The sequence below is a fragment of the Spermophilus citellus genome (genome assembly GCF_964194105.1).
Source record: "Spermophilus citellus genome assembly, chromosome: 12".
NCBI classification, from domain to species: Eukaryota; Metazoa; Chordata; class Mammalia; order Rodentia; family Sciuridae; genus Spermophilus; species Spermophilus citellus.
This window is the reverse complement of record NC_138198.1, coordinates 118,402,401-118,474,489: the sequence shown is the minus strand read 5'-3', so window position 1 is coordinate 118,474,489 and position 72,089 is coordinate 118,402,401. Positions and strand designations below refer to the sequence as shown.

General features: G+C 38.0%; 1 protein-coding gene across 3 annotated transcripts; it reads right to left on the bottom strand.

Annotated features, from left to right (window-relative positions):
* Positions 1 to 14,201: 14,201 nt before the first annotated feature.
* SERPINB7 (serpin family B member 7) lies at positions 14,202 to 47,577 on the bottom strand (the record flags this gene model as incomplete). Of its 3 annotated transcripts, XM_081262642.1 has the most annotated exons (8): positions 14,202 to 14,600; positions 17,100 to 17,246; positions 19,856 to 19,998; positions 22,204 to 22,321; positions 34,035 to 34,154; positions 34,704 to 34,748; positions 41,537 to 41,722; positions 47,539 to 47,577. In XM_081262642.1, the coding sequence occupies 7 exons, from the start codon at positions 41,702 to 41,704 to the stop codon at positions 14,202 to 14,204; spliced, it is 1,140 nt and encodes a 379-aa protein (XP_081118768.1). The 3 variants fall into 3 exon arrangements, with proteins under 3 accessions (XP_081118768.1, XP_081118766.1, XP_081118767.1); XM_081262640.1 differs by lacking the exon at positions 47,539 to 47,577 and having other exon boundaries at positions 34,035 to 34,151; positions 41,537 to 41,704; XM_081262641.1 differs by lacking the exons at positions 34,704 to 34,748; positions 47,539 to 47,577 and having other exon boundaries at positions 34,035 to 34,151; positions 41,537 to 41,704.
* Between the last annotated feature and the right edge of the window lie 24,512 nt (positions 47,578 to 72,089).

The following is a 72,089-nucleotide window of genomic DNA, read 5'->3' as shown; positions in this document are numbered from 1 at the left end:
CTGTGGTCTGGACACTGTTGGAAGCTCTTCTTTTCTCTACAGAGCTTTTGAGGTTCTCTTGTGAAATGTCTGAGAAGAATCTCCTTCTACACTTACTGCTCCTGTCAAGGAGAACCCTTCTTCTGAAAGACCAATTGTGACAAGCTCAATTTTTTGAAAGTTTTTGTCACCTTTTTTTTTCCAAATTTCAACTTGATTAATACTTTTAAAGCAGCATAGTAGGATTGGAGTGTTTAGATCCAATTCTAGGCTCAAAGGACAGATGAAATAAACGCCATCCCATGAAACTTTAGACCTCAAAAGCTAACTGTGGACTCCCCTAAAAGAAGAAGAAAGGAAAGCTGCAATAGTAACTACCTTTGCATTTAAAGAATTTGCAGTTCTTGTTCATTCACGTCCAGTGGAACACCTACAATGTGAAACAACTGTTTCAAAGACTTCACAAAGCCTACTCCAAAGGCTGGATGGTGACAGAGAAAACCATTTTTTATTATAAGTGTTGCACTCTTTTTATTTTATGAACTTTTAATTAATCACTTATTAATCTTAATTAACTACTTAATCACTCTTCTCTGTCTCTTAATTTCGCTACCCATTTTTTAAAAAGTTATTTCAAAGAGAAAAAGTTAAGATCTTTCCACTGCTTTTAGGCAGGGTCTGAGTGCCAGACAATGGAAGAGCGGGCAGGGGCATGAGTAATAACTCATCTGTATGTGCACACCTCTACAACCCTCATGGTAGAATCCAAGCTGAAAGTTTAAAAGGAATTTTGAAATTATTTCAGGGTTGCTCCTTCATGCTGTCACTTAAAAATATTTTGTTCATCCTTGTATTACTAGAAACAGGGTAAGGAACCCACAAATATTTATCTGAGTATGGAGAGATACATGAATCTTAATATCATTTGTGGGCAGTTAATATCATTGGTTACTCACAGGGCATACAAAAATAATGGATGGAATTCATTTAATAGTTAATACTTTCACAAACATTGTCTGATTTGGTGCTCATAGTATTTTTCTGATATTCCAGTAGCTTGCATCATTTTTGCTGCTACTGGTTAAAAGGGTTCCTATAGTTCTCCAGTTACAAGGCAATCTATTGACTTAGTTGAGACACAGCTAGAATGTCCTAAGGCCTCCGACAGAGGACAATTGAAATAAAACATTACCCATTATCTGCAAAGATTTAAAGGCTTAATGTTTTAAACATATTTTGTGTGGTTCCTGGGAGTAAAAATGAGACAAGAGGCAGTGGATACAAGGAAGATATTGTTATGGCAAGATTGTAATAAATCACCGAGTCAATCTTGAATCAGGAAACGGAAACTTTATTCAACAGCTGGCGGTCTGGACCCACCAGCTGGTGAGCCAAGGAGTAGGCTGCAAGTCTACACCCTTTGACCCCCTCCCAGGGTTTGAATACACCTTTTATAGTCCAAAACCATATTATAAATTATGGTTTCTATGATTCAAAACCATAAACAAACGTCATGAGATCTAAAGTCATAAGCAGAAAAGGACTGGACCAAAACTTCCCTCGTTGAGTGCAAGTTGAAGAATGGTTACTAACATCTAGACAATCAATCTCTGACAGGGTGCATTGTCCAAGAAAAATGGGAACCAAAGAGAGAGCAATTTTACATTGTATAAGAATTGCCATTTTGTGTTGCCAAACATGCTATGCTAAGCAACTGTTGATGGGTACAGAGGCGGGGCTTTCCCTGGGAGAAGCAGTATTTACGTGACACAAAGTCTCAGGGTAAGATGGAGTCTGTTTGGTCATTGCCCATATAGCTGGGCCATAACAATATTATAACTTGATTAATAAAAAAATGGAAGAATGTAGGTTGGGGTTGTGGCTCAGTGGTTGAGTGCTCACCTAGCATGTGTAAGACACTGGATTTGGTCCTCAACACCACATAAAAATAAATGAATAAAAGAAAGTCATTGTGTCCATCAACAACTAAAGAAAAATACTTTTTTTAAAAAATGGAAGAACTATTTTTTGTGCATGCGTATTTTATGAAGAGAAAAATTATAATGGAGCAATGATTATTAAAAGGTAGATTTCAGCTCAAGTCAAGGAAGAACTTTTTAATATTTAGAATTGTCTGGATGCTTATTAATGGGCTCCTTTGTGACCTTAAGTTCTGCCTTTTTGAAGAACTTCAGACAAGCTGAACAAACTCTTGCCTGCTGAGCTACAGTGGAGATTCAAGCATGGACGGTTTGAATTGCATGAGTTTTTCTGTTTCTGAGATTGTCTAATGGTCTTCTGTATCACAAGAGGTCCTATAGCTTCATAATCCAGGGATGGCACGAATGCTACTCTTGGTGTCACTTCCTTCATTATAACCACAACAATCAAAAGAAAAAACAATGATTCAACCTGGAACTCTCAGCATTCTGTTCAGTCTTTGAAGACATGCATTAACAAGATGAAAATACAAGGATTTATCTCCATTATATGTGGAAAGCAATGAAGGTAATTGTTGAATTTTTTTGGCTCTCCTATAACTAAGGTTGCTTGGCTGTCAGTGAGACAAATAATTATTTCCAGTCCAAACTCTCACTGCCTGCCTTGTGTCTGCAGCCCTATGGGACATGCCATTTCCCTGGGTGCACAACCTGAAGCAGGCACATGGGTAGATGGAGCCACCAGATGCTCTCTCACGTTGAAGAGAGGGGGTGAAGGAGGAGTGCCTCCACCCCAGCCACATCCCAAAACAACTTGTAGAGATTCCCATAGCTTCCATGTTCCCACTACATCTCCATCTCCACAAGTGTGTATTTATGGAACACCTACTCCAGGTAAGTCACTTGGAAGCTACTCTTCCAATGCATGGACAAAGAAACAAATAGAACACAGGAGCTTTTACATTTCATTTTTTCTCATGCTTAAAAATTTTAAATTCTAGCCTTTCAAATTAATTTCCAAATTAATCAGGAGAAACTTTGTTCCATTTGTTAATCATTGCCTCTCACCTAAGCAGGGAGATGGACAATGTTGAAAGATCCCTACTAAAAAAAAAAAAAAAAAAAAAAAAAAAAAAACCTTCTTGCACTCATTTGCAGTTCTCAGTTAAGTTAAAGCATTCATGACTCCCTTGAAAATGCAATTGTGTAGAATACAAATTCTCCCCCTGGATTATAAACTCCTTGAGGGAAGAAGACTTGTTTTTTAAAGCCCTTTATGTGATCCATAGTCATTTATTTATTCAACTACCAATTATTTCAACAGTCAACAATCAAAACAGCTTTTGAAAGGCTCCATGAGTGTTGGGTGCTGGAGGCATCTGCTGTGCACAAGAGTCAATTTAGCACAATGTTGAGCAAGTTATCTATTTGTATCTTAAAATATTACATTTAGTTCACTTAGCACAGCAGTGTGTTTTGAGCAAATAGGACACATAGAAACAATCGGTAGGATGCTAAAAGTTCCTGAATTTGGACAGCATTTTGGGATGCTGACCTATGGAAAGAAGGCTCTGGGAAGTTAAGAATGCACAGGGTTGGGTGGAGTAAGACTTCTAATTCCCATGGTCAGGTTGACCTCACTGAGTGCATCTATCTGCTCAGTGTTCTGCTATGTCCCTTCTTTCCCTGATCCTCAGGACAGAACTATGGGAACCCTTACCTCTTATATCTCTTTATAAAGAAGGTGATTTTCTAGAAACCCTTCCATGAAAGTAGGCATCCTCTCACGCTCACAGAGTTGGGTGCCTATGAAAGCTCTGTAATGAAACTGCAATCATCACTTGATTGTCTTCTAGACATGGATGTAAGTGTACTTGTGATGTACCTTTTCCATCTGAGATGCACTGTCACCTCTGGCCCCAAAGAACACCACAGCTAGTGCACATAGGAGAGCTAAGGGAGAAAAGAAGTGCTTCTCAGACCATAGACAATGATCATCGCTCATTTCTTAGAAGGTATCAAAACAGAACTGTGCATTTGCTGCACTTAGCCCATTCCTGCACCTGGGGAATAGAACACACAGACACCAATACCACCACCAACAGGTCGAAATTCCATCATTTAGACCTTTACTTCAAATTAAGGCAAGCACCACTTGTACCTACCAGTCCAAATGCTCCATGAGGGGCTTGTTGGAAGCAAAAACAATGTAGATATTGGAATCAAAAGCATTTTCAGCTCTCCCACACTCTAACTTTAGGACCAGTATCTTAAGTTCTCCTGGCCTCTGTTTACTCTTCTGTGATGGTGGTTAAATACCAGCTTCTTTAAGAACTAGTGTGCTGGTGAAATGAAGCCATGTTTGTAGAGTTCCCAGGACAGTCCCTGTCTATAGTGGGTGGTCAAGGGTAGCAGTGAACAGTGTTACTATTGCTGTTACTCTTAGCTCACTAGGTCAGGCTAATGACAAAGAGGGCAATGTAATAGTTTTGAGCCCAATATCCATATGACCTCACCAAGTCTTGCAAAAGTACACAAAAGTGCCAGGTGTTGTCCTGCACACTTGTAATCCCAGCAACTCAGGAAGCTGAGACAGAAGATCACAAGTTCAAGGACAGGCTGGGAAACTTAGTGTGACCTTGTCTCAAAATAAAAATAAAATAAAATAAAAAGTGGGGATATAACTCAGTGATAGAGCACCCCTGAGTACTATCCCCAGAACCACAAATTAAACAAGTAAATAAATAAATAAAAATTGTTTAAGGAAAGTGTGTGGTTGCAGGGTTTGGTGAGAATATTAATAGGAAACTCATACTCCTTGCTTCTGGAATATTTATTTTATGTCATGTTATGCCAATATCCAAACTCCCAGCAGGAACCATCCCAGCCAGGGGTGTGGTTCCAGTAAAACAGCTTTAAAAACTCCTACACAAGGGAGAGCCACCTTAAGCAATTTGTGTGGCTGCCTCATTGATATTCATAGGAATTGGAAATTATATCACTTGATTGGAAAGCTACAACTCTTCAAGTCAAAACACAGAAGAAAAAGCCTCAGAGACCCATTTCTTAAATAAATACTGATAGAAATTCACTAAATTGTTTGTATAACCCATTAAGAGATACCATTCCATAGTTGAAAAACACTGATATAGCCTAGTTGTCTAATTTTTTACAAAAGGAGAAATTAAGCAATAGGTAAGTCATTTAACACAGTACATAGACTAGTAAGGATTAGTCTCCTGGAATTGTTTAGTACACAGAGGAAATTTATATGCAGGATAATTTTGTATGCTTTTGTTCAATCCACTAGCAGAAATATTTATCTGTATGTTGATAGCAAATATCCTGGTTGACTTAATTAATTTCATCTGGATTCCCTGAGAATCTTTGTTTTCATTTTACCCCCTGTTCCTTAAACTACCACACCTTTGAAGATTCAAGATGTCGGATTAGAGGAAAGCTGCATTTCCAGGTGCTCCATGAATTGGGATTTCAGCAGCAGGAACACCACTTCTCAGTGATGTGGGTGAAAGAGAGAATTCACTAAAAGTTAGTGTCAGACAGACAGACAGAGACTCTTAGAGACTCAGAAAGTTGCCTGCATTGCATGAAAGACAAAAAAAAAAAGCGAGTTGGAGCCAAGTTGGCTGCTGCAGCAGCAGTGACTCCAGGTCACCAGAAAGGGAAGGGATGATACACAGAGGGAAACACAACGGACACATTTGGCATGGAAAAGCCTGTAAAACAGAAAGCAGCCTGAATTTACGGGACGCAGAGCCTGGACAGTGAACTGGAGTTTGAAAAGTGCTGTTTCTTAACTGGCAAGCAGAGAGCTGAGGCTCGGAGCTGAGGCCATGCTACAGCTTGCTTCTGTGGAAGCCCAAGAAGTCATAGAAAATGTGGCCACACTGTCCCAGTAAGCACCTACCATGTGGCCAAGGGTGTTCCTGGCAGAATGAATGAAACAGGCACAGAGAAGTTTGTAGGGGGGGCGAGGGGATGCAAGGCGGAGATATGGAGGGGCGTTCAACTCACTTTCCCTTTGAGCCTCTGAGCTGGTCTCTCACAAGCCCAGCTGAAGAGGATTGGGCATTGAATAGGTGCGTGTGAAAACACTCAGGGATGGAACCCGGGAAGGGTGTACTCATGAGCAATGGAGTGTGTGGAGGGTTGGCTCCCTTGTTCTATGCGTAAAATTCTTGGGAGTTTCCTGAGATCCAAACTTCCATCAGGGATCATCATCTGCCCAAACTTAGGGATGCGTTGATCTAATTTCCCCAGAGCAAATATCACTCAAGAAAGTCCCCAAGGCCTAATTAGACCTAAGCCTCAGCCCCTGAACTTCCCACTTAGAACCCTGCAGCAACCCCACCCTGGGAATGCATTGATCTGGTCTGTCCAGACAAAACTCCAACCCACAGTACTTCCCACTCCATCCTGCCTCATGCTGGTGAGAACACAAGCTGAGAGCTACATCCATCAGTTTCAGTTTCAGGACACTTCAGCTGGCAGCTCTGTGAGGAACACTAAAAGAAGAGTTTAACAACCTCCATCCCGTACTCTCCCTAAGGGGTTCATACCCAACAAGAAATGGGAAGAACAGTAAGGCCCATTGGACTGACCAACCATCCTCATGGATAGTTTTTTTTTTTTTTTTTCCTGAAATCTCAGCAAATATTTTTTCACCCAATCATGATGATACTTTCAGGTAATGATCAGTACACCAATCCCACTTGGCTCACCAAATTTCATTCTTCTAGGTTAAACCGTTCATTTGCAGTAACATCTTTAATTTTTAGGTTTCACTCTGTTTTCTCCTATCTGGATACATGTATTTGGAACTCTAAATCAAACACGGTTTGTGCTAGCTCTTTGAAACTTGACACAATAAAGTAGTTCCCATTTCTATCTCTATCGTTTGTTTCCTATTGATGTAGCCCTAAGCAGAGACTGGCAAAAATCACTTTCACTGAAAGGGGTTGCCAAGATTCCCAAAAACTACGAGTTTTCTGAAATCTCAGCAAATATTTTTTCACCCAATCTTGATGATACTTTCAGGTAATGATCAGTACACCAATCCCACTTGGCTCACCAAATTTCGTTCTTCTAGTTTAAACTGTTGGTTGGCAGTAACAGTTTTAATTTTTAGGTTTCAATCTGTTTTCTCCTATATGGATACACGTATTTGGAACTCTAAATCAAACACGGTTTGTGCTAGCTCTTTGAAACTTGACACAATAAAGTAGTTCCAAGTTCTATCACTATGGTTTGTTCCCTATTGATGTAGCCCTAAGCGGAGACTGGCAAAAATCACTTTCAATGAAAGCGGTTGTCAAGCTTCCAAAAAACTACGATTTTCCTGAAATCTCAGCAAATATTTTTTCACCCAATCTTGATGACACTTTCAGGTAATGATCAGTACACCAATCCCACTTGGGTCACCAAGTTTCGTTCTTCTAGGTTAAACCGTTCGTTTGCAGTAACCGTTTTAATTTTTAGGTTTCACTCTGTTTTCTCCTATCTGGATACATGTATTTGGAACTCTAAATCAAACACGGTTTGTGCTAGCTCTTTGAAACTTGACACAATAAAGTAGTTCCAAGTTCTATATCTATGGTTTGTTTCTTATTGATGTAGCCCTAAGCAGAGACTGGCGCAAATCACTTTCATTGAAAGGGGTTGCCAAGCTTCCCCCAAACTACGAGTTTCCTGAAATCTCAGCAAATAATTTTTCACCCAATCTTGATGAAACTTTCGGATTATGATCAGAACACCAATCCCACTTGTCTCACCACGTTTCGTTCTTCTAGGTTTAACCATTCGTTTGCAGTAAGAGTTTTAATTTTTAGGTTTCACTCTGTTTAAAAATATGGAACGCTTCACGAATTTGCGTGTCATCCTTGCGCCAGGGCCATGCTAATCTACTCTGTATCGTTCCAATTTTAGTATATGTGCTGCCGAAGCGAGCACCCTCATGGATAGTTTTGACCACAGCCACGGATACAAATTTTTATTTTTTATGATGAATTTTTCTTTTTATTTATTTATTTATTGAGGGATGGTTCCTTGCTGTACTGATTGGTTCATACTTTATGTGTGTGTGTGTATGTGTGTTTATTTCTTTTTCTCATTTTTAGCATTTTAATGTTATTTTTTTTGTTTTGCCTTTTGAGATTTAGGGGTTTTAATTTGTTTACTTTGTTTTTGTTTGTCTCTTTTCTTTTTTTCTCATCTTTCCTCTCCAATAGCCAATTCTCTTGCATTCACACTCTCTCTCTCTCCCTCCCTCTCTCCCTCTCTCCTTCTCTCCCTCTCTCTCCCCCTCTCTACTTATTTTGTTTCTTTAATTTATTTGTCCTCCTCATTTATAGCTATCATTTATAATATCTTCTATGCATTCTCTCTGTTTATATTTTGAATATTTTGAACTTAATTTTACCTTCCTATCACATTTTATTTTCTTTTAATGAATAGTATTTTTGTCATCTTTTAGAACTGTTAGGTTTATATAATCCTGCCATCATAATTCATGCTTTAATAGATATTAGTACTGTAGATGGCAGCATTTATATCTGTTGTTTACTTTAATGCCAGATATAATTCAAAAATTTTTTGTTTTAGCTGTTGGCAATTGCTGATCCCACCAATTATGTTTGGGGGTAATCAGTGTTGTCAATATCAGAGTGAGCACCAGGTATTTACTTTAATCATGTACATTGTTTTCTGAAGTTGTTGATATTATTTCCACATTTTTTGCGAGGTGGTAGGAATCTACTGGAATACTTCAGGTTTTGCTGCTGAGCTAAATCCAGCCAAGAGTCCATGCACTTTGCTCCACACACAAACTAATCATGCTAAAACTTCAATAATACTTTAATACAAAGAATGTAAGAGAAAACCCCCCCCGCAAATAAATGACAAGTCCCCAAGTAGAAATGGGTAAGTGGGGCCCTCAGATCTCACACGTGGGCATCCACTCCTACAACAAAAGCATATAGTTAATACAAAGTCTATGGATTCCTACAAGGGGTCTCAATCTCTATCATGCCCATACCCTGCTAGAATATACAGAGGTTTTATGTAAAGAAAAGCAAACACAGAGAGTGTACCACATATACCCTGCTGTATACAACACAATTGCCAAATCTACAAGAAATACCGCACAATTTTGAGACCTACAGGAAAGTAGGATCCTCAAGCTATGACATAATGCACACTGTATCAAAATACACTAATCATCATCAACGAACTAGCAGGTAAACTGTACTACAAACTTATTTGGAAATATACTTAAAAGTTCACAATACCCTGATATTCCAGAACACTTTGTCAGGAGAAGACTGTGCCCTAAAAAGGCCCCCAGCATAAAACACAACAAAGTAATACAAGAAATATGAAAAAAAAACCAAGGTAACACAACACCTACTAAAGTTCACCAGCAATGGATTCCAAAGATACATAAGTGTATTAAATACCAAATAAAGAATTATTATAAAATGATCAACGAATTCCAAGAAATACAGAAAAACAACCAAATAAATTAAGGAAGTCAGTATAGGATATGCATGAGAAAATCAATAAGGAGATATCAATATTGAAAAAGAACCAAAAAAATTTTGGAAATGAAAAACCAAATAAATCAAATAAAATGTTCAGTTGAAAGTCTGTTTAATAGACTATACCAGGGTAAAGACAGAATCTTAGAGTTGGAAGACAATGTAGCCAACCTTGAACAGACAGTATTAAAGAAAATGAAATAAGTAACAATGACCAAAATATACAAGAACTCTAAGATAAAATTAAGAGAACAAATTTGAGAATAGTTAAAACTGAAGAAAATTATAAAATGTAGGCTAATGGCATGGATAACCTCTTTAGGGAAATAATAACAGAGAAATTTCCAAATCTTGAGAATGAAATGACATCCAAATACAGGAACATTCAGAATCCCAAACAGACAAGGTCAAAAAGATCCTTTCCACAACACATTATAATTCATATAATTGAATATATAATCATAATTAACATACAGAAAAAGAATAGAATTTTTAAAACTTCAAGAGGAAAAATGTCAGGTCACATTTAGAGGCAAGAAAATCAGAATCATGTCTGATTTCTCAGCACAAACTCTGAAATCCATGAGTGCTTGAAATGATGAGTTTCAAACCCTGGAAGAAAATAACTTTCAATCAATATTGCTATATTCAGCAAAGTAATCTTTTGAAATCAAAAACTTTAAAACTTCAAAGATAAGCAGAAACTTAAACAATTCCTATGAAGCTGACACTATAGAAAATATGTAAAAAAATAATACACATAGAAGAAATCAAAAACAAACTCCAGAGCCCACAAATGGACACAGATCTTATTTGAAGAGTATCTAAGCAAATGAGAAACAGGACCAAATAAACATTAGAAATAAAACAAAATATCAGGACTAATAAACATCTCTCTCTCTCTGATAACTGATAACTTTGAATTTATTGACTTCAACTCTCAAATTAAAGACATAGGCTGGAAAAATGGATTAAAAACAGATTCAACTATATGGTGTTTGCAAGAGACTCACCTTATGGGCAGAACAACCACAGGCTGAAAGTGAGAGAAATTGATATACCATGCAAATAGAGCCCAGAAAAAAACACAAGTATCTATTCCATACTCAACAAAGCAGACTTCAAACCAAAATTAATCAGAAAGGACAAAAGTTATTTTTTACTAGTAAAGTGTACAATCAAACAAGAAGATATAATGATAATAAATATTTATACCCCAAATGTCAGTCCACCTAATTATATAAAACCAACACTGCTCAAAGACTCAGACAGACCCCATTAGAATAATACTGAGTGAATTCGACATGCCTCTCACCAATGTTGATAGGTGGAATAACTCTTTAGACTTAATATTATAAATCAAATGGACTTCACAGATGTCTATAGAATATTTCACACAACAAAAGATTAATTAATTTTCTTTCCAGTAGCTAATGAAAACTTTCTTCAGAATAGACCATATTTTTGGTTGCAAAGCAACTCCTAGCAAATATAGAAAAATCAATGTAATTCTTTGCATTTTATTTGATCACGATGAAATTAAATCAGAAACCAACATCAAACTATATAAACACAAAGCATTAAACAATGCAATTTGAAGTAATGAATGGGTGGTCAAAAGCAAGGAAAAAACTAAAAAATACTTAGAATCAAATGATCATAGTGACGTAAGATATTAGAACCTCTGGTACACTAAGAAGAAAGTTTATAGTTATGAGTGCTTATAAAAGAAATCTAGGAGCCGGGCACAGTGGTGCACACCTGTAATCCCAACAGCTCAGGAGGCTGAGGAAGGCCACAAGATCAAAGCCAGCCTCTACAACTTACTGAGGGCCCAAGCAACTTAGTGAGACCCTGTCACAAAATTTAAAACATAAAAATAAAAAGGGCTGGGGATGTTGCTCAGTGGGTAAGCACCCCTGCATTCAAACTCTGGTTTACAAAACAAGAGAAAGAAAAAAAGAAAGAAAGGAAAGAAAGAAAGGGAGGAGGGAAGGAAGGAAACCAGAAATATCCTAAATAAGCGAATGATTCATTTTGAGATACATGAAAAACAAGAGCAAACTAATTTCAAAGCTGAAGTTAATAGAGAATAAAAAATACAAAGGATAAATGAAATGAAGAATTAGTTCTTTGAAAATAAATTGAAAAACCCTTAGCCCAGAAGGAAAAACACTCAAAAAAAAGGGAAGACCTAAATTAATAAATTTTGAGATGAAAAAGGAAAGATCACCACAGATATCACAGAAATCCATGGGATTATTAGGGACTATTTTGAAAACCTATATTCCAATAAACTGGAAAACCTAAAATAAGTGGATACATTTCTAGAAACATCAATGAGTAGAATCTTCAGTCATTAGGACTATAGAATATGCTAGAGAGGAATTATAAAGGAAACTTAAGATAACTGTCCCTTCTCTCAAAGAGTTAATAATTCAGAGACCTTATTATTAAATTTATTACTGTTATCACCATTATTATATAAACTCTCCAAAGTTTGTTATTATAAATAATACCTAGCCAAGTGAAATCACCTAAATTGCAAATGACCCAAACATAAGAACACAAAGTAATTATGGACTCCATCAAACTTGTAAGAGGTATAGTGTCCCAGGAAAGCCTGAGGTCATCAGAGGTGCTTGTCTGTCATAGGCACATGCCAAGAGAGGAGTGAGCCAGCTGAGGTGCTGGGGCATGAGAGAGGACCCTGAGCTCAGCCCAGGCACAGGCAAGAATGAAATTCAAGCTGCGTGTTCTGAGGAAAAGAGCACACATGAATTGGGGCAATTGCCAACTGCTCTAACCTTTATTTTTCTTATAAAGCGGGAACAACAATCACAATTATAATAATTTCCACTTTACAGGAGTATGATGACAATTGGGACTGGGTCTGTGAACCTGTCTTAGGATGGTGAAGATGATGGTGGTGAAGGTGATGGGGGGATGTTTCCCCTCTGCTTTGAAAAATCAGTGAAAATCACTTCTCCCTGTTGCAGAAACAGATCCACCCTGCTCATTGCCCCCCTCAGAGCTCATGCCTTTATACAGCCTTTGCTTGTGAGCAGCAGAGCACAGAGTTTCCAAGGAGCCCCTGGTGGAGCTGGGAGGGGTGCTGCTATCTGGCCAACCAGGGTCTGCATTTGCAATCTGTTTGATTTTGTTTCCTTCTTGGAGCCATAAGGAAATGTGTTTATTGAAAATGTGGAATCCATCCTTTCCATATGCTCTTCTCTTCCCTCTAAGGGTTTATAATCTAGCCTCATACACACACACACACACACACACACACACACACACACACACACATGCAAATACACATGTACACAAACACAGACCAAACATGTCGAAAAGTCAGAACACGGCTCTCATGTCACATTTAGGCCATATTCATGGATTCCACAACATCTGTTGAAAATCAAGTATCTGCCAGGCCTGGCACTGAGCACCACAGTGCTGTGCAGCAGGCTACTCTGATTTATTAGTTTCTAATCAGGTGACAGTATTATGCAGTAAAAACACAATGCAATCAGCTGGCCTTATCTATCAGCTGTTAAATAAGTTCAGCCTGGTCTACTGGGTTCAACTCATTATTAATCTATTTGTGAAGTCACTTTATCTATTTACATAGGGCATATCTTTGATGTCACAGGCACGATTATACTAGAAAACAATTGGATATTCAAGGGCAAGCAGCTTTGCCACCAAATAAGATGATGTCATTCTTCCTGATGACAAACAGGAAGGGGTGATCAGCTCTAAACACATACGGCTTACAGTCATATTTATGAATCATTTTCTCATGAATTTAAATACTAGTACTTATGATTAGCTCATCAGTCTGTAGAATTGTGAAAGTGACTTTATGTGTCATAAATTAGTGAAATTGACCAAAGCAGACTTATTTTACCAAAAAAAAATTTTTTTTTCCTTTCATAGAATTTTTGTTTGGTCTAGGAAAAAAAAAAGAAAGTTCTGATAGTGTCACAACTGGTTAGAGGAAAACAATCACACTATAGAGATGTGGTATTTTCTTTATTTTGATAAATAAAGGGAAAAGGTGTGAACTTTACAACATATGAACCAACAGGTGAAGGTACTTAATATCTGAAAAACTATGTACATACATATTAAGTCTATTAAGGAAAGCCCAAAGGTGACAACTTAAAATCATTAATGAAATATTTTTGTTGGTCCCCAATCCCAATTCCATAGTTTTTTAGCATATAGACTACACACTGAGTGAAAATCAAATGCATTAAAGTCAGCTTTTATGTCTTCCAAGGTCAGCCAGGAAGTTTTCCTTCACACTGATTTCTAGGAAACACCAGGCTTATTTCCCAGATCATTCAGAACCAGGCTAGAAAATCTGCAGTGTCTAAAGTTTCAAAAAGGATTCCTAGTGCTGCTTCTACCTTCTCACTGCCTGTAAGCAAGCTCCATCATCCCCAGATAGGCTATAGAGGAGAATGGCAGGAAGGAGTGTGGTGGAAAGCCAATGAAATTAGAAACCAGGGACCAGATGGCAGTAGAAAGGCTAAGCTCAGGGATCAAGACAACCAACCAGGCATCTGAGAGGGGTTGGGTCACCAAAATTATCTGCTGGCCAATGTTAGGAAGAAATAAAGTTAAAGGAACACCACACGATTCCAACTCAGCAAATCTATTTACATAGGGCATATCATTGATGTCACAGGGACGATTATACTAGAAACCAATAGGATATTCAAGGGCAAGCAACTTTGCCACCAAATAAGATGATGTCATTCTTCCTGATGACAAACAGGAAGGGGTGATCAGCTTTAAACACCGTCGAGTCAGGGAGCTGCTTTTCCACAATGTTATTTCCTGTGACAGCAGTTGCCACCGAGCCCTCCTCGGTGACCTCTATGTAAGACTTGTGCATTAGCTTTGATATATAGAGGCGACCTCCTGAAGCTATTCCAGAGAGATCAGCTCTGGACTCATCAAAGATATCCTTCAGCCCTAAGGAGCTCAAATGCCCTTTCATTTCATAGTTCTTCTCTATCTTGAACTTCGGAAGAAACACCTCCACATACTGAGAGGTCATTTTTCTTGGATTGGTCCACTTCATTAGATTCCGAAAGGAAAGTTTGTTCTCAACCTGTAGGAATATTGTAAATGTCATTTAGAATCTTATGGTTAAGAAAATATGAAGCAATAGCTGCCAAGACAAACGGTTTTCCATTATTACCCCCTCCTGAATTTGTGTATTTAGGTATATGAATGGGAACTGGAGGAGCCTGGAAAGGGAATGTGATTTAAATGATAGTTCAAGTACTTTTTAAAAAATAAACCCCATGTTTAATTTCTCCGCTATGATGAGGCCTGACTTGCAAGCACTTCCTGTCTTCTCTCTTCTCTGCCCACATAGGAACAGATACAGCCAAAGTGAAATATGGCTGGATGAAGGATCCAATTGAAACAAGAGCTCAGCAGTCATTTAAACCAGAGTTTTCTAATCATTTACCTTTCACAAAAGACAGAAAATAATAATGTTTGCACAACTTACAGGAGTAAATCAATGAAAACCAAGGTGGCTTGAATAAAAAGATCCAGAGCCACAGCCCTGGGAGCTTGGTGACCAATATCCACACCCCCAGGGAGGTCTGGATCCAATAACTCTCTTGGCCAACACATGAGAAGATGGAATCTCAAGGGACGTAGGGAGGTGTGCCCGGGGTGCACAGTGTACAACCTCAGTTACACAACCAGGAGCCCAACCTTTCCCTCCAATGCGGTTGCTGCCCCAAACAACAACTCACAAATTGAATTTGCCGGCTCTTGGATACTGAGAATTGATCACAGATTCTTCCAGATTTAGAATGGGGAGATTTTTCATGAACATTGTTTAGAAATCTCATATATGGGCATTCTTTTCAAATTTAGATTCACTGAAATCTTTACATACCTTTTCATATACATTAAGCTTCACTTGTATTTTTATTAAGAACATTGAATTCATATAATCAAGTTTAGTACATTTGAAATTTCTGTGTGTAAATTTTCCAGTTTGTGGTTAATCTATAATGATTTTTTATTCTAAACTGAATTTTTTTTTTCTCAGCTTACTAAGTGCCCACTTCCCTATCATTATCTGATTATGCAGAAATATAAGTATTTGAGCTTTTGTAGTGTGAGAATTTTTATGAATCTAATTCACATGTTATTAGGTAAATTATTATAGGAAAAATCTCAGACAATAAGTACAAGAACAAATTTTCTCTTCTGCCAATTTTTGTTTTATATGGGCTACTTTCTGCACTAATGCCAATATTTTAAGGTAAAACAATTATGTGTGGTAAAATATAATTGTTATGAAAATTATCAAGTGAATTGTTCAATTAATCTGAGTACCACTATTTTATATTATCATGTTTTAGATTTTAATCTTCATTTTTCTCTGTGGTTCCTTATTAAAAAGGATATTAAGATAAAAAAAAACTAAAGAAAATCATTATAATAATTCAGTCGTCTTCTATGTAGAAACTGAATTTCCAAAGCTATAAAGTTTTGTTTTTGAATCATAGGATAAAGATGGACTGAGAATGGACGCATGGGTTTTTTACACTGTTCCTACTTTCCAATTATTCTAAAATGAACTTTCCTTGTTTTCCAGATCAAAACATAGCCAATATTTTAAATTGCATTTGTAACTTTTTACTGTAGTTGACATACGTGTGTGTGTGTACATACACACCACAAACACATACACACACACACATATATATGTGCAAATATATATATGCAAATATATATATATATATATATATATATATATATATATGCACATATGCAGCTGTCAGACAAACTAAATTCCACGAGCCTCTTTTCCCTTTCTAACACAGTTGCTGTTACAATCAAATGAAATAGTAGAAATGAAATGCAGAGCACATGGCCTGGAATGTAGGAGGTACTCAATTAATGGTGTCGATTATTTATTTTTATTGAGAGAGCAGGGAAGGGAGAGGTGACCAACCAAGGCCTCTGGGATGGCAGGTCACAAACAGAAAGAGCCAAGTTCAGGCGGAGGATAAATGGAAGAAGGTCTGGAAGAAAAGCAGGATCTGAGATAGAGTGACGTGACAGCACCTGGTTTGCTCAGCCACCACCGTCTGTTCCTGCACTGTGCTGGTCTGTTTCTCCTGTGACATCCCTAATCACCGCTTGGCACCAGAGACACAGCAGCACAGTCTGATGCTATACATTTTCATTCCCAAAGGCTCGTGATGCCAGTATTTCCTGCCAACTGAAGGTGGTTGGCCAAACAAAATTTCATAACATTAAAGACTCTTCAAAACCAAGAGTTAAAAAGACCTAAGCTCATGTGTTTTGAACTCCATGGCTAGATCTGAGAGTGTCCCAAGTTTATGGCTATTCAACCACTGTTGTGATAAACTGAGATATTTCAGTCTCAACATCTGTAATGGTGTTTGGCACATTCATAGGTACTCCTTAAATATTTGTCAAATAAATAGTTAAGTATCTAACATCCTAACACGAAATCCTAACACGAAATCTGAAAATTGATGGATAGAAGCATAATCAAGAGTTTCCTAAAGGTCTTAATATTCCCCAGGAGTGGAAGTGACCAGTCACTTACTTGAGATAGGTCGTTCTCGGGCAGCAGAATGTACATGCTTATGCCACCGTGATACCGGAGCTGGAGAACCTGCATGGATGGATCCTGAATAGTCGACAAGTTGAACTTCCGCTCTTGATGCATCATGGCAACTGGCTTCCCAGGACACTGCAAGTCACGTCACGAAAAGTAATTCATAATCCCACTTACTTTACTTACTGGTTGAGTGCATATGAAAAATATTTTACTTGTTGGTCAAAGCTGTAGACTTTTTCTGACATGCTGCTTTCATTGGGGCACATCCTAGTTGTAAAAGCACAGGCTTTGAGTTTACCCTCTGGCCCCAACTGTGTGACTTGGGTAAGCTACTTCTTACCTGTATCTCCATTTCCACACCTACATGATGGAGATGGCAAGAATCCTTGCTGCACTGGATTATGAGGACTGTGTCAGCTAATGTATTAGCAGCTGGAACTTGGCCTTGCACTTACTGTTATAACTGAAAAGTCTAACAGGCAATGGATAATTACTAAATAGCAATACAGTGAAAATGAATGCTATGGATGTTCTCTCTTATCAGAATAAAATACGAACTAGTATTATAAAAATTACACAGTTTAAGGATGAAGTCTTGAAAAATTAAAAATTCCTACAAAAGATTTGATAGAATCGCTTAAGTTCACTTGAAGAAGCACAGATGCTGTTTATAGATTTAGGAACACCAGAGAGATGTAATGGACTGTCTTTTTGCTAATGATATTATAATCTGCAAACTTCTCAACATTTCTTACAATACCTCCTTTCAGGACAAATGGTTTTACATGGGAGGTCATTTCTCTGTCCTTGAACCAAAGATCCTTCTCCCTTGGGAAATTTGCCCCTTTTGACTTACAGTCTGATCCTTAGAAAGTAAAGAGGTAAGCAGTGAAGAGGTAGCATTTGCCCAGTGAGTCGGGTCAAAAGAATTGAGCTTGGTATAAGTGGGACAGGGATTTCATACCATAACATTATATTTCTATACTGGGGCAGGGAAAGAATCACACATGCTAAAGGGGTGATTTCACCAGTTTTTAATTTGGTGCAACCAACATTAATGCCATTAATCAAGATTCCATTGCCTAGGAAGTAATTATCCTAAATAACCTAGTCCATGATGGAACACACAGTCTCCCTCTCTCCCTCCCTCCCTCCCTCCCTCTCTCTCTCTCCCTCTATATATATAGAGAGAGAGAGGGAGGGGGGGGAGAGAGAGAGAGAGAGAGAGAGAGAGAGAGAGAGAGAGGGAGATACAGTCTATTGCATACACACTCTATTGCACAGGGTCTATAACAGGCAGGAAGAGTGTTTAAAATAAGGTTATTATATGGGAATACTTAAAAAAAAACAAAACTCTACTAGAAGCAAAAAAAAAAAATCCAGGCGACAGGAATGTTTTGTGCTTTGCCTTCACTGTTGGAAAGGAGGAAACAAATGCAATTTACCATAGAACTGTGCCATCAACTGGGGAAAAAGCTAAGGAAAGAGTGGGAAACTCAGTCACTGAAATTCTAATACTTCCTAGTGTGCTTCATATTACTATTATCCAGGTAGTATCTTTAGAAGACAGAGCTGTATTTTGTTAGGATTTATTATATTTATTATTTTGTCATATGCAATTTTCAAAATATATCTGTGCAAACTCTTTCTTCTCATAGAGACACACACACCATGAATTTGCTCCACTAGGCTCTGACTTAGGACCCCAGGTTGGGGAAACACAGCAGGGCTGGCCTGCAGTCCAGGCAGCCAACGCAGGGTGCAGTCTAGTCCCAGTTCTGCTCTGCACTGGTGTCTCTCCTGGCTCTCCCTGGAGTTACCATACCTGCACACAGCGCCGGCTTAGGTCACTTTTTACTTCCCTCCTCCTGACTCATTCACTTTAATTGCTATCATTATGTCTTTAATTGCTATCAGCTCCCAGCAATTCCGGGTCCATAACTTCCAATGGAAGAAGGTGCAGACAGACTATACCAAAGAGAAATACCAAAATACCACTTGGAGAATAAAACTAAATTTAAAAGTTAAATCTGAGTTTCTCTGCTTCAACATAAAACGCTGAGTGATTGAAAAGAATTTTGAATGTCAACTAAACAAATCACTTTGTTTTGCCCAGGAAGAGGTGGTCCATCACAGTTCACTTGCCTCGGCCAACACAGCTTCAGTAAAGCTAGGCAGGGACCCCAACATGGGTGATTCCAAGGCTTCTGATGTTTCCGCTATACTATTACAAACTAAATACTGAACCAAGAGTCTATGTTTAAGCTTTGTAATAAGATGCTTTATGTTAAAAAAAATAACTATTTAAAGAAATAGGTATATTTGGAAAGGCATAAGTTTACTAAATATAACTTTATCCTTTATAAAAAGAAATATATCCTTTCTTTGACTCAGGAAAATTATTGATGATAAATGAGTGTTGGAGCCCACACTTTAAAAACACATAAAATAACATACACTTTTGTTGTGTTTTCTTTTCCATAGTCTTCCAATTAGAATATCTTAAAATAAATTCAGACGTTAATACTTGTTTCAATATGGAATATGTCTAAAGATATATCAGTTTACAAAGATCCCTTCAGGGTGTTTTGTAACCTGTACTAGCATTTGCTTTATAAAGCATTGCTTGGTAATGCAGAAGAAATGGAAAGCAGACCATTTGCCTGTGTAAATACCACAATTTCCTGCAAAGACACACTAGTGGGGGAAAGCCTCCCGTGCAATGCAGGAGATGCACAGACCTTGGGAGAGTTGAAGCGGCAATTTAAGGTCTCGTTCTTGGTGAAGGCCGACTCCCACTGGCCCTTGAAGTACACGGCATTTATCAGCACCATGACCGCAGAGGAGCTGATGCTGCCATCGCTAAACACCTTCTTTATTTTGCCTTTTAAAAATAAATTGAGGGAAAAAATTAATTCTTAATGTAAATGCAAAAACTGCTTTCAAAGATCATTAATGGGCATGAAGTTGTTCTCCAACCAAGTAATAATTACACTGATAACCATGATTATTAGTAATAACCTATAGGTAATTAATGGGTCTAGCACTTTCTAAATGCTTCAAGTGCAATATTGGTTGAATCTTTCTAAAATTTCTATGAGGCAGGCATTATTATTATTTGCTTTCTGTTAGAAAACTGGGACACTGAGAGATTAAGGAACTAATATAAAGTCACACCACAAGAAAGCAATGGCAATAGGATTTCCTACCTGGGATGACAATTCCCAGAGCCCCTGTTCATAGGCACCAAATGGCCTTTACTGCACTGATAGGGCCACCTGGGCTACTGCGGCACTCCAAGTATAAATAACTTCATTCAGCTGAAAGGGCTGATTCTTTCCTCATTAATTCCTCATTAATAAAATTTTTGCTAGATGCCATCCACTATTCTGGGTACTTGAATTGAAACCATTGAAGTCATAGCCCATGCCACCCTCCAGCCTGTAGTTTAAACACAGGGGATTTAACCACCAGACCAAGCAGTTGGGACATTCCAGTCGCACACAGGTGGGATCCGTGAGCTACAGGGGTGCAGGTTAGGATTCATCACCATGGAAAGGGCTGTCTGCTTGAGCTGAAGGCACTTTAAGGGGACAAGGGGAGCTTCCATAAAGCAAGACTGCTTATTCAAAGATATGGAATCCTGGAGGGGAAGTGGATTTGGAGAAACCCTAATTCATTCCTATGTGTCAGGGAGAAGGAGAAGCTGGAAAGGTTGAAGGAAGGTCTGGTAAGAATTCTGGATTGTCCTGAAGGTGATGGGGGCATTCAGATTTCACTGAAAGACAAGGAAAGGCAGGTCACGATGGATGAGATCTACTTCTCAAACAAATGGCTCTGGTGTTGTGAAGACAGAGAGGCAGTAAGACTCGGGTGGGTTGTTTAGAGTATTGGCAAGGGTATGAAGTTTCTTTCTCAAATAAGTGTTGAGGACATATGCTTGTACAAATGATAATCGCATACACATTTGTATGAGAAAGTCAGAGAAATAAATAACTGAGACAAAGGGGAAAAGATACTATCAATGTGATACCTTTACATATTTAATACTACATAGAATTCCATTCAGTTATTGGAAAAGTAACAATTACATAGTTCCTCTAGATTTATTATTCACTTGTGCTAGCTAAGGACCAAAGTAATTCACTACTGATATAATGATGAATGAACAAACAAAAAGGAAATTGAGACATTGTATTCTCATTCCCAGGATTAACTATATGCTGCTAAACCTTTGCTTTAAGAGTGTTGAATTTATATGTCTCACATTTCTGAAGCAAAGAGACTCAATAAATACAGTTTTAATGCTCAGAGTACAAATCAATTCTTAAGTAAAGAAATAACTACTATCTTTGAAATCGGTTGATTAACAAATGATGTTAAATTTCCTTATTTGTTTTGCAATAAACCAAAACATTAAATAGAATTTAATTTTTAGTTGTGAAAAAGGTTTACCAATAAAGAGTTGTACTTTTTCTGGAAGATAACTCCTTTGCCAAATATGTTATTTTGATAAATAAAGCAAATTTTAAAAGGAAAGATAAACTGTACATCCTTTAGAGAAAGCAATGACATGAAGATATATTTCTGTGAGAGTAGAACATTATCACTTTAATAAAATCCAGACCAAGAAGGAGCAGTCAGGTATGAAAATTAACCCAACCCTAACAAGGGGTGCACTATTAGAATGAAATGCTATATTGTGGTCATGGGAAAGTGCTGTAAACAAAACTTACTTCTTGTTCTCTAACTAGTGAAAGATTGAGATTGATTCCATAGATTACATCAGGCTATTGTTGGTTTATAAAAAGGTCATAATAATATGTTTGTCTCACAAGTTTATTTCCCAATCAAAAGAGATATTACACTAACCAAGATTTCTGAAAAGTAGAAAGCATTCAAAATATTAAGGTTACTCAAAACCATATTGCAGAAAAATATTAAGGAAGTTTTAAAGAACAGTAACCATGACTTTGTATTGACAGGAGCCATTCCTTATATGCCAGAAACTCCTACCTTTAACGTTAACAGTCCTCAATGTTCACATATAACTGACATATCTTGTAGAAAATTAAGACATTGCACTCACCATGTGTCTCATTTTCAATCCATTTATTAATCTTGTTTCTGGTATCTTCTACATCATTTGTAAAGTCCACCCGTTCTACTTTGGCATCGTATAATTTTTTAGCACATGCAATGTAGTTCTATAAATAAGAACACAGAGCTTGTAGTTACAAATAACCACTAAGTACATGAGAAATGTATTTTTGAACCTGTATCATGATTTCTATTGCTTTATTCACAACCCCACCCACACCTCAAACATGAGTAAACGTAACTGGATACATAACAAGATGGCTGGAGAGGGTCTGGTAAACGTGAAGTTGAATTTGTATAGCAGACTTGCTCTTTGGACTTCATTTTATCTCAAAAGATTGGAGAGGCTAATGGAGAATATGCCTGAGGCCCACCCCCTTGGTTTACCCCCTGCTGCCTCATCAAAAACCCCCAACAGCTGCCTAACTCGCCCCATCCAGGCTACTTATTGCACATAAGAGAAAACCAAGCCCTTGGACTCAGCCCTCCAGACTCTGACCTGTGCCTGACTTGCCTCACTGCTAGTCACGTGCCCCTTCATCCTCTTCCCTCTCACCACCCCCAGCTCCTTACAGTCCCTCAAAAGGGCATCTGTGTGCCCTCTGTCCCTTGAGGCCTTCTTCCTGGAATTTCCCACATTTCTCTTGGTTTTCTTGCTCATTTTCCCAGTGTCACTGCCTCTCTGACAAACGTCTTTCCAAGATCCCTTCTATGTCTCATAATAGTCACTTTTCCTTCTTTTTCTTTTCTTTTTTAATTGGGAAAGATATTAATTGGGGGATATTGTGATAACACTTGCATTCAATGTGTAATGATCAAATCAGAGTAATGAGCACTTCCATCTCTCCAGACATTGATCACAGCTATTATAATACATCTTACTTGCATTTGAGCCCGTAATATGAAATAAGGACCCTATATACCTTGCTTATTATCATACTCCTGCCACCCAGCATGTTGTCTTGCACGAAATACATGCTCAGAATTACTTGTTTTAATAAAAGCATGATTACCTAATTTATCAGTACAATTTTCCCCAAAATGTGTGTGTGTGTGTGTGTGTGTATATATATATTTAATGTATACACATGTATGTAATATGTATATAATTTAATCTATATAATATATATAATAATGAGTATATATATTTAACATATATATATATATATATATATATATATATATATATATATACACACACACACACACACACACACATTTTGGGAAAATTTTTTCATAATTGGAAGAGAAAAGATTTAATGCAAATTATAGGTATTGCCAGTGGGTATACTGACAAATTACATAGGATTTTCAATTCTAATAAGGACTATCTGGTTATTCATGATCTACCTGCAGGATGAGATTAGCTCTATGATGCAAGCTTTGTGTACAATATCCATGGATAGGGCTCTTTCCATCTACTGATTAATTCATCCATCCATCCACCCATCCATCCACTCAGATACTGGTTACAAAGAGCAGTTTTAAAGAGCCAGTCTACTGCCTAGATAAGTTGATAAGTGCAAGATATCAGCAAGGAATGAAGTTGCTCAAGAAGAAGGGCTGGGAATTACATAGAGGCTATTCTTTACCACTCCCAGAAAACCCTGGAAAAGCTACAGGCCACTATATGCATTTATACCTTTTATAGGTCCTTAACCTTCTTCAAAGACTATTGTTTATGTCCTTAAAAGTAGACATAAGTAGACATAAACTTAAATGACACAAAGAGTAGAATTCATGGTAATTTACAAGAGCTCAATTCCACCTCAAGAATTTGGTCTTTTAAAGCATCTATAATGAGTGACTTCACAACTAACTCAAGCATTACCTGGTCCTATCTGAGGTCATAATGCTGCTGGTCAATTCTTCTCTCACACCTCAATGACCCTCTCCCCTATTCTCTACTTCAGTTGTTCCAATAAACTAGTCATTTTCTTCAGATATGTAACCCCTCTGCATCTCTAACTATCAGCTAACAAAGTTATATTCTACTTCTCTGTGGTCAAGGTCATTTTAGATTACTATCTCTATCTCTGAGAAAGAAGTATCCCTCTCTTTCAAGGAAAAACCTGGGCCATTAATATTATCTGTGATTGTTAATTGTATGTGTCAATTTGTCTGGGCCATGGGGTGCTCACACAATTGACCGAACATTATTGTGAATGTATCTGTGAAGATGCTTTCAGATAAGATTAACATCTGTATCAGCAGACTGAGTAAAGCAGAACTTCTCCATGTAATGGGTATTGGTGGGCCTTTGTTTTGTTTCGATGTCTTTTGGAAGAATTTCAGAAAGATTAGTATTAGTTCTTTAAAAGTTTGGTAGAATTCAGCATTGAAACCATCAGGTCCTGGACTTTTCTTTGATGGAATACACCTGATTTATAATTCAATCCCTTTACTCATTATTGCTCTGCTCAGATTTTCTATTTCTTCATAATTTAGTCTTCCTAGGTTATATGTTTCCAGGAACTTATCCATTTCTTTTAGATCATTCATTTGTTGGCACCTAATTGTTCATATCAGTCTCTTAAGATTATTTATATTTCTGTGGCATCAATTGCAACATCTTCTTTTACATTTCTCAGTGTCTCTTTTTCCTTAATAGTCTAGTAGAGGTTTGTCAGTTTAGTTTATTTCTATCAAAAAATCAACTCTTAGTTTCATTGATCTTTTTGGTTGTTTTCTAGTATCTATTTCATTTGTATCTGCTTTGGGGTTTATTATTTCCTTCCTTCAGCTAATTTGTGGCTTAGTTTTCTCTTTCTCTAATTCATTGAGATGTAGTATGAGGGTTTTTAAAAAAAATTTTTTTAGCCTTTTCTTCCTATCTGATTTAGGCATTTACTCTTATAACCTTCCTCCCATGACCACCTTTCTGCATCTCATAAAATTTGGTGTGTTGTGTGTCCAGTTTACTTTATCTCAAGCTATTAAAAATTTATCTTTCTAAACTCTTTGTAGACCTAACCATTGGTGGTTCAGAGGGAAAATGTTTTTGTTTTTGCTTTTCTCTAAGACCTGAAATTTTTCTGTTACTTTGAAAGTATTTTAAATAAGTGTGGTTTTGTTTGTTTGTTTGTTTGTTTGTTTGTTTTATTTTGTTTTAAGTAGAAAGAAGCACTACAAAGCTTAGGAAAACAAGAGGAGTCAGAGGTGACCTGATACCCAATGGGTCACTCATTAAAAGAGAACAAGGAGAGACAGAAGGTATGGGATCAGGAGATTTGGTGTGTTTAGGAATCTGCAGGTGCCAACTTGAGGACTTACATGGGGCAGGGATACAGTTGAGCCTGGCATTAAGGAATAAGTGACAGCTTGTCACATGACTGTGGAGAGATGCAAAAATACAGAGGACATCCTCCAGAAACTCTATATTGTATTCATAGATCACCTCTCCCTGTGTAAGAAGGTGGATCAAAAGTGGAAGATGACCAAGTCAAACCCCTAAAGAACATTCACATTTTAAGAATGATTAGAGAAAAGATGAAAAGCAGAGGAGATTGAGATGAAGCTACTGGAGGAGAAAGTAGAAAAGCTGGGAGAAATTAATGTTGTAGAAATGATGAGAGGAGGGTTGGGGATGTGGCTCAAGCGGTAGCGCACTCGCCTGGCATGCGCGCGGCCCGGGTTCGATCCTCAGCACCACATACAAAGATGTTGTGTCCGCCGAATACTAAAAAATAAATATTAAAAGAATTCTCTCTCTCTCTCTCTCTCTCTCTCTCTCTCTTAAAAAAAAAAAGAAATCAGGGGGGAAGATGGCGGCGGGAAGTGAGTAAGCCGCTCCGTGCTCCGCGCCGCCGTGCCCGCAGCGTATGTTGCCGCGTCTTAAAAGATGAAGTAAAGATCATTAAAGGAGATCTGTCGACAAAGACTCAGCACCGTGTCAAGAAAGGGGCCTAGGTGGAGTGAATCCGCCACGACTCCAGCCAAGTGGAGTGAGTCCATCACGACTTCAGCGCGAGCAGTAAGGCTGCAGCCCCCGAGCTGCCCGGCTCCCTCGGCCCCTTCTCCTTCTCCTCTCCGCCTTTCCACTTTGCTTCTCCCCTGCCGTCTCTCCTCCCACACTCAGTCCCTAAATCTAGATCTCAATTTCTTTCCCCCACCCCGCTCTCCCGCATGTCCAGTACCCGGCCCGCGCCGGCCCCGAGGCGCTGCCTCCCCTCCCCCAGCCCGCACCCCCTCCCCGGGGGTCCCGAAGGCCACAGCTGGGCCACCACCGCGCCACTGCCGCCGCCTCCCACGGAGCACCATAGAGCAGACTCTTCACCGCGCGAGTGAGCTGCCGTGTTAAATGGAACAGCTGATAAGATGAGTGACAATTTAAAATCCAAGTGATCCAACATGGCGGCGGACGCGGAGAGATCAAGTCTCTAACCCCTTCAGCTGCGCGAGCATAGGGAGAAGTAAACTGTCAAAATACTGTTCGCTCAGGACCACTAGGCACTGTTGAGCTGAAGGGGATCCCGGGCGAACAGTCTGCCCCTCTCAGAACACACCGAGCCCGGATTGGGCTGCATTCTAGTTCTGGTTCGCCTGCTTCTCGTGACTCAGCACTAATGATCCCGTTGAAATAACTAGTCGGCCCACCTGAACTCATAGAGGTAAAAGCCAACTGAGCACGATAGTCAGACCCAGGGTATCCCTCTGCTGACAACAGAGGTCCCTTGCACCAGCTACCAGGGGAGTTGCTACCTGAGGGCAAACAAATTCGCTGGGGGTCCTCAGCCCCAAGCCCTACAAACTTAGGGTCTGAGGGAGGCAAACAGAAAGGGTGTGCCCAGGCATCCATGGAAACAGGGCTCCCAGGAGCAGCAGACCCAGCGTGTAGCCAGTATTGTGGTGAGCATCACAGGTGAGCGGGGCCTGGCTTGAGGAACCACAAGAGAAGGCCCTAGGCACTCAGGATTGGAGACCCGCACAGTCTGGGTGGAAGAGCTGAGGCACAGTGATTGGTTCCCACCCATCAAGAAGAGAAGCCTGGCCCAGTTCCCACCTACTGGAAGAGAAGTTAATTGAGCTCTATGACTGCATTTATTACTATTATTTTTTTAATGATTATTATTGGTATTTTTTTTAAATTTTATTTTCACTTTTTGTTGTTGATGTTGTTGTTGTTCTTCAACTTTCTTATTAATGGTTTCAATTTTTTTAATTCTTTTTATTCTATTATTATTACTATTATTTTTTAAACTTTAATTTCCATTTGTTTATTATCATTATAATTTTTTTTTGGTTTTAAATTTTTATTTTTTCATTTTTTCTTTCTTTCTTTTCACTTTTTTCTTTTGTCTTTTCATTTCTTTTCAATTTTCTTATTCCCCCTTTCTTGAATTCTACCTGCCTACACTCACTCTCTTTAGTGACTTCTTCCCTTCCCTTCTAATACCTCTCCTCCCAAGCATCAAATAAATTTATAAGAGTAAACAGTAACTCAGCAGTCAAAAAGAATAAGAAGTATCATGAGCATAAAAAAGCAAGGAAGAAAAGGAGTACAAACAATGAAGGACAGCCTAAATATTTAGGAGGACCTGGAGTCATCAGAAAAATGGCCATATAAAGAACTCAGTGAGCCTCAGGGTTATACACAATTACATATAAGAGGAAAGGAGGAGTAGGAGAAAAATTATATAAGTGGAAGAAACGATTTATAGTAGAGGGGATGGAGAGAGAGTAGGGGAGGGGAGGGGAGGGGAGGGGTGAGGGGACAGTGGAGAATGGGATAGACAGCAGAATACATCAGTCACTAGAAAAGCAATTTGTAAATCAATGGAAATGTAACTGATGTGACACAGCAATCTGTATACGGGGTAAAAATGGGAGTTCATAACCCACTTGAATCAATCTGTGAAATATGGTATAATAAGAACTATGTAATGTTTTGAACAACCAACAATAAAATAATTAAAAAAAAAAGAATATTGAATATGATATGGAAAAAAAAAAAAAGAACTCAAGGAACACCTTAGACAGATGGAAAGGAATCTTAAAGATCACATTGAAAATGAATTACATAAACAGATAAAAGAAGAAGTTAAGCATCTTTATCAGAAGATAGAGATTATAAAAAAAACAAACAATAATTCTAGAAATGAAGGAAACAATAAACCAAATTAAAAACTCAATCGAGAGTATCACTAACAGAGTGGAGCAAGTAGAAGCCAGAACGTCAGATAATGAAGACAAAATATATCATCTTGAAAAGAGTCTAGCCAACTCAGATAGGCTGGTAAAAAAATCACGAGAAAAACATCCAAGAGATTTGGGATAACTTAAAAAAACCAAACTTATGAGTCATCGGGATAGAGGAAGGCACAGAGATTTATGCCAAGGGAATGAGTAACTTGCTGAATGAAATAATTACAGAAAACTTTCCAGAAATAAAAAAGGAAACAGATATACAAATTGTAGATGCATACAGGACACCAAGCACACAAAATCACAGTAGACCAATGCCAAGACACATTGTTATGAAGATATCCAATATACAGAACAAAGAGAAAATATTAAAAGCTACAAGAGAAAAGAGGCAGATTACATTTAGGGGTAAACCAATAAGGTTAACAACGGATTTTTTATCACAGACACTGAAAGCGAGAAGATCCTGGAACAACGTATTTCAAACACTGAAAGACAATGGATGCCAACCAAGAATTCTATATCCAGCAAAATTAAGCTTCAGATATGACAACAAAATAAAAATCTTTCATGATAAACAAAAGCTAAAAGAATTTGTAGCCAGAAAACCAGCATTGCAAAGCGTCTTGAGCAAAACTCTACACGAGGAAGAAATGAAAAACAATAACCAAAACCATCAGCGGGAAGTGCCTCGGTAAAGACAGAGGACGGAGGGAAAGCTAATCATGGAGAAACAAACTAAACTAGAAAAAAAAGAGATAAATAATCAAACATGGCAGGAAGTACAAACCATATATCAATAGTAACTCCAAACGTTAATGGCTTAAACTCTCCAATAAAGCAACATAGGCTGGTAACATGGATTAGAAAAACAAATCCAACAATATGCTGCCTCCAGGAGACACATCTGATTGGAAAAGACATACACAGGCTCAAGGTAAAAGGTTGGGAAAAAATATACCACGCACACGGTCCTCGTAAGCAAGCAGGGGTGGCCATTCTCATATCGAATAAAATCGACTTCAAGACTAAGTTAATCAAAAGGGATAAGGAAGGACATTATATACTGTTAAAAGGAACCATTCACCAACAAGACATAACAATTATCAATATTTATGCACCATATAATGGTGCTGCAACGTTCATAAAACAAACTCTCCTCAAGTTCAAGAATCAAATAGACCACAACACAATAATCATGGGTGACTTCAATACACCTCTCTCACCATTGGACAGATCCTCCAAACAAAAGTTGAATAAAGAAACTATTGACCTCAATATCACAATCAATAACCTAGACTTAACTGACATATATAGAATATATCAACCATCATCAAGTGGATATACTTTTTTCTCAGCAGCACATGGATCCTTCTCAAAAATAGACCATATATTATGCCATAGGGCAACCCTCAGTAAATATAAAGGGGTGGAGATAATACCATGCACTTTATCAGATCATAATGGAATGAAACTGGAAATCAATGATAAAAGAAGGAAGGAAAAATCCTACATGACATGGACAATGAACAATACATTACTGAATGATCAATGGGTTACAGAAGACATAAAGGAGGAAATCAAAAAATTCTTAGAGATAAATGAAAATACAGACACAACATATCGGAATCTATGGGACACAATGAAAGCAGTCTTAAGAGGGAAATTCATCGCCTGGAGGTCATTCCTCAAAAAAAGGAAAAACCAACAAATAAATGAGCTCACACTTCATCTCAAAGCCCTAGAAAAGGAAGAGCAAAACAACAGCAAAAGTAGCAGAAGGCAAGAATTAATTAAAATCAGAGCAGAAATCAATGAAATTGAAACAAAAGAAACTATTGAAAAACATTAACAAAACAAAAAGTTGGTTCTTTGAAAAATAAATAAGATCGACAGACCCCTAGCCATACTAATGAAGAGAAGAAGAGAGAGAACTCAAATTATAACATACGGGATGAAAAAGGCAATATTACAACAGACGCTTCAGAAATACAGAAGACAATTAGAAATTATTTTGAAAACCTATATTCCAATAAAATAGAAGATAGTGAAGACATCGATAAATTCCTTAAGTCATATGATTTGCCCAGACTGAGTCAGGAGGATACTCACAACTTAAACAGACCAATATCAATAGATGAAATAGAAGAAGCAATCAAAAGACTTCCAACCAAGAAAAGCCCAGGACCGGATGGGTATACAGCAGAGTTTTACAAAACCTTTAAAGAAGAATTAATACCAATACTTTTCAAGTTATTTCAGGAAATAGAAAAAGAGGGAGCTCTGCCAAATTCATTCTATGAGGCCAACATCACTTTGATCCCAAAACCAGACAAAGATACTTCAAAGAAAGAAAACTACAGACCAATATCTCTAATGAACCTAGATGCAAAAATCCTCAATAAAATTCTGGCGAATCGGATACAAAGGCACATCAAAAAAATTGTGCACCATGATCAAGTAGGATTCATCCCTGGGATGCAAGGATGGTTCAATATACGGAAATCAATAAATGTTATTCACCACATCAATAGACTTAAAGATAAGAACCATATGATCATCTCGATAGACGCAGAAAAAGCATTTGACAAAGTACAGCATCCCTTTATGTTCAAAACATTAGAAAAACTAGGGATAACAGGAACTTACCTCAACATTGTAAAAGCTATCTATGCTAAGCCTCAGGCTAGCATCATTCTGAATGGAGAAAAATTGAAGGCATTCCCTCTAAAATCTGGAACAAGACAGGGATGCCCCCTATCACCACTTCTATTCAATATAGTTCTCGAAACACTGGCCAGAGCAATTAGACAGACGAAAGAAATTAAAGGCATAAAAATAGGAAAAGAAGAACTTAAATTATCACTATTTGCAGATGACATGATTCTATACCTAGAAGACCCAAAAGGGTCTACAAAAAAACTACTAGAACTAATAAATGAATTCAGCAAAGTGGCAGGATATAAAATCAACACACATAAATCAAAGGCATTTCTGTATATCAGTGACAAAACTTCTGAAACGGAAATGAGGAAAAACACTCCATTCACAATATCCTCAAAAAAAAAAAATACTTGGGAATCAACCTAACAAAAGAGGTGAAAGACCTATACAATGAAAAGTACAGAACCCTAAAGAGAGAAATAGAAGAGGATCTTAGAAGATGGAAAAATATACCTTGTTCATGGATAGGCAGAACTAACATCATCAAAATGGCGATATTACCAAAAGTTCTCTATAGGTTTAATGCAATGCCAATCAAAATCCCAATGGCATTTCTTGTAGAAATAGATAAAGCAATCATGAAATTCATATGGAAAAACAAAAGACCCAGAATAGCAAAAGCAATTCTAAACAGGAAGTGTGAATCAGGTGGTATAGCGATACCAGATTTCAAACTATATTACAGAGCAATAGTGACAAAAACAGCATGGTACTGGTACCAAAACAGGCGGGTGGACCAATGGTACAGAATAGAGGACACAGAGACTAATCCACAAAGCTACAACTATGATATGAATTTGGATGTTTGCTGGAGAAGGAGGGAGTTGGGAAGGAATGGATCCATGAGAAATTTGGTATAATGGTGAATATGTTCAGAAAAATTGGAGAGGTTAAGAGATTGAGTAACAATCAAAACAGCTGAAGAACAGGTAGAGTGGACGTGAAAGAACAAGAAGCCTGGGATCCTATGGATACAGAGGAGACCACCTATAAAAACAGTAAGGAGAAAGGATCAGGAAACAGAAGCCAGCAAGTAGGGCTAACTGTCCACTTGCGTGGTTGTCCCAATCCACAGCCACACTCAAGTTAGCCAGACAGTGGCAGCAGTTGAGGGAACATGGAATGGCATTTATAGAAGTGTGGCCCAAGTCATATTCAGAACAGATTGGGAGCAAAGGGGAGAAGAAGATATCAGATATGACAGTTGAATCTTCTATGAGTGGAAAAGGCATTATGGATCAAAATCTAAATAGCTTGGCAATTATTGAAGTTTTTGCTGATTTAAAAATGATTAAAATGTGTGATTCATTACATTTAAAATAAAAAGTACTTTTTAGAATAACTAATGGCGTTGCTTCCCTTTACCACCTCCCTGCCCAGTATTGTGGGTTGAACCCTGCGGTGCTTTACCACTGAGCTACATCCCCAGACCTTTTTAATTTTTCATTTTGAGACAGGGTCTCATTAAATTGCTGAGATTGGTCTCAAATTTGTGATTCTCCTGCCTCAGTCTTCTGAGTAGATGGCACTATAGGCATGCACCACCTCCCCCACTTGCATTGCTTTTTACATACCATGTGTACAGAAAAAAGCATGGAAATCTGCTATAAATAGTAGCATGATAGCCAGGCATGGTGGCAGATGACTGTAATTCTAGCGGCTCAGGAGGCTGAAGCAGGAGGATTGTGAGTTCAAAGCCAGCCTCAGCAATTTAGCAAGGTGCTAAGCAACTCACTGTCTCTAAATAAAGTACAAAAAAGCATCGGGGATGTGGTTCAAAGTGGTTGAACTTCCCTGTGTTCAATCCCCAGTACCCCCCCCCAAAATAGTAGCATGATAGACAGATCAACACCCAGTTTAAAGGAGTTAGTAGTCCCTCATGGGGACAGCAGTGGATATAAGAAAAGAGAAATCAGATGTTGAACTTACAAAGAGACCCAGTAAAAAATTGTGCAGAAATCTTTTTATGAAGAGTCAGAAAGTGACCTGATGCTTCATAATTGGCCAGAGACCAAAGATTTGGGAGTTTTATTGGGAGGGGCAAAGAATTTGAGTGGGTGACAAACAGAGAAAACAATAATGATTGGGTGGAACAGAGAGAGCTGGCAAAGATGAAGGCAGAGATTAGCCCAGCAATGTCTGAGGCAGAGTTTTATAGATAGTTGTCTGAGGAGTGGAGAATTAAGAGGGAGAGAAAATATGTACAGAAAAACTATAGGCAGTACATCTGCTTAACTGTCCAAACCAAGTAAGCAGTTTCTGGTAGTCATAGCAACCAGAGCATGGATTGGGCATAGCAACCAGGAGAGAGTCTTCTGTGCCTAACAGGCCTGTGGGTAAGCAGGATGCTACGATGAATGCATCCATTACCAACATTATTCAGAAGTACAAAAAATTAGTCTGTGACCCCCTTTTCCAATTCTGTGTTAGATTTGAGCTTCTCTTCTACCAGTGGCTGGTCTTATCTGGTCATATCTCCCAAGAGGGACTCGTTTATAAACAGTCTCACAGTAATATAAGAAAATTCTGGAAGGAGAGGTGAAAAGCACGGCTGAGAAAAAAGGAGAAGAGCTCACACCAAGGATGCCAACGAGGTCTCACTAGACCCAACGCGCAAAGGAACACGGATGGACACTTCCTATGGGCCCCGGACTCCCCTAAATGTGCTGAATGCCCTCCAAATACAGCTCAAAGTCTCTGCCAACGCAGAAGTTCTCTTCTACTTAGAGCCCATCATTCCTAGCATGAAAAGTTGAACTCTGGACACAGTGATGATATTTTGAAGATATTTGGCAATGTGATTAGCCATAAGGAAAAAAAAAATCACTTTTGTATGGCTAAGTAGAAAGGCATAAGCCTTTCTTCACACACACACACACACACACACACAATTGAACAATATTCCAGATCCAGAGTGGAATTAATCTTCTCAAATAAGCAGTTTTCACCTACCTTATGAATGTCAAATATTTTTTCTGCAAAAAGACCATTGGCAATGCTGAGTTCATAATCCTTGTGGGATGAATTTATATCAGAAAGAACTCTTTTCAATTGATACTGGAGTCCTGGCTGCTATTAAAAGATGTGTTAAAAAAAGTTGTTTAAAAATTTATTCTTGAAATTTAGGTATATGCATAATCTTAAGTACCTGTGAAATAAAACATGTACATTATACTATAAAAGAACTTAAGATGATGCTATAAAAGCAGCAAGTGATACCATATACATATCCAATGTTTCACCCTTCCTCATAATGATGTCTGTTATCAAATTTGAAAATTTACTGAAATAGACTCAGAATAAAACTGTTCATACGAAGCAGTTTGTTTAACATGTGTACCAAATAATTGATTTTACCAACATGTTAACTGTGATAACGTAGGAGAAAGGCATATAATTTAGACTCATTTGAACTTAACAATATTCGGCCAAAACACAATAAAATATTTGTAAATTAATAATTAACAAGTAACTTTTCAAAAATTTTATTTGAAATATCTGGGGATCTAGAACAAGCTTCATTGTTTAAAAAAAAGAGAGAACATTAAAATATATTCATTAAACAATAATTCTTCTCAATTTAGTCTCATTCTCTTTTTAAAAAGATCATATTGTCTTTACCTGGTTGTTGGAAGAGTTTCCACGTCCTATGTTAAAGTAAAGGGTCTACAAACAGAGCAAAGGAGAGTGGTTGTCAGAATCAGAGATTACCAGGGAAATGGCTGACAAGAGACCTTATAGATAAAAGTATTTCTTTCCCAATACATTTGTCTAATTGCTATTCCAAGTTCTCCAGTATCCTAGAGTGATGCTCACCATGTCCCCAAATGAACACTAGTGAGCTGAGAAGGAGAGAAGCATGTTATAGTTTTATTTTTCATTTCATTTTTTTCTTTCTGCACATGATGACTTCTCTCAGCGTCACCAGGATTTTGGAATTCATGTTAATACACATAAACACTACAATGACTGGCTTCCAGAAAAACATGCTCATGGGTGGTGCATTCACACTGGGTGCTAACGCTATGTTGCCCACTGGGCCTAGCATCACACTGAACAGAAAGCATATTAGAACATTTGAACCTGAACCCAACAGTTTACCATATAGTCAACGAATTCTGCCAAAGTCCTTACGAAATAACTCAAGATACCTGCGAACTGTTTTATGATCTGTTGAATGACTCAGCCTCTTTTTAAAATGACCTTGTAGTTATCCTTTTAGCATTTAAGTCAATATAAATTAGGTCATCCACTCATGAGTTCATTTAACATTTATTTGTTTTACCTACTAGATTCCCACACAATTTATTTTTAAGTAATTCTTGAAACATAACCCATCAGCATTTCCTACTGATTATTATCTCTAAATTTCTTGAAATTTCATTTTATAATAAACCTTAATCTTTGCTTTTATTGGCTAGGTCCTAAAACACTGTGTCCTTCCCATTTGAACACTTGAAGGACTTTCTCCCTTCCCTTTCTTTCTGCCCCCAATCTTACAGAAGTCTCAATATGTGGAACTTCCCCTAATTTTCAAGTTACTAGTAATACAAAACTCAGCATTGTGTGAATACATGCCTTACTTTATCCAATAGATTTCAGCACAGATTGCTAACACTTTAGTGTTGTTCGTTTTACCCACACATTGTCTCAAACAATGCACAAAACAAATTTAGTTAAGGTAGTCACTTGTATTGACCAAATTTTAAAGCTACATTTTGTGTATCAGGTATGATTTTGATTATGAAGAGAATATTTCAGTCTGATAGAGCGTTTCCTCATCTATTCTCTGCACAGAGAACAGTCAAAACTGTTTTCAATAAAACCCACCATCACTGCTGTCACCTCCCCCAGCAGCCCTGCCCTCTGGGCCATTGTGGAAGCTTGACTCAAGGTCACACTATGGTGGCTTCAGACAAAAGAAGAGAACTTTTCAGACTCTATCAAGATTATGCTTACAGAGGTTTGTCAAATATAAAATGTTATAAATCTGCAGTTTTATATTAAATGAGTTTATTGTTTTTTAAAAGATGTTATATTCATGATAAAATAGAACTAGAAAACAATTTTTTTTCAGTTTAAAAACTTCCTTACTTACGCTAGTAAGTATAAACATCACTGCTGCATTAAGGTATAGTTTTGACAAGCATTAATTATTTTTTATTAGTATATTCATTCTAATATGGTCTATATGACAGCAGAATGCATTTTGATTCATTGTACACAGGTACAGCACAACCTTTCATTTCTCTGGTTTTACATGATGTAGCAACACACCATATGTGCAGTCATACATGTACCTAGGGTAATAATGTTCATCTCATTCCATGTTTCCTGCCCCCACAGCATTAATTCTTTGCAAGTGGATTTTGTTCCAATTGTGAGTGATTAATATCACATGTTCATTTGCAATAAGACTCAAAATTTTGAACTAGAACCTTAAGTGTCCATGTGCCAGAGGCCCTTGGACAGTTCTGGGCTGGCAGTGCACAGCAACACTAGCACTTTATGAAGGAAAATTCTTCCTTCATAAATCTGTAGGTTTGGCAATCTGTCATTGAGAGACTGCAGAACTGAAAGCCACAAGTCAACACAGTCCACAGGAAAATGTGTGTGTGTGTGTGTGTGTGTGTGTTATTATGAAGAAAATATGTAAAAGTAGGATATCATTTTAATCTTAAACTTTCATTATATTATGAGAATCTTACTTCTTTCCAACATTTCTACTAGATAAAAGAATAATTCACCCTCACTGCCTATATCAGAAAGGAAGAACACAATTGGCTGCTCTTGCTGTCAATCATCAAGTTTAAGAGGCTGGAGGGAAAGGGAGAGAAAAGGGAAATTGCATGGAAATGGAAGGAGATCCTCATTGTTACACAAAATTACATATAAGAGGTTGTGAGGGGAATGGGAAAAAAACAAGGAGAGAAATGAATTATAGTAGATGGAGTACAGAGAGAAGATGGGAGGGGAGGGGAGGGGGGATAATAGAGTATAGGAAAGGTAGCAGAATACAGCAGTCACTAATATGGCATCATGTAAAAATGTGGATGTGTAACCGATGTGATTCTGCAATCTGTAATTGGGGTAAAAATGGAAGTTCATAACCCACTTGAATCTAGTGTATGAAATATGATATGTCAAGAGCTTTGTAATGTTTTGAACAACCAATAAAAAGAAAAAGAGAAATAAATAAAGTATGATTGATGGACAAAAAAAAAGTTTAAGAGGCTGGCCAGTCACTTCAAAGGAGAGCAGCAGAGGCCACAGCACATCCACTGAGCTTTTCAGTAAACAAAAATTCCCTGGATTCCCTTTAAATGTAAGAGCAGAGAGGTATCCAGGTACACTCAAAAGATTTATGAACTTTTTTGATGGATGCTGAATATATTAATTTTTGGAGATCTTGGGGTTCCAAAATGTTCATTCTCTGCCTCAGAGAAAAGAAACTCACATCATAATTTGAAGTCCAGCAAAAATAAGAGCTCTCCTGCCTCTTTTGGCAAAAGCAAAATAAAACAAAACAAAAGCTTTCTAAACTATACTGGTGGCCATATGAAACAATGAATTTAAATTTTAATGTACTGTTGGGTAAAGGCAAGGACTCCCCTCTTATAATAGCTTATATGTTGAAAATGGTTTACTGATTTGATAGTTCCTCATTCCCCCCGCCCCAGGAAACTTTACTCATAAGTTAGGACTAGTGATCCAAAATTCTCAAAGAACAATGAATTTTGTCCTTCAAATAGAGAAGGGTTTCCCTTAGGAAATGTCCTAAAACATCATTGTTAGCCTGCCTTGTGGCCATCATGGTATTAGTTCCTGGAGCTGGAAATCTGTGATGTTTCCACATTACTAAGAGAAAAAGTAGGGCTAGGGTTTTGGCTCAATGGTAGAGCATTCGCCTCACATGTTTGAGACCCTGGGTTTGATCCTCAGCACCACATAAGGATAAATAAGTGAAATAAAGTTATTTTAAAAAGAGATAAAAAGTAGAAAAATATCATCTGAAGAATATAATTAAGTAGAGGATCAAAAAAAAAAAACTTTGTACACTCAAAATGGCAGTCTTTTATAAAGAATGTCAAAAGAAGTAAATGATCTACCAGCCTTTTATAGATTTGCGTAAAGAGTTAATACCCACAACAATAATTGGAATAATATTTCAATTCATCTTTGAAAAGAAAAGGGTATGCAATGTTGACAAGATCCTGACATATCAATACACAAGATGATATTAGAAAGGACTGCGTTTGAAACCCAGGAAGGACTTCCTAGCCACAGTGACCCAGGTAATTTTTTCCAGATTCCAGAAAACGTCAGAGTGGGGTTTGGAGGAGCAATCAATAGCTTCATCCCCAGCCCAGAAAGATCCTCTCAGCTGGTCTTCCCATTCCTTTGCTTTAGGGAATAAATGCTGTTGATCTTTAACAAAATCAACTCAGACACATCTACAAATACTAGAGAGGCAGAGACCAACCTGTGGGAGGAGGCAGCAGAGGCCACGAACATGGGCCTTCCACCTGTCTGCCTCCCCTCCCAGCAGGTGCAGCAGGACCATGTCCCAGCACAGAGTCTTCACCATCATGAACTTCTAACAGGACGGTTTAAATCTCAACTATTGCCCCCTTGGAGGTGCCAAACAGCTCATTCAGAGACCACAGAGGGGTCAGTACTGACAGATGGGTAACAGTAAAGTGGGTCAGACTTCTAGCCTGTATTTCATCACTGAACAAGAAAAGATCTGGTGAACAACAGCAACAATAATAACGACAGGTTGGTGAGGAGATGAATATGTTAACTGGCTTGATTTAATCTTTCCACAGGTATGCATCAACCAAAACAACAATTTTTATTTGTCAATTAAAATTAATTCACTTTATAAATAAAAAAATAAAAAGTTAACTTTTTTTTAAAAAAAAAAAAGATAGTAGTGAAATAAAATAAGGAGTGGAGACTTTGTTGGTGGTGGTTGTGTTGATGGGTTAGTTGGCTGGTATGTATGGCAGGAAGTAAAAGTACATAGCCTGACTGACGTGGTAAAACAGATTATTCATCAAGAAAACATAAACTGGAAGAGTCAATTCAGTGGCTGCAAAATTAGAAGTGCTTAATTATTTTTGTTTGTACATTCTGAGGAGCAAGTTAATGATTACTTCATGATTCAACCTGGGCAATATTGAAAAGAATAAAATAAAAAAATGGAAAATTTCATCAATTGGGAGGCAGAAATAGGATTAATTATATAGATATAAAAGTCAAAAATAGTCATTGAATATTTAGGAAATATAAGATATAAAGCTCAATCAGGACTTGAGAGATAAAATTTAAGATCCTGCCATTACTTGAAATTAGGCAATTTTAGATTTTCCTTTTTCAATGTGGCTCATATTATAACCCATTTTTTCTAACAGTGGCTACTATGCCCAAGTGTGATTTCCTTTTGGGCTTTGTTTGAGTTTTCCTTTTGGGCTTTGTTTGAGTTTTCCCTGGGTCCTCCAGGCTATGAGATCTGAAATGCAAAGGATCACTCAACTAGGAAGTGATAAAATGTACTGTACCTGGGGTAACAAGTCATGGAATTATTGAGACAGAATGAACATGTGTCACCCCAGACATGGATGAACCATACCCAGGGGCAGCCATGGACTCATTCCACTTCTGTCCCTCCAACCAACTGTAGGAAAGGTCTAAATAACTGCTAGGCAATGGTGGATATGTCCTGCTGCACCAGTTTATAACTGCTGGAATCTTGGTCATGTTTCTGTAAAAAAAAAAAAAAAAAGGTGTGCGTTTTCTTAATGTGGTCATATGTGCTTTGTTTGACCACATCTCTAGTTTGAGAGGGTAGATTTGGGGTAGGGAGTACCATTCTGATGATGGGGTAAATAAATTTTGTACGTGGCCAACTAAACCAGCCAGTCTCTCTGGGAAGGTTTTCAACTAAAAGACATCAGACACCTAATAAACAATATCACCTTATTGACCAGGAGGAAAGTGGAATCACTCAGAAAGAGGTATGAAAACTTAAAAAGGCTATGATTGTCCACCTTAGTTTTAATAGGCTACAGAGAATCTGAACCTACCTTAATTTCTACTTCATCTTAATCTAGAATGATAATATGAGAAGGCGAACTTGATACACAAATTAGTCACTTAAAATTCAGAAGTAAGAGGGCTAGGGATATAGCTCACTTGGTAGAGTGCTTACCTCTAATGCACAAGGCCCTGGGTTCAGTCCCCAGCGCCACCAAGGGAGGAAATAAAAACATGAATCTGTATAACTTGGACTGTGTCATTATAATTGTTTCATTCTTGTGGCTTTGTGACATCTGTAGAAAATAAATATTTTTGCTCCCAAAATGTAAGCTCTCTATTCACCTCACAGATTGTTTCTTATGCCGAATGTTTTCTTTGATATAAGGAGGCTGATTCATAGTGGGATAGGGAGATGGAGCATGGGAGGAATAGACAAACTCTATAAAGGGCAGGGGGTTGGAGGGGAAGGGAGGGGCATTGGATAATTAATGATGGTTGAATGTGATGATCATCGTTATCCAAAGTACATGTATGAAGACAGGAACTGGTGTGAAAATACTATGTATACAACCAGAGATATGAAAAATTGTGCTCTCTATATATGTAATAAGAATTTTATGATGCATTCCACTATTATATATAAATAAAAAAAGAAGAAGAAAATAAACGAAGTTTGCCTCTCAGTAGGCCCAAAATGACAAGGAAACGTTGCAACTGGAAGTCATTGCTGTCAATCATCACAGTTGAAAAAGGAAAGGGAGAGAAAGTCTCTCCAATTTGCATCTACCAACCTTGAACATGAGTAGTTCCTTTGTACCTTTCTCTCTCAAAATGAGGGGACAGGAATAGGAGGGCCCAGTTTCACGATCTTTGAAACAGTTCAGGGAGAAACATGAGAATACAGTGGGAACTATATTTGGTTTTCGCTTAATAATGTCTTGATTAAACTACAACTGCTTTGTAAATTCATATAAATATAATTATAAAGCATAATTTGATGCTAATTTATGTCTACTCTTCAGAATTTTAAGCCTTTACTCATTACCTTCTAAAAAGAACCCAGTAATTATGTGAAGGGAGAATGAAAAGAATCAGAGATGTGGTTCTAGGAGTATTCTTGCTGTCTCCTGGCTCAAAAACAAAGTTGGGGCCTGAAGGGGGCAGGGGTATAGTTCCAGGGCAAAGTTCTTGCTTGGTGTTCACCAGGCCCTGGGTTCACTCCACAGCACCTAAAAAAAATGAATGCTACAACCTGCAGAGGGATCCTGGAGATGTGTGAGGACGTGACACCCTGTACTCTCCCAATGCCGTCCATTGATATGGGCATCACTGTGAAATATTTCATCAGAGTGAAATATTCTCTCGAGGCAAACAATTTGTCCCCGTGATTAATTACAAAAGCTGAGACTGACCTTATCAATTTGCCGTGCACAATCTCCTTGAGCACCCAAACGGACCAGGCTCAGGGCAGTGAAGATGCTCAGAAAGGACAAGAACACATTTTCATTTCCCTGACTGTTGTCCATCTCTTTGAAGAGGTCAAAGCCAAATTCTGCATTTGCTGCAGCAAGGGAGGCCATTGTGAAATGGAGTGCAGCCTAGGAGACAACAGAATTTCAATTAGTTCAAAGATCATTTTCTACGAGCAGTGAGATTTTTGTATACATTTGTTGTTTAAATTCAAAGCTTCATCTCTTCGGACTTAAATGCAATAATCTAAAAGCTTATAACAGAGAGCAAAATTTCCTTTGGCTCAACATTCTTGTTGTCAATACTCTACCACTCTATCCTCAGGCAAAAATATTATGATACACTAATTTTTCTCACATTGATGTTCTTCAGTGCAGCATTTCTACCTGTGCTCTCCTATTGTCTTATACAGGTAATATTCTTGATTCTCCTTGAGGGGACATTTCTACCCTCAAGTAGCCTTCAGCTACCTGAGCATTTCTATCCTTTTAAGTAGCCTCTGGTTTCAAGTCCCAAGCAGATGCATTCAGGGAATCACAATTTCTCACATCACCCAGTTTCTACTGAAATAGAGCAAAAGTTCTGCTTGAAGTAAACATTACATTATTCCATAGTCTAGCCAAGGTGCTATAGCCTTTGCTTTCTAAAACACCTGTAACTTAATAGTGTTAAAATTTGGAGGTTAATACATCACTTCCTTATCCCTTCTCTCTACTCTTGCCTCCATACACATTGTTAGAGCAATCATTTGTTACAAATTTTTTTCAGGACCACCTTAATTTAAAATATTACACATTTTTAGTTCCATAAGTGCATTTATTCTTTTTTTTTATTGTTGGTCGTTCAAAACATTACATAGTTCTTAATATATCATATTTCACAGTTTGATTCAAGTGGGTTATGAACTCCCATTTTTACCCCGTATACAGATTGCTGTATCACATCAGTTACACTTCCATTGATTTACACATTGCCATTCTAGTGTCTGATGTATTCTGCTGTCTATCCTATTCTCTACTATCCCCCCTCGCCTCCCCTCCCCTCCCCTCCCCTCCCCATTTCTCTCTCTACCCCCTCTACTATAAATCATTTCTTCCACTTGTATTATTCTTCTCTTACCCCTCATTTCCTCTTATATGTAATTTTGTAAAACCCTGAGGATCACCTTCCATTTCCATGCGATTTCCCTTCTCACTCCCTTTCCCTCCCACCTCTCATCCCTGTTTAATGTTAATCTTCTTCTCAAGCTCTTCGTCCCTACCCTGTCCTTGGTTACTCCCCTTATATCAAAGCAGTCATTTGGCATTTGTTTTTTTAGGGATTGGCTAGCTTCACTTAGCATAATCTGCTCTAATGCCATCCATTTCCCTCCAAATTCTATGATTTTGTCATTTTTTTAATGCAGAGTAATACTCCATTGTGTATAAATGCCACATTTTTTTTATCCATTCATCTATTGAAGGGCATCTAGGTTGGTTCCACAATCTTGCTATCGTGAATTGTGCTGCTATGAACATCGATGTAGCAGTGTCCCTGTAGCATGCTCTTATTAGGTCTTTAGGAAATAGACCGAGAAGGGGAATAGCTGGGTCAAATGGTGGTTCCATTCTCAGCTTTCCAAGAAATCTCCATACTGCTTTCCAAATTGGCTGCACCAATTTGCAGTCCCACCAACAATGAACAAGTGTACCCTTTTCCCCGCATCCTCTCCAGCACTTGTTGTTGTTGGACTTCCTAATGGCTGCCAATCTTACTGGAGTGAGATGGTATCTTAGGGTGGTTTTGATTTGCATTTCTCTGACTGCTAGCGATGGTGAGCATTTTTTCATGTACTTATTGATTGATTGTATGTCCTCCTCTGAGAAGTGTCTGTTCAGGTCCTTGGCCCATTTGTTGATTGGGTTATTTGGGCTAGTGCATTTATTCTTTTAAGACAATTTTCTGATTGGATTGGGTTATTTGGGCTAGTGCATTTATTCTTTTAAGACAATTTTCTGATTCTCATTGAATTATGTGGTTACTATAGTATTTATCATGGACATAAAAATGTTCCAACACACAGATCTATCACTCAGTAGAAAACCAGGTCTGCAGTAGCAAATTTAGAATAGAGAATGAAAATCAGATTATCTTTAAATTCTGGAAAGTGTTGTTTCTAAAACGCAGAAGACTGACACCCCCGTGACATTTTCAGGAATCTATGTTGGTATTTCTTCGAAGAATTTTTCCACAGCTCAATGATCTTAATACCACAGTTCTGGTTGTCTCAGACTAAATGAACTTGCATGGATCCTCCTAATTATTCCCTTTGAATATGCCTTGATATTACATCTAGTGACATTTCTAAGACTCATAAACCTTAGGAGGCCCAGTCCTACTCTAAATCTTGCTGTTTGAAGTTGTGTGATGTTGGTCAAGTCCTTCATTTCTCTGAGCTTCTAAGGTGCATCATACCTCATGAGATGATCTGTTTACAGGATCTAGCTTAGCTGTGCTCAGCAGAACTTCATACATTTATCTATCTTCTACCCAACAAGAGGGGAACATCATAATAGCTGGTATCTGATGGGGGAAAGTATGGTGTGGGAGGAAAAAAAGGAGGAGATAAATGGCATTTGAAAAATGGAGTGTTCTAGAATTGCCATTGTGTTGACTTGGTTGCATTCATAAATAATGCCTTTAAAGTTACAAGTGAGAGTATAGTATTTTGTTTTATTTTTATCAATTGAGACCTTGAGTCGTTTTTTTTTTTAATTAACAATACCTATACTAGTAGTAGACAGTCAATAAATCAAAACTGGTAAAAGAGCAACAACCTAATCAGTCCTAAAAGACAACAAATGAGATTTTTCTGGAAAGAGCATTCCTGAGGAATTCATACCGTATGCTTTGGAATACCAAGCTCAGAGAACATTGTAGAGGCAAGAGGCCATAAATAATGGTTTCTTAGGGTCAAGTTCAGCTGTTTGCCATTCATTGTACATCCCATTCCTCAGATGCACTCCAGGACCATAAGGTAAGAACATCATTTATATCCCACATGCCCTTTATTCTAAGAAAGATCATCTACATCTTCTAAAAGTTATCTAGGACTGGGAGCAGTTCAGTGGTAGAGTACTCTCCTAGAACGCATGAGGCCCTCGGTTTAATCTCCCCACTACCACCAAAGAGTTAAAAAATAAAATAAAAATTATCCAGAAAAATATTAAATAGATTCCATCTCTAATGCAAGTACTCCAGGGTGAGGAACTGTGGCGCCTGTCACTGACGCTACAGGAGAAACCTTGCCGCAAAGGAGGGGAGAAAACTGAAAGTTGGAGGCACAGTGAGGGGCACCGGTAGGGCTTAAGGCCCCCAAACAATCAGGGATTCTAATCATATTTTAGACCTAAAATAGGAGTATTGCTTCTTAAATATGAAACAAATAAGACTGACATTAACAAATATGCAATTAAGTCTATGAAAATGAAACAATGATTTTTATATTAAAGTAAGTAGGCATAAGAATCTCATTTCTTTCTGGGGGGAAAAGGTATGCTAAATTCTCTCCCTTCAAAAGAGTTTCCGAGACTTCATGCTAATTGCTGAAAATCAGAGACAGCACTAAATGAAATGAATCACTCTTAGAAAGTAACATCCAGGGCAAAAGCCCAATAATCTCTTCCAAATATTGACTGTGAAAATTAGGTTTGGTAGAGGATTGTGGGTCTATTTCAACACATTGAAATAATGTGGGTAAGATCCTTTAAAATAAGACCTGAAAGTTTTTTTTTTAATTTTATTGTTGGTTGTTCAAAACATTACATAGTTCTTAATATACCATATTTCACAGATTGATTCAAGTGGGTTATGAACTCCCTGTATGGGGACCTGCTTGCACAGTCCCATGGGGATCTGCAAGCTACCTGGTACCATATCCCAAAATGCATTTTTCCTTGCTCAAGCCCCAGTTTTTCTGGTTGCTTTGCAAAGTACTACTTTATTCCTTGGAGAAGAAATGCATTTTCCTGTTTTTCAACATTATTTTTCAATTACTCTCTAAGCAATAACCACACATATTAAAGTTTGAATTTTTCAGTCATCCTGGTAACTTGCCACAAAACTGTCATACCAAAGAGAAGAAAAGCAACACAGGAATTAGTTCATTCAAGAAACAGAGTACATAATTTTCTTGGCTAAGTTAATCTTCTGGCAGAGAAATCATACTAGATTAAAAAATAATTACCAGAAAACAAGAGCCAAGACATTCCTAGACAATTATAAATTCTCAAGTAATAACTTTTAGAGTGACAGGTAGCACTAAACAGGATGTACTTAAACACCTTTGTACAGACATGTTCACGAATGCTGAAAATAAATTCCAAAAATAAATTCCAAAAATGTTCTTCCCATAATTGCTTTTATTATCTTTTTTTAAATGCAGATGCTCTAGTTTTTAGAAATGAAAGCAAGATTCTTTGCTCTTCATCTGAGATCAAGTCTGAGTCTCAATGGCAAGCAGATAATTTTATTTAAGGCTGAACTAAGGCTCTATGCCCCAAGCGTCCATCAGGGATGGAAGAATCAAAATTAGCATGAGGCCAGAACTGTGATTTTCCTTCCTCCCTTAATTACTTTCACAGCAACTTAAAAACAAATAATTAAAGCATGAGTTAAAAAAAAAAAAACTAAATTCTGAAAGCCTCAAAGAAGTACCAAATGACTTGGATGGCAGTTAAATAACCAAGACTAGTGAAAAGAATATAAATTACATTAAAGCTGCAGAAGATGCCAGTGTGACATTCCCCCGAATACCACTGTGCAGAGAGAGCAGTAAGGAGATTCCTTTCAAATCATAAGAAAATGTGGCTTTAAAAGACTAGTTTTTCTTCTCCAAAACAAAGCACATTTTGATGTTTCTTGTGTAAATACCTTGGCTTAATATTCAACTAGGTAATTAATTTAGAACTTTCAAGTTAATGCAAATTAGCCAATACTCATGAAAGTTCTTCCCAAACTTCAGACTTGAGGCCCTCAAACCCTATAGCAGACTGAGACTTACTTGATTATATACAGTATATTTCAATCCAAGAACTTTTTACCTTTCATTCCTATAGTCAAGTTGCTATTGGTGTTAAAACAATACTGAAGCTTTGTTTTAAAAGTCTAATTTTTAAAAAAAGAAAAATAATTTTTAAAATAAAGCAAAAAAAAAACAGTCACAAAATAAATTCAATAAAGCATGAAATTATAATGACAATATTTCTTGGACCTAGACTTATTGTATCTAATTGATCAATTATCTGCATTAAATGCTTGTTAAAAAACATTATCTAACCTTAGAATAATTTTGGCTATACACAGAAAATTAATCCTAGTTCATGGTGCCTTATTGAAAAGAAGCCTTCATATTTATTAAACTAAAATATACATATCAGAAGGTAATGAATAACTATTAAACATGCTGAGTTTTTAATTCTTATAAATAAGTCAAAGACGATGCTAGAAAAATAGTTACCACTCTACAAAAGTATTTTCAAGTCTTTCCACAGATTCAAATTTTGATAAATGTCTCATCAGATGAGTAACTCATTACACTATTAAAACATAGTTCAACACTATTCTCAAAAATCCGTACATTCCAACACGTAATGCCTTAAGTAAGAATACTGGAAATATAGAATCTGGATCGTACTTAATTCCCTATTTATCTATTTAGAGATGGGACAAAGTTCTCCACTGGAGCTGATTCCCTCTATGTCACCACTGAAAACCAGGCACCAACAGGCCGTGAAGGAGAGAAGTGAACAGATGAGATGGTTTGATAGTTTGATGAGTTTAGTGTCTCAGATACCAAGAAGCAGTCAAGATTCACTCATTTCTCCAATCTCTCTCTCTCCCTCTCTCCCTCCCTCCCATCCTCTCTACACAGCCAGATTTAAGGGTAGACTTTGGAAATATTTACCTTACTGTCTTCATAGAGGAGGTTGGGAGCTGGTTGGGCGAGTCTGAAAGACTTCCCTGCACAACTTTGAAATATAAAGCCTCTGACTCAGACACTCCCTGCTTGCTTTTGTGATGACCATGATAGGTTTAAATAATGCTATTAAAATGAAATTATGTTCAAGCCCTTTGTGGAATGAACTAAAAGAAGTTTGTAGAGTATTAGCTACAGCTCCTATTCAAAATAGTCAAAACAGATACTTTCAACAAATGAACTTTTGGTATGAAATTGTATTTAATTTGATACTCAACATCACATGGTATTTTTGTATAGGATATGTAGTTATCCGTACTCTAGGCACAGCTGGGAATTCAGTCACTGATTTTTGTTATTGCTGTTTATTTTATTTTATTTTTTATTAGTTGCTCATGACAATACAATGATCTTGACATATCATACATTTGAATCAAATGGGGTGTAATTTCTCATTTTTCCAAGTGTACAGGTTTCAGAATCACATTGGTCATACAGTCACGTATATACATACAGCAATACTAGTGTCTATTTTATTCTGCTGGCCTTCCTATCCCCCCTTCCCCTCCCCTCCCCTCCCATCACCTCTCTCTACCCAATCTCATGTGACACATTTCTTTTTTTTTCCCTCACACCATCATACATGTATTCTGTATAACTAAGGGGGTCTCCTTCCATCTTCCGTGCAATTCCCCTTCTCCCTCCCATTCCCTCCCACCTCTCTTTCCTACTTAGTGGTAATCTTCTTCTTATGCTCTTCCTCCCTACCCCATTTTTTTAATCCCTCCCCCTCCAGTTTTTGTATAGAACAAGAGATACAACAAAGCCCCTCCTTTGATATTCATATTCTGGAAGCTGCAAGTTCACTATTACAAAAGAACACAGTGCAATATGAGAGATTTGAAAAAAGCAAAGATCTGGAGAACAACATGTGCATTTTTTCATTTACCATAAAACAAGAATTCAGATCAATCACATTTTAATTAAATACATATGTATATATTATATATATGTATATCATATATGGTATATCATATATATGTATATCATATGTGTATCAAGTGATACATATGATATATGTGGTATATATGTATCATATGATACATATGATACTTATATATGATACCTCTGTTGGAATTGGGGAATACTGCATTTTGGGGGTAAGTGAGTTGACCTCTTTGAGAGGAGTAATATTGTCCTTAGTGTCTGACATTACCTTATACATTATTCCTACAAGCATTTGCCCACAGTCTTCATTTTTAATTGTATGATTTATTGTTAAAATTGAATATCTCAATCATCTGAAGCTCTCTAGGGTGAATATTGTATCAGGCAGCTAGATGTCTTTGAATATATTGAACACATGGGGAAAATAGCTGCCTCCATCAGAAGAGTACTACATTAGGGATAAGAGAATAGAAAAGTAACCACACCAAAAAATGAGAAAATATGATCATGATTAACTCCAGAAAAAAAACAGATTATATTCGGAAGCATATATCACAGTGCACTTGATTTTGGCAGAGGCATTACTGGGGATTGAATACAGGGATGCTTTACCACAAGCTTCTTCCCTAGTCTGTTTTGTTGTTTATTTTGAGACGAGTCATGCTAAGTTGATGAAGCTGACCTGAAATTTGCCATCCTCCTGCCTCAGCCTCCTAGGTCACTGGGATTAAAGATGTGCACCATCACATCCAGCTCCTGGTACACTGTGGATAAAATTCTCTTCATTGTAATAATTTAAAAGTTGAATTTTGGACTAAACAAAACCTATGATGTATTTCTCAGGGAAATTAAGAGGAGATTTTAAAGGGTGAGGTGGAACAAAGTTTTGAAGTAGTTTATTATCTTTCCATGAATGTAAGTTTATAGATAGTCTTCAAAAGTCAAAGCACAAAAAGTCAACATTAGTTTGCTATTTAGACATTCAGAAGAAGATGTGAGAAGTAGCCTTAAAAACATTTGAGCATGTTGTTCCTACTAAGTGGAAAGCCAAGTGGGAGGTAAAGGACCAGCAGAGATTGTTGATTGACATGATAAGTTTTGTGATCTCATGTGGACTGCTCATCACTTAGTTCATATGTAAACTAGAAGTAAAATATGAACAAGTTACTAGATCTAGGATTAAATCTTAACTTGGCAACTCTAACTGTGTGATCTGGAAGTAACTTAATTTCTCTGTGCTCAATTTTTTCATTCACAAAATAAGAATCTAGATCAATATTCATGATAATCAACAGGGCAATTGTAGGACAGACCCTCAACAGTGTTAATTCCTCTTTCTACCTCTTCTCTACCACCTCTTTGCCCTTGCTATAGTATATAATATATCATTACTCTGCAACATTAAAAGAACCTGGTCACTTCTGCCACTCTCATGCAGTATTTTACTTGCCAAAGTCTGGGGTTTGCCCCTAATATCCCTCTGATATGGTACTTCTGTCCCTTTCAGGAAAATAATGCAATGGCCTCTACTAGGGACTTTAATCATAGGAGGACTAGGTAGGATTGGGTGGCTGCTTATCTGATGCACCCAACCATGACACATTGGGTCAACTCTCACCAGAAGGCATTTCTGCCACCAAATTTTCCATCATCTGCTCACCAATGCCTGATATTTTCATGACAGGAGACTTGGGCTCCCATTCTACTGTCAGAAGTCAATTTTAGAAACCAAATGAATCAAAAAAGAAAAAGAAACCAAATAAATCATCCCCCAAAGAATGCACACAGCATGAATCCTTTATGAAAAGATCAAGCCAAGCAAAAGTGTATTTTTAAGAATGCTTCTCTGAGTGGATAAGATATGCCAAAGGGGTGATCGCCATAGTTCCCTCTAGTGCAGGAGAGGTTCTTTAGGTTATGGAATACAAAAGGGGGCTTTAGGGGTCCTGGCAATGTTCTGTTACATTGCATGTACATATTGAGTACACCTTTATTTAAATGAGTTATATTTTGTAAATTTCAAATTCATAAGGAAATAAAGACATCAAAGTCTTCAGAGATAAGACCATGGCACATTGACTATAACTGATCATTTATCTGATCCTGAGAGCAAATTTTGATGGAAGATGGGCTGGAATCCTGAACCAAGAACAAAAAAGTAAGAATTAAATGCTGGCAAGACTGGTTTATAGCAAAGACCAGGAATCAGTACTCCCTCCTACAATCCCCAAATCAAGCTGATTTGCTAGTTGTGATGCAGGCTAGCCCACCAGAAGAGGAATCCTTTCAATAAAGCAATCTAAATAGATTTCAGGCCTCTGTGCAGGATCATCGACCATCTATACAGTTCTCCAGATCCAGTAGTGAACCTGGGTCACCTACAACAGCAGCCCTAAACAGAACATTTGCATATCAACAATGTATTCACACCAGTATCCTGATACACAGAAGCAGTGATGAGATCTGATACTCTTTCTGTCTAAAGTCTCACTCCCAAAACGTTTCCACACTGCTGTGGACTATTTGGTCCTAAATGTTTTCCACATGCCCTTAGGAGGCAAAGAAGGGCTGACAGACTGATTTACCATTATTCAATGAACCAAAGTAAGGATAACTAAACAAAATTTTGTTATAAAAATCTTAGAATCAGGTTTTAAAGCCTTTCCGTAAGTGCAGTCTGCACCCAGTCCAGGCACCTGCTCATTGATGTTTGAACCTCGCTTATGAGATTGTTTCTCTGTGACTCAGAGCACAGCCCTGACCCTAAAGAAACTTACACACATTTAGCTTTCCACCAGGTTTCAAAATAGCATCTGACTAAGGCAGTCATTATGTGGTTCATTCAGCTTGTATGTGATCAGATTTGAATAGGTAGTTTTCCAATCTCTATTCTTTATAGTGACAATAGTTTTACTGTAACCATGCAAACAAATCAAGGATCCACAGTACTTATTAGCCTGTCTCAAAACATAACCCTCTGGAAGAGGATGCATCAGTTGATTAAATGGACATCAAAAGACTAAAGCACAAGAGCTACAACTCTGTGTTTTTGGTATTCATTTGTATTGCAATTTGTCATTGATCTCTTGTAACCCAATTTTTTCACCCTATCTTGTGCAAATTTGCCTGAAATAATGACCTTAAATAAAATTTGTACAACATACTTCTTATCACTCCTCTGGACCCCTAAGTGGTTTCTGTTTGTTCTGTTTTCCATCCTTTCTTGCTCCTCCTTCTCTCCAGTTGGCCTTGGATTGGAATTTTCCAGAGATGCATCTGTTGTGTTAGTTATCTCATTTGGCCTCTCCAGATGCCTACCTGAACTCAGCAGCTTCAGATAGCAGCTGAAACTTGGGGTGTTAGTTCATTCTTGTCTCCCTGCCAGCTTCTCCTACACTCTTATGACCTGGCAATAGAAAGCCACATCTGCACCACCCAGCTCCTCCCTGCAGTAATGCAGTCTTGGGTTCACTGAGGTGGTTTTGCCCCATGAAGAGTGGCCGGGTACAGGGAAAGGTAGATTGGAGCCATGGGTGGTTCATACCTTTCCCATCAGAACATGCCGCACAGGGGCAGCAGCACATCCCAGTCCTGGCTTCAGCATCACAGTGTCACACTGTGTATTGTTCCCACCTTCACCTGCTGTGCACAAAAGGTTTACAATCCTAGTTTTTCCAGCTGAATTTTTTCCAAAGTACAATGTTCACCAAAATGACTATTTCTGTGTCGTGAAAAACTGTTGGAATTAAAAGGTACTGTTGCATGGCTGTCAATTTTGTCTACTTTTACTCCTTCCCATGTAGAAGGAAGTCTTGGTAGATTTTCCATAATCAAATAGAGCAGTTACTGTTCACCTCTGTGATGGCTTGTGAGTAGAGAGGAATAACAGATCATTTCTGAAACTAATTTTTGATTTAGCCATTGCTTTCTGATGGAGAAGTTGTTGATATGGAAAATATAAGCATACAAATGGATCTCTTATTTTCTGTATTCTCACTCTCTTGATAACTGGGTAGAGTGAACCAAAATACGTTTAACCTCACTTCCTATTCTCTATCTATTGTAGAGGTAAAGTACTTTCAGGTCATGAAATTGTTGGCAAGTTATGAGCAAGGGACCCAAATGACACACGAACTAGATAATCCTCCTGGGATTACTCAGAGTCGACCATAATTAAAGGTCTACTCACCATTGTTTTCTTCTCCACTTTAACTCATAAATTCCTCCCACTACCATGTGCAACAGTTTATTTACAACTAGCCAATCCCCAAATGACTTAAGTCCCAGAAGGAAACAGGCGTGGGAACTGGTAGGTCATGTCAATTCTCCCTGGCCATACAATGATAACCCAAATTCCTATAGGCCTTACCAGCTCACAGTACCAATGATGTCACACTGAATTGTATTAACTTAAGTTTTACTGTCTCCTGTCCTCACTTACTTACCCAGGGCTGAAGCCTACGATAGTGTTTGAAGCCCCCAAGGAAACAAGTCTGCCCATCAACTTCAGCTACCACGTGGGTCTCCCATGATTTTCTGTGTCCTCTCTGGTTGCGCGTCCATTTTCTCAGCCTCTGGGAAGCACCAGTGATCTCTTCATGCCCTCATGGGTGCCTACTTAGGGGGGCAGCACAACTGCGTGGTCATATGAAGAATTGAGAAGGGCCCTACCTCACTCTTACTACACTTTGTTGCCAGGCACCTAGCAGAGATGCTTATTGTACTTGGGTCTTCTGGAACTTGTCTTCCAAACAGTTCTTTTGGTTGATGCTTAACTTTGTGACCAGATGAATAACAGACATTTTTTTCTGTGCTTTTCATTTACCCACTGTACCCATATTTACCCACACATAAACATCCTTTCTGTGGTTCCTTGTCTCAGTTAAAATTAATTGTTACAAGTGGGCACTTAGGGAGATAATCAAATCATCACATGACCCAAATATGCTTTAAATTTCTCTATTCTTACCACTGAATTCTCTAACTTTGAAATTATCTGAATTATATTTTGATGTTATTTCCAAATAAACCACTATCCATACTTTCTCTTTAAGTACATATGAATACAGAATAATCACTTTTTCCGATACAAGTCTTGATTATAAGGCAAAGTGCTCTATCTGGATCCAAAGTCATTCTCCCAAACTGAGAGTCATATTATACAGAGTTAGGAGAAGGTACAGCCTTCTCATAGTCATCCTCAGGCTAACTTCACAAGAAAAGAGAGGATTTTTCCATGTATCTTTGATATTGTGACTGCCAATCTTAGAAACTTTTTATTCATAGCAGTTTTACAGCTACTTAAATGATTTTTTTTCATATTTTTAAGATTGAAAAAAACAAAAGCTCAAATTCAACACTTGGATACTCATCATGGTAAAGTTATACTCTAGGTATTGGAAAGCAAATTTATTCAGGCCAGAAACCAAGACTTCCATCTCTTTCTTCCCTCATGTATATTATAGCTAATGAATAAAAGATATTGCATTAATGGCATGATCCAGGGTAAGTATTAGAAAAGAAAGCCAAGAAAGTGTAATCACTGAGGAAGAAATCATCAATTAGAAGTGGGCATCCTAATGAACTGTCATTTGATCTGGATGTTGAGAAATGAAGATGAGAAGCATTTCAGGAAGAAAACAGAATGAGTAAAAGCCCATGGGAGTCAATGTGCATGAGCTTTGTGTGTAGACAGCAAATACTAGTAACCTAGTGCTGATGGGTGTAAGCACTTCAGACTCTGCTGGCTGGATGGATGATGATGTCATTAACAGGGAGAGAAAATCCATCAGGCAGAGTGTGTATGATGGAGGGAGGGGGAATCATTTTATCAGCTTAGAATACAGCAAATTTAAGTTGTCCATAGAAATCTAGTTGAAAATTCCAAGTCTGTGAAATTCAAGTCTATGAAAGAAGTGCTTAGTGATGTGAATGGGTCTTTGACACATAGATGGTTTAAACCATGGGTGAGACTCCTAGACAGTGGATAAAAACAAAAAGAAGAAAAAACAGATAAGGAAGAACCCTTGAGAAATTCCTGAAGGATAACCATAATAAGGATTCAGAGTCTAAAAAAACTTAGACTGACTAGTCAACTAATCATGGCTAGGCATTAAATACTTCTGGGATCCAAGTAACACAGTGATGTGATTTTTCTGCAGCAAAAGTTGGCAGCCCAAGAACAGGGCAGAGAAAATGGATGGTTGTCTTTGGACTATGAAAGGAGATGTGATAGTGAGAGTTGAAATGCTGGACCATGAAGTTCAGATTAGACACGGCACAATAAAGAAAAAACTTTTCCTAAGTACAGAGATTGTTTCAGGACCATGGACATCAACCCCTGGGGTTCCCACTTCAAACTATTATAATTGATGAGCACTGTAAATCTTTACAGGATGAACAGAAGGGAAACTAAGAGGCTTGATGGACTATAAGGTTTTGGACATCAATGCACTAGAATACAAGACATTAAGCATGTTTAAGAGGAATGTGGACTATACAAAAGTCAGTAAAATAAGATTATCCTCAAAGATTTTTAAGGATAGTTTAAGAGTTGGGCAGATGGTCACAACAACAACAACAACAACAACAACAAAAAGGAATCGATGTAGATGTTCAGAGCTTTAAAGGAAGAAGGGCAGTAAAAGAGGATTCTTTAAAAACTGAAATTGATGATGGAGAGTCAGAAAGAAGGTCTCACTTTCTCTTGGCTGAGTTAAGGGACTCAAGGGAGATGAGCAGCTTCCACTTGAGAGACAGCACTAGGGAGAAATTTAAGATTACATGAGGCATTAGAAGAGGAAGTTGTGGACTCTGTTTGAAATACAAAAATACTCTGGTGATTGAATACTGATGGAAAGGGTGCGCCAGTGAGTGCTAGATTTAGAGTGGTACTCTGGAAAGAGAAATGGCCTGGGTGTGGTAGTATTTCCAAACTAAGGAAAATTCCCTGCACATCCTAAAATATTTCAGCCAATTTCAGCTTCCAGTCTGGAAGCTGGTGCCATTTGTGTTTTATTTGTTTGTTTTATATTTTGTTTGTTTGTTCCAAATTTCAGGAATTGAAATTTTAAATAAACTGTGTTTACCATATCTAATCCTTCCAATCTATCTAAGTTATCTATTTGAATAAAATCTTGTAGTAGCAAGTCCCAGGCTTTAATTGCGTGCTGTAACTAAGGTAATTCATTCTAAGGGATTGCTTGTTAGGTCTATTTTTATTTCTTGGTATATTCTTTTTTGCCTTTTGTGGGCAGGGCACATAATATTCAATAAGTCTATGTGTCTTGTTTACATGTAAATATTGACTCCATTCTCCTTTTGCTCTACTTCCCCCACCTTCTTCTCTTCTACTTGTGAAATGAATAATCTTAGCTTTCATGTGGCAGTAAATACCATTATATATTGTTCTTCTCAGACACTTAAATGCAGGCAACCATTCATCTTTTCTCACCAGAATTCCAAATGCCAAGACCTCCTTGGCTTCCACTTATATGTGTCTTGTTACATTGTTACAGTCACAACCAACAGAAAAATGAATGCTAACATCATAGAAGTAGAAGAATTAAAACATAAAATGTCATTAATAAGCAACATTAATGATTCAATTCTTTGGAAATTTTAGCATTCATTTTCTATTGGTTATGACCATTACAATGTGATGAGGCACATATAAGTGTTCATAGAACAGACTAATGCAGGAGTTTCCCAAATAAGATCCAATAGTAATTTCTTAACATCCTGAATAAATTGATAATTATTTCCATATGATTTGCTGAATTATACTATCATTATATCTGAATACTATTATCTTTCATGAAGAATAAATATTCTGAACTTTCAGATTCATTAAGCATTACTTTGATCAATTCCAGTGGTAAAGTTCAATGTAAATGATGTACTTAGTTATCTATAATCTTCTACTTTTCTTGTCTTTTAAATTACTGTTCTATTTCTCAATGGTAGCTTTAAAACTTCTATCTATAATCTTCCACTTTCAGAATAAATTAAAATCTGTCCCTCCTGACTACAGAGTTTAAGGCAAATCACAAAGAGGTAATAAATAGAGGGAAAGGATCATGTAAGTTTTTTGTTTGTTGGTTTTATACATACATGACAGTAGAGTGCATTTTGACATATTATGCATTCCAATAAGGATCCCATTCTCATGGTTGTACATAAAGTGGAGTTACACTGGTCATGTGTTCATACATAAGCAAAGGAAAGTTATGTCTGATTTATTCTACTGCCTTTACTGTACTCATCCCTTCTCCCTTCCCTTCATTCCTCTTTGTCTAATCCAATGAATTTCTGTTCTTCCATCTAAATTTGTATATGAAATCCTTTGCTCTTCCTTGCTCAATTCATTTGTAAAACTGAGCAGAACCAATAAAGAAAAATCTTTGAGATTTTCCACATCCTCCTCTGGATAGCTCCAGATTGGCCACTGGGCATTAAGATAGCATTGCAAGGAGGATCACGAGTTCAAAGCCAGCCTTAGCAATGTAGAGAATAATACATCACAACCAAGAAAGGCTCATATCAGTAATGTGAGACTCATCAATAGTGGGAAGTTGATCAGTATGATTCATTATATTTTTTTTTCCAAATTTCTTTATTTTTTAAATTTTTAAATTTTTTTTTAGAGAGAGAGAGAGAGAGAATTTTTTAATATTTATTTTTTAGTTTTCGGTGGACACAACATCTTTTTTTTTTTATTTTTTTTTTTTATTGATTATTTATCGCATTACATAGTTCATGATATATCATCTTTCATACATTAGACTCAAATTGTGCTTTGAACTCCCATTTTCACCCCAAATACAGATTGCAGAATCACATCTGTTACATATTCGCATTTTTACATAATGCCATATTAGTGACTGTTGTATTCAGCTACCTTTCCTATCCCCTACTATCCCCCCTCCCCTCCCCTCCCCTCCCATCTTCCCTCTCTACCTCCCCTGCTGTTGTTCAATTCTCTCCCTTTTTTTTTCCCTCCCCCTTGCCCCTCATAACCTCTTATAATTTTATGTATCCTTGAAGGTCTCCTACCATTTCCATATGCTTTCCCTTCTCTCTCCGTTTCTCTCCCCCCATTCGTCTTTGTTTACTGTAGTCTTTTCCTCATGCTCTTTCTTCCTGTTCTGTTCTTAGTTTTTCTCTTTATATCAAAGCAGACATTTGGCATTTGTTTTTTAGGGCTTGGCTAGCTTCGCTTAGCATAATCTGCTCTAATGCCATCCATTTCCCCGCAAATTCTATGATTTTGTCATTTCTTAGTGCTGCATAATACTCCATTGTGTATAGATGCCACATTTTTTTTATCCATTCATCAATTGAAGGGCATCTAGGTTGGTTCCACAGTCTAGCTATTGTGAATTGTGCCGCTATAATCATTGATGCAGCCGTATCCCTATAGTGCGCTCTTTTAAGGTCCTCAGGGTATAGTCCGAGAAGTGCGATAGCTGGGTCAAATGGTGGTTCCATTCCCAGCTTTCCCAGGAATCTCCATACTGCTTTCCAAATTGGCCTCACCATTTTGCAGTCCCACCAGCAGTGTACAAGTGTACCCTTTTCCCCACATCCCCGCCAACACTTGTTGTTGTTTGACTTCATAATGGCTGCCAATCTTACTGGAGTGAGATGGTATCTTAGGGTGGTTTTGATTTGCATTTCTCTGATTGCTAGAGATGGTGAGCATTTTTTCATGTACTTGTTGATTGATTGTATGTCCTCCTCTGAGAAGTGTCTGTGGTTTAATGCGATGCCAATCAAAATCCCAATGGCATTTCTTGTAGAAATAGACAAAGCAATCATGAAATTCATATGGAAAAACAAAAGACCCAGAATAGCAAAAGCAATTCTAAGCAGGAAGTGTGAATCTGGAGGCATAGCGATACCAGAGGTCAAACGGTACTACAAAGCAATAGTAACAAAAACAGCATGGTACTGGTACCAAAACAGGCGGGTAGACCAATGGTACAGAATAGAAGACACAGAGACTAATCCACAAAGTTACAACTATCTTATATTTGATAAAGGGGCTAAAAGCATGCAATGGAGGAAGGATAGCATTTTCAACAAATGGTGCTGGGAAAATTGGAAATCCATATGCAACAAAATGAAATTGAATCCCTTTCTCTCGCCATCCACAAAAATTAACTCAAAATGGATCAGGGAGCTAGGTATCAAATCAGAGACACTGCGTCTGATAGAAGAAAAAGTTGGCTACGATCTACAAATTGTGGGGTCAGGCTCCAAATTCCTCAATAGGACACCCATAGCCCAAGAGTTAACAACAAGAATAAACAAATGGGACTTAATTAAACTAAAAAGTTTTTTCTCAGCAAGAGAAACAATAAAAGAGGTAAATAGAGAGCCTACATCCTGGGAACAAATCTTTACCCCCCACACCTCCGATAGAGCCCTAATATCCAGAATGTACAAAGAACTCAAAAAATTAAACAATAAGATAACAAATAACCCAATTAACATATGATTCATTATATTAACAACCTGGAGAAAAGGAGATTGAGTAAACACAATCCTCCCTTTGTCTCCCACAGACTCTCCTATAAAATCTGGAAAGAATGCGTAGACAGATGCTTAAAAATGCTAAACCAGGGAAGATCAGAATTCTAAGCACAAAAAAGTCAATGAAGAGGGGTTTTGTTGTTATTGTTATTTGTTTGCTCCCCCCACACACACACACACACCCTTAATACCATCCTGAACTTAGCACTGTGGAACAGAGTATGATCCAGGAAAAACCCTGTTGTTTTGGCTTGAATAGCAAAGAGATCTCCAAATCATGCTGAGAGTGAGAGGGAAATCCCTCTGAAATATTTTCTCCCTACTTTCTCTGTTCTCACACTGTCTCCAAGTGACCCTGGGGTGGAGCTGTCACAGCAAGGGCTGCTGGAATCCTCAAGCTCATCTAAAATAGGGCCAGAAGTCAAGGACATGATGGGTTGTAAGTAAAATTGTACCAAAACTCTCAGATAAGATGATCATGCATGTATGAATTAATTCCAACGAGTCTGTCAGAAGGCTTCTACAACTCATAAGGAACAGAGTTTGATAGGGATGCTGGACACAAGGTCCACAGACAAAAGAACCAATTGCATTTCCATGAAGTACAATAAATAAATGGAAACTAAAATTAAAAACACAAAAGCATTTTCAATGCAAAAAAGGAGTGTGTGTATATGTTTAACAAAATATATACAAGATCTATATGATAGAAACCATAAAACTCTGAAAAAGAAAAGAGCATGACTTAAATAAATAGAGAACACACCATGTTTGTAAATTGGAAGACCCAACACAGTACAGATTTCAATTCTCCCAAAATTTCTCTAAGTTTTAACATAATTACTATGAATATTCTAGCAAGGGTTTTCATCCACAGAGACAAGATAATTCTAAAATTTAAATGAAATAGAAAAGGAAACAGAATGCCTAAAATAATGTTTAATAATAGATTTGGAGGAACATAATATCCAATTTCAAGATTTAATAATCTAGAAGGTATGGTATAGATACATAAATCCCTGTAACAGACTGAAGCATGGAAGTAAATCCAAAAACGTATAGTCAATCTGTTTTTAACAAGTGTGCAAAGGCAGTTTCATGTAGGAAGTATTGTCTTTTCAACAAAATGGTCTTGAAACAGTTTTGTATACATACAGGAAAAAAGAACTTCACATAATACACAAAAATAAAAAAAGAAATGGATCATAGATGTAAGCCTAAAATATAAGACATAAAACTATAAAATTTTTTAAAGAAAACCTGACAGAATATTTTCATGACCTGAACAACAAGAATTTTATAACATGACACCAAAATCAAGACCCATAAAATAAAAAGATACACTGAACTAAGTTAACATTTGAAATATTTGCTCTGTAAGATGTTGAGGAGATGAGAATAAAATCATGGCATTTGCAGGTAAATAGATGGAGTTAGAGAAGATGATGCTAAGTGAAGTTAGCCAATCCCCAAAATCCAAATGCTGAATATTTTCTTTGATATAAGGAGGCTGATTCATAGTGGGAGCATGGGAGGAATAGACGAACTCTAGATAGGACAGAGGGGTGGGAGGGGAAGGGAGGGGGCATTGGGTTATTAATGATGGTGGAATGTGATGATCATTATTATCCAAAGAACAGGTGTGAAGACACAAATTGGTGTGAATATATTGTGTATACAACCAGAGATATTAAAAATTGTGCTCTATATGTGTAATAAGAATTGTAATGCATTCCGCTGACATATATAAATACAAAACAAATAAAAAGATAAAAGATGTTGAAGAGAGATGGTAAATGTACATGTTGTTGGGAAATATTAACACCTTGCCAAAGAGGATTCATAGATATGGCAAAGAAGCAGATGAGGTTCCCAACTTCTTTAGCCATTAGTGAAATGCAAATCAAAACCACAGACCTATCAAAATATCTAAAATTAAAAATACTGGGGGCTGGGGATGTGGCTCTGGGGCTGGTGATGTGGCTCAAGCGGTAGCGCGCTCTCCTGGCATGCGTGCGACCCGGGTTCGATCCTCAGCACCACATACCAACAAAGATGTTGTGTCCGCCGAGAACTGAAAAATAAATATTAAAAATTCTCTCTCTCTCTCTCTCCTCTCTCACTCTCTCTTAAAAAATACTGACAATAAGAAGTGCTAATAAGGATGTAGAATAACAGACCTATGGAAAGTGAGAATATGATAGAGGTAACATCTCAAATCGATGAGGTAAAGATGCACATATAAATTATATACATATCTCATGCCATACACAGAAATAAACTATGAATATAGTACAGATGTAAATAAGAAATAAAACCATACAATTAGAGAAGAAGAAGGAGGAGGAGGAGGAGGAGGAGGAGGAGGAGGAGGAGGAGGAGGAGGAGGAGAAGGAGAAGGAGAAGAAGAAGATTCAATTCCCCTTTAACTCTGGTATATAAAGAAGTTTCTGATTCTAATTCAAAATCCAGAGGCAATAAACTTTAATCAACCTTTTTAGGTTGATTAATTTGACTGAAAAAAATAAAATTAAAATTTGTACATGTCAAAAAACAACAAAAATCAAGTCAAAAATATAACTGACAAGCTGGCAAAAATATTCATAACATATAAAATAGACAACAATCTAATATTTTCAACATGTAGAGAACTCTGAAACTTGAGGGACAAAGTACCAAAAACTTGGTATAAAATTGTAGAAGAATACAAATAATTGAAAAATAGATACAAAATAATCATCAAGCATGTAAAAAATATTCAAATTCACGAATGTGGTAAAATGTAAATTTAAGCCTCAGTGAGATAACATGTCTCACTTACCAGATGCAGAAAAATTTTAGATGTCATTGAGGCAACAGATAAACAAATATTCTCAGACAGTGCTCATGGGGTGCAAAGGCAATGTACTCATCGGGTCTAATAGACCTGACAAAGCTACACTTCTGAGCCAGCGATTTCAGTTCTGGGACTCTGAAGGTATACTTCTAATATGAAACTGCAGGTACACAAGATGGTTCACCATAGTGTTGTGGATAATTGCCAAGACCACAAATAACCTAAATGTCTACAGATAGGAAGCAGCTGAATAAATTTTAGATCAGCCACTCAATCAGGTACATGCAGAAATAGAGAAGGATGAAGAAGGTAATTCTAATCGAGAGTGACTTTTTTCAGAATATAATAAGGGAAAGAGGAAAACTCTTAAAGTACCTAAGGTACACTATCTTTTGGGCAAGAGAGAAAGGAATATAAGAAAATACAAATCAACTTAGTTGTGCAAAAAAAAAAAAAAGAGCTATACTCAGAAATTTTTGTTTAAATATGAATCATCTTAATATATTGGAAAATTCAATCAAATTCACCTATCCATCAATCTACACATCTGCCCTTCTATATCTGTAATATATTGTATCTATAACATTGTTTTATATACTGGATAGAATAAAATAAATGTCCTTGAGTTTGTACTGACATAATTAGATAAATGAATTAAAAATAAATAAATGAATAAATGAATGACAGCTCTCTTTCACAGAAAGGTCCCACTTAAGAAATGTAAAATAGAGGAAAATATAAAATTGCCAAAAGTAAAATAGCATAATAATAATTAAATATCTAAAAATTCTTTCAGGTAAAATCTATTGATATATATAAAAAGTAGTGGGCAAAATTTTGAGGAGAAGCTAAATACTAGGATAGTCTCAAATCTCTCTCATACATGCAATTATTGACTGAAAAGGTCAAAAAGAGAGAGAGAAAGAAGAAAGAAAGAAAGAAAGAAAGAAAGAAAGAAAGAAAGAAAGAAAGAAAGAAAGAAAGAAAGAAAGAGAAAGAAAAAGAGAAGGCAGAAAAATAATGTATAGCACTGAAACCTGAAGACACTACCGTAACCAAGTGATCAAGATCAATGCCCCACTAATAAGAAATACTGGCGTCATGAACCCTATGATTTGATGCATACAATACCATTGCCAGAATATTCTTGCCCCAAATGGGTAATCTCTTTCCAACCACAACAAAACATCAGCTAAGCCCAACTGAGGGGAGGGGGTAGTATAAATAACTTACCAATAGCTTTTTTTTTTTTTTTTTTGGCAGAAAAGAGAGGATGAAGGAAATGTCAGACTGAAGGAAACCAAGGAGGATAAGACAACTAACTGCAATGTGGGCATCTGGGTAGAATTCTGCTGTAGGAAAAAACTGAAATTTAGACTTCAGTTTAGTTAACAGGATCACACAACGTTAATTTCCTGGTGTGATTCATTCATTGTATTATGGTCACATAAGACATTAGCATTAGGAGAATATAGGTGAGGAATATACAACAGCTCTCTGCCCTCTCTTTGTAAATTTCTGAAATTTTAAAATAGTTAAAAGCTTTTTTAAAAAAAGCAAATAATATTTGGGCACCATGTGAAGAATAGACCCTAGGAATCAAGAATGGCAAAGAGAATAGCTGCGAGGCTGAGATACCTAGACAGGAGGTGGATAAGCATGGCTTTGAGCAGCGGAGAAGGGAAAGTAGTACTCAGTGCCCGAGGTAGGTTTAGTAGCCCTTGCTCATGGATTGGATGTGGAAGGTAAAGTCAGAGTAGACAATATCTCACGTTTCTTTGGATTGAGTAACAAGGTAGATGCCTTGGGTGGTACTGAGGAGGAAACTGAGAGAGAAGTGAAAGTTCTCTTTTGATGATATCAAGCTAGAGTCGCCTATGATTTATCTAGATGCTTCACCAGATAAGAGTTATAACGAGTCCAGGTAAGAGTCAGGGCTGGAGCTGTGAACGCAGCAATCACCATTCAGATCATTGCAAACCAGGATATTAAATAAGATCACGTAGGAAGAGAGACATGGCAGAGAGCAGAGGGCCCCAGAGTGCTCCAGCATAGAGGACGTAAAGAGGCAACGCCAGTAGAAGATACTGCAAGGAAGTGACCGGGAAAGAGGAACCAGATGCCCCAGGAGCCAAAGGAGAAGGTGTATGAGGCAAGAGTTGTCAGCTGACACCAATGATGCTGAGAGGAGGGTCTCCTGGAAACAGAGGAGAGACCAGGGAGCCCACATGGGGAGCTACTGTGACTTTAACAAAACCTGTGCCTGGGGGCTACGGGGACTACAGGCTGAAGAGTGCATTGGGGAGGATGGAGTCACACATGGCTCTCTCCAGAAGTTCTGATGAAGGAATCAGAGCATGGTCAGATGTGTACTTTCCAGTCAGAAGATATTAAATCATGGCTTGCTCCTTGGAATAATCTCTGATGATGTAGGAGAAAGAGGTGATAATTTCAGAAGAAAAGCCTGGCAGCGTGAGCTATGGTAGGGTCCACTCCAGCATGAACAGAAGTTTACCTCCCACAGAACCTGGGCACCTCCATACAGCATCCTGCACCCAGTGTGTTCAGGAACACCACACCATGTTAATAGCAAGTGGACTTGTTCCATGATTTATTGAGCTTACTAGATCCTGGGTATATGTTTCTTGAAAAATAAAATATGATTCCCACCTGAGGGTTCATAAAATGTGATTCAAGGAGCTGAAGGTCTAATAGAAAAACACATTTAATAAACAAACATGTATGCTGTTTTGCCCAAGAATGCTAATTGCTTGCCCAGGATACATTCTTCCTAATTTTGTTTCTAAAGATCACTAATTTTGTTGGGAGAGGTCATTGTGTCCAGTTTTAAAAACACATTTCCTACCTCCCTTGTAGATAGGGATGGAATATATATCTAGATTCTGGTCAATAGTTATAAAAGCAGAAACGTCTGGGAAGGGCTTCCAGAAAACTCTTGTAGAAGACAAATGACTTCATTGTTCTGTGCCCATTCTATTTTTCGCTCTCTCTCCTTTTTCTTGCCTGGAATGTATGATGCTAGGTACAACAGTCTCCCTGTGATTTGAGGACAATTCTGAGGGAAAGAACAAAAGAATCACAGAGACATCTGTCCTAATAGCTTTGAACAACCTGCCCCGGTGCCAGCAACCACCTTTTTAACTGTGAACTTCTAATTACATGAGAGAAGAAAGACTGATTCTCAGGTGTTTGAAATTTGCCAAACTAATCCTAACATGAAACACACCCTGAAATAAATGTTCAGAAGGAAAAGAAGAGAAGAGAATAATGGGATGGAAGGCATTTGCTGAGACTGTATAGATGAGGGGGGGTTTCCTAAGGAACATCTATGTTGGGATCTAACCTCTACCCCAGAGTAGAGCTGGACTGTATGAGGAGGTAGGAGTCATGATGAGCAGAAGGGAAGGAAGGGAGCATTCCAGAGAGAAGCCGCATCGAGGAGACACATGGCATGGGACAAGGAAGGATGAGAAAGCAAGGCTCAGGCTAGGTGGAGGCTCATAGGCTATCCAGAGGAATTTGCATTTTATTCTAGATGGAAAGGGAGCTCCTTCAAAGCTAACTACTAAAAAGATGTTTGGGGATGGTTTTTTCTTACCCTACTTTCTAATTATTTATTTATTTATTGTGGTGCTAGGGATTGAACACAGGGCTCCATGCATGCAAGGCCAGTACTCTACCAACTGAGCTATATCCCCAGCCCCTCCTTATTCTACTTTCTACTTATTTCATAGTCTAGCAGCTCCCTAGAGAACAGGTTCTTGGAAAGATAATCTTCAGCCTAACTGGAGGGAATTTAATATGGGAAGGGAAGAAAGTGGAGGAAAGAAGATGGCTTTAGTAGTGAAACAAGTGTTCGTCGTGTTAAGGTGAGGGATTTTGTAGAGAACATTGAGATTTGGGGACTCAAGTTTGAGGTGCTTGTCAGCAGTTCACAGACTTGGACTATGGCTGTGAAACTCAGAAGAGCATGCTGAGGTGGTCATGTGAATTGGGTCCCAAAGGCCCTGAGAACAGCCTAGATCACCTATAGAGAGAGGGGAGGGCTCAACACTGAGCACAGAGGCAGCCAGACATTTGGAGTTGGACAAGGGAATATGGATCTACAACAGGAGACTCAAAGAAGAATACAGAAATGAGGAAACCTGGGGACTGTGGTTTCCCTAAGTTTCAGAAAAGAAAGGTTGGGCATAAGATGGAGTGGCCAGCCGTGGTCTGGGGAGGCTGCTGATGAAGGACTGGTAACAGAACAGAGATGTCAATGAGTTTGACATCATAGGAGTAAGTGATGAGCTTCTCACGTCAATTTTGCTACAATGCTGTTATGTTGATGCCAGTTTGTAGAAGGTGAAAGGTTAGTGAAAGTTGAAGATGTGAAGAAAACAGGTGTTGAGCCCCTGCTTCTAAAGGCTGCAATGGAGAGCACAGAGACGGTGCTGCCTGGCACCACACAGGGTGAAAGGCTCCATGCTGGGTGTCTGACATAGGCAGCTCTGGAGCACAGTCAAAGGCCAACAGGTACAGTTCACTCAGAAGAGGGAGGTGGAAGATGGATGAGAAAGTGTCCAACAACAGTTAGATATTTTTGCTAGTCATTTATATTTCCTCTTTCTTCTGATTTTCCGCAGGGAAATTAGTACTTAGTTTATTAATTTTCACTAAATCTCTACAAAGTTAAGGGTAGTGAAAATTTATTTGTCAGAAATAAATTCTTCACTGTGTGGTTTGCCTTTTAATTTTTCTGGCTATAATTTTTATATGAATACTATTTAAAATTGTGGGCATCTCAAAATATGATTTCTTCCATACTCTTACCTTTTAAAACTCCTCCCCTGCTTTGTGATCTGAAGCCTAATTACTCGTCTCTCTGATAGTTTATTTTGCTTTTTTGCACTTTGTCATTCTTTGGCATAAGGGGAACATGCATATTTAATAATAATAATCACAATGATAGATATCCATTCACCGCAAGATAAATTTTACCTAAATCACAGTCTATGTCTGAGCTCCATCTGCCCCCATTCATCAATCCATTCATTTGCTCGTAAGCTTAATAACTAAAGCATTCAATATTTGATAGGCTCATAACTTTCAAAATATTTTGACTATTTTTATTCTAATTTTTCCCCAGAAGTTTTAAAATTTTTTCAAGAAAAACATCTCATTATGAAAAAGTGATAAGATTATTACTTCCTAGGCTTTTAAAAATACATTGAGTGTCATGTTTCTTAAGGAGAAGAGACTGTGCTCGCTCTGGAACGGCCCTTCCTGGAAGGTTAGGGAGCAGTTTCCTGGGGACATTTCACTCAGAAGCCTGGGAGGAGAAGGAGCAGCCATAAGGGATGTGGAAATAGATGGGGAGCAGAAATCTGATGTCCTTTGAGAAAGGGACTAACCATTTAGTCACTCAGTGTTAATACTTGACTATGAATCAGTCAGAAGCATATTTGTCTTTGAAGCCCCTACACATGGAGAACCTGGGGAAGGGGTGCAGACAGGTGGAGAGACAGTGGCTTCCTGGGTTACCAAGCTGACCCCATCATCCCACCTACTCTGCCTGGGCAAACAAAGCTGCAAGTAGTTGAGAAAAATTCTCCCAAGTGTAACATATTGGTCATGCCTTGCAAGAACCCATCTATTGCAGGAATTTATTTGTTACCCCCTGAAACCTGGGTAAGTTTCACTCTAGGGCCTGCCTTGCATTTAGCTCATGCCATGTAAATGGCATGCCCAGTTTCTGTTTTCATAACTTGGGAAATACAGCACAATTACAATTGTATTGTAACGCAATTCTTTATAGTGACCCACTTAGTAACACAGGTCAAACTTGTTCTTTCCTGCGTTCCTTAGCCTGGAACATGTTCCCAAGTCATGGAATTCTCAAAGCAAAGTATGGTGGGATGTTAGGATTTAAAACAAAACTTAATCCTTCACTTAGTACAATAATGTAACGGTACATATTCCAAAGACATAATTTTGATCAAAGAAAAATAACTACAATATTCTTTGCCCAGTGGCCAGTAATTTCTGCTTTGCTAAATTCAAATTGAAAGCCTCAGAAAAAGTCACCTATGTTATAGCTCCTTAGCTCTTATACTCCATCTCTGTGTTCCTATTGTTTAAAGTGCTTTTCACAAATGCTTTATATTCTCATAATACCTTCACATCAATTACTTAAGTGTTGGTCTAGTAGTCATCCTTTAGATCAAATATCTGATGAATTTGAACACTACCAAATATAACTCCTGGCCATGAGTTTATCAGGATTAGTTTTAAATAAAAGAAATTCATTTTTAGATCTTGGATTAGTTTTAAATAAAAGAAATCCATTTTTAGATCTTCTCATAAATTTAAAGGATATTACTTGCTGATTTTTAAAGTATTAAAACATTTAGACTAGCTTATATATGAAATCATTTTAGATGGAGATTTTTAAAATATTCAACTAGTAACAACAAAAACATAATAGAACAGTTTATTCTTGTGGCAAAATTACTTTCTGGAAGTTGTAGTAAATTGGTTTCATTTGTTAGTATACCATTTATGCTTATTCAAAAAAAAATGTGGCAGGGGCTGGGGATGTGGCTCAAGCGGTAGCGCGTTCTCCTGGCATGCGTGCGGCCCGGGTTCAATCCTCAGCACCACATACAAACAAAGATGTTGTGTCTGCCGAAAACTAAAAAATAAATAAAAATTAAAATTCTCTCTCTCTCTCTCTCTCTCTCTCTCTCTCTCTCTCTCTCTAAAAAAAAAGTGGCAGGAAAATTTGAAATGCAAAGCTGCAACATAGAGATACCCATTTTCAAAAATATCCTGAAATAACTCAGAAAAGTCATGCCCACATTTTGATAATGAAAGGCAGAGCCCATGGAATATTAGAGAAGGTGCCCAGACTCTGGAGCAGGATTTTCATCCATCTTCCTGGTCTAACCCCAATCCATTCAAGTCCCAAGGTGACGGGATATGTTTAACACCAGACTAAATGGCAGAAATTTCCTTCTTTTCTTGATGAATCTAAAAAAATAGGAAGATGGCCAAGCCTCAAAATAATCTCATCTACATCCTAATCCACAACTCTCTGCTATTTTTATGGGTGCAAGGGTAACTAAGAAATGACAATAAAACCATAATATATTGCCGAACACAGCAAAATATGTCATCACGTCGAATGATTCTTATCCCTATAAACATTTGTGCATGAAAAGGCAAAGATTTAAAAACCCGATCATAAACACCTATTTTTAAAAGCAATTGTTTCAAAGCACTTTGCTGCAGAGAAACTGAAGGCTCAAAATCACAGAACAAGTGAGTCTCAAATGTGAGGACAGAACTCAGGCCCACCACCCACAGGTGTTTCTACTGAGGCAGATGCAAGTCTGACGGAGCTCAGGCCATGGCCTGGCAGTCTCCTGGTTGGCTCATCCTGTTCACTTTGTGCTCCAAATATCCACCCCTCTTTGCTTCTGACTCTCACTACAGATCTCACCCACTCTCATGCCTCCCAAGCAGTCCACTGAGGACTCTCCCATCTAACCCTCCTGGGACTCCTATACCCAGGGCCTGCTGGATGTCCCACAGACAGCTTAAATGCCTCACATTAAAACATGCATTTGGAATGTTCCTCCCAAACCTGTTCTTCCTCTCCATCCTTCCCCATCTCAGGAAATGGCCCTTCCCTCACCCAGTTTTTCAAGTGTGAAATCTGAGTGACCTTTGACACTCCTCCATCCTCAGGCAATCCAGTGACAAGTGCTTCTGATTCCTCCTGCACGGTGCAGGTCAGGGCTGTCCCCTCCCCACCATTCTTCCCGACAGACCTTTGTTTGAGCCACTAAATCTTTCACCTGGACTCTTGCAATAGGCGTCTCACTGGCCTCACTCTGTGTCCTTTCTCCGATGTCACCAACAGTGATGCCTTCAAACCTAACGTGGATCCTCCCAGTCCCCTTTTGAGACTCCTTCCCTAACCTGTGTTCTCGATCTTTCCCACTGTCAGCCTCTTCTCAAAACCTATCCTCCTCACTCCTGGAGTGGGTTGAATTATTTCCCCTCAAAAGATAAGTCCAACACCTGTGAATGTGACTGTATTCGGAAATAGGATCTTTGCAGATTTAATTAAGGATCTCAAGGTGAGATCATCTCAAAACACTCAAGTGGAATCAACATGCAATAACGGATTGGTCCCTTAGAAGAAAACATGTGGTTTCAGACATAGATGCAGGGGAGAGGCACATGAGGACAGAGGCAGAGACTACATGACATGTCAGCCATCAATCGTGACTAGAAGAGACAACAAATCAGCAAGTGCTCCAGAGGGCCTTCAGAAGGAGCGTTGGGCTGCGTGATACTCATCCCCTTCGCCCCCAGTATATAGAGCATGATAGACGGGTGTTGCTTTAAGCCATCAACTTGGCCCTAAGAAACAAATGTGCTCCCTGAGCTTCCACTATATGGGTTTCTTGGTTTTTCAAAAGGACCAAGCTCTTTTCCTTCCCAGAGACTTCTCACAGGAATAAAACCCGGAATTGTGACATAATGTCAGGCCCCTGCTCCTAGCTCAGAAGCCCTCCGTCCCAGCACTTAGAAGAGTGCAACTGTATAAAACAGTGCAAGTATTTGCTGAATGCTCAACCCCAGTCTAGACTCTGAGCTCCACCAGGATGATACACATGTTCCCTGGGTCACTACAGCATTCTTTATCCTAGCACAGATTAGCCACTGAAACCAGTTCTCCCATAAATGAAATTACAGAGACAAAAAGAGACTGAATGGTATGTCCTTTCATTGATGAGAATCTCAAACCCAGAATAGTGAAGTGTCTTGTTCCATGTTGAATTAGCTGAAGCTAATAAATGGTTATATTTTAACTTCAGAATAAATATTTTAATAGGTAAATGTAGAATCAATTCAATTAAAACAGTATAAAAATCAAAATGAAATTCCATGATGGAAAAATTACACTTCCTTAGGTGACATTTGGCCTGCTGGCAAATCAAAGCTAATTGTTTGCACACACCAACTGCTTCCAGAACTGGCTGAGACAGCTGGAAGATATTGTTCAAAATCATGCCAGCAAATTGAACCCTGGGCACATGCAGCTTGCCATGAAACTAAGTTCCTTAACATACATAATCTCCCAATTCCTTTCAGCCCAAATGCATAGCCAAGAGGTCCTGGTGTCTCCTAGCACCTAAAACGCAACCATCTCAATAAGAGTTTATTTTAGTGTAACATCTCAGCCTGGAGAGTTTTGAATCAGCACACAAAGGCTATGTGGCCAGAGATTAGAGAATAATATCTCTATTTTATTTCAGAGGGAAAATCCATGGACTTTTTGGCATTATACATGAAATCAAAGACTATTAACTAGAGTAGAATTTATTTTAATAAATTCACCCATTCAAATCTCTTCATCTGGAGGCCTTTCTCCCTGCCTTCATTCGGTAGATTCATTCAACCACTCATTGGTTGAGTGTCTGTTCAGTCCTGGCCCAGGAGGCGCGGAGCCTCCTTGCCCATAACGTGGGGATGCTAGGGATAATGACCCAGTTCCCTACCTGGGCCCACATCTGCTAAGGGAGACAAATTTCGAGCAGTTACAAGGTAGCATGAGAGTTACCGGAAGGGAGGTTGTTTGAACAACCCTTAAAGTTGTTGGGCACCAGAGGGATCAGGAACTGCTTCCCACAGAAACATGGACCTGACACGTAAGTGGGAACTGGCCCAGCAGGAAGGGAGCAGGAGCTGTTTGTGTTGGTACAGGGGAAGGAGAGAGGGAGCCACTGGCCAGATAGAAAAGACAGAGCAGGAGGGACAGAAAGAAGAAGAGAAACTAGGTAATAGAATAAAATAAAACAAGATTTCAAAACTGCAGTTGTGGAAGAAGAAAATGCATGTGGGCTCAGAGAAGCCCAAGTGCTCTCCGGTGAGCTCCTGCCTCTGCCAGGATGAAAGTGGGCATCGCTTCCCCAGCCTTCACTTCATAGGCAAGAACCAGTAATGCCCACGTGGTCTGGAACACTGTCTTTCACCCTGCAGTGTGTGTGTCTGTGTGTGGGTGTGTGTGTAGGTGAGAGAGAGAGAGAAGATAGAGACAGAGACACAGAGAGAGAAGCCAGGTCCCATGAGAACATGGCACTGAGACAGTCACACCAGGTGTGAAGAAATGCTCATTAAAATACGAGGACAACACACCCTC